Source organism: Trematomus bernacchii, unplaced genomic scaffold, assembly GCF_902827165.1.
Source record: "Trematomus bernacchii unplaced genomic scaffold, fTreBer1.1, whole genome shotgun sequence".
Classification (NCBI taxonomy): domain Eukaryota; kingdom Metazoa; phylum Chordata; class Actinopteri; order Perciformes; family Nototheniidae; genus Trematomus; species Trematomus bernacchii.
The window spans coordinates 9,373,446-9,438,867 of NW_022987705.1; the positions used below are offsets into that span (position 1 = coordinate 9,373,446).

At 40.5% G+C, this 65,422-nt stretch overlaps 4 protein-coding genes across 7 annotated transcripts; 2 read left to right on the top strand and 2 right to left on the bottom strand.

Moving 5' to 3' along the window:
* Nucleotides 1-764: 764 nt before the first annotated feature.
* Nucleotides 765-2,219, bottom strand: pou4f3 (POU class 4 homeobox 3). The gene is made up of 2 exons (XM_034140415.1): nt 2,100-2,219; nt 765-1,706 (listed from the first exon to the last, which is right to left on the bottom strand). The coding sequence occupies exons 1-2, from the start codon at nt 2,217-2,219 to the stop codon at nt 765-767; spliced, it is 1,062 nt and encodes a 353-aa protein (XP_033996306.1).
* Nucleotides 2,220-5,653: 3,434 nt separating this feature from the next.
* Nucleotides 5,654-23,568, bottom strand: rbm27 (RNA binding motif protein 27). The gene is given in 22 exon segments (XM_034140400.1): nt 5,654-8,299; nt 10,656-10,775; nt 10,897-10,980; nt 11,096-11,195; nt 11,197-11,324; nt 12,733-12,837; nt 12,992-13,168; nt 13,270-13,344; nt 13,439-13,564; nt 14,996-15,133; nt 15,467-15,703; nt 15,820-15,973; nt 16,591-16,744; nt 16,872-17,018; nt 17,855-18,043; nt 18,696-18,926; nt 19,632-19,946; nt 20,349-20,560; nt 21,184-21,251; nt 21,439-21,566; nt 21,980-22,098; nt 23,384-23,568. Coding segments are annotated over 22 exon segments (3,162 nt in total). The 5' UTR covers nt 23,443-23,568; the 3' UTR covers nt 5,654-8,203.
* A 245-nt stretch (nt 23,569-23,813) lies between these two features.
* LOC117490643 (leucine--tRNA ligase, cytoplasmic-like) lies at nt 23,814-47,373 on the top strand. Of its 2 annotated transcripts, XM_034140402.1 has the most exons (33): nt 23,814-23,943; nt 24,281-24,402; nt 24,789-24,876; nt 25,028-25,108; nt 25,456-25,593; nt 25,710-25,871; nt 26,165-26,277; nt 27,052-27,115; nt 27,495-27,583; nt 27,760-27,985; nt 28,261-28,348; nt 29,154-29,230; nt 29,530-29,583; nt 29,704-29,844; nt 30,685-30,762; nt 30,980-31,065; nt 31,296-31,361; nt 31,547-31,629; nt 32,948-33,086; nt 33,567-33,779; nt 34,367-34,424; nt 34,829-34,892; nt 36,233-36,416; nt 37,341-37,431; nt 37,682-37,822; nt 38,499-38,639; nt 40,208-40,318; nt 40,531-40,641; nt 41,194-41,298; nt 41,868-41,963; nt 42,178-42,310; nt 42,821-42,845; nt 46,268-47,373. In XM_034140402.1, the coding sequence occupies exons 1-33, from the start codon at nt 23,938-23,940 to the stop codon at nt 46,446-46,448; spliced, it is 3,555 nt and encodes a 1,184-aa protein (XP_033996293.1). In that variant the 5' UTR covers nt 23,814-23,937; the 3' UTR covers nt 46,449-47,373. The 2 variants fall into 2 exon arrangements, with proteins under 2 accessions (XP_033996293.1, XP_033996292.1); XM_034140401.1 differs by lacking the exon at nt 46,268-47,373 and having other exon boundaries at nt 42,821-43,951.
* plac8l1 (PLAC8 like 1) lies at nt 45,878-56,023 on the top strand. Of its 3 annotated transcripts, none has more exons than XM_034140404.1 (5): nt 45,878-45,900; nt 49,677-49,935; nt 50,422-50,654; nt 50,856-50,992; nt 51,877-56,023. In XM_034140404.1, exons 2-5 carry the CDS (start codon nt 49,910-49,912, stop codon nt 52,006-52,008), a joined length of 528 nt encoding a protein of 175 aa, XP_033996295.1. In that variant the 5' UTR covers nt 45,878-45,900; nt 49,677-49,909; the 3' UTR covers nt 52,009-56,023. The 3 variants fall into 3 exon arrangements, with proteins under 3 accessions (XP_033996295.1, XP_033996294.1, XP_033996296.1); XM_034140403.1 differs by lacking the exon at nt 45,878-45,900 and adding an exon at nt 49,225-49,332; XM_034140405.1 differs by lacking the exon at nt 45,878-45,900 and adding an exon at nt 49,261-49,332 and having other exon boundaries at nt 49,740-49,935.
* The last annotated feature ends 9,399 nt before the right edge of the window (nt 56,024-65,422 follow it).

The following is a 65,422-nucleotide window of genomic DNA, read 5'->3' on the forward strand; positions in this document are numbered from 1 at the left end:
GACAGTGTCATTTCAATTTCTAAATAATTGAAGATAAACAGACAGTGTGTGAAATTACATTACTGTAATTATTCATATTTGTGCGTAAACGACAATCAAACAGTTCACAAACAGAGATTTGTTTGCAAAATAAAATTCGTGGTGTTAAAAGGGTGAATTTTTAGAAAACCTCACATTATGAATTCGTAGATAAAATAAAAATAATTGAGAACACAGTGAGATATGATATGATGACACATAGATATGATGGTGTAGTATTGCACTTGTGAGCCCGTGATGTTGAGAATAAACTCAACTAACATTACAAAAAAATCCATTATTTTTTTACGAAATAAACATATCTTTCTCTTTTTCTAAATTGTCCCTTTAACACTGCTGACAGTTTATCAGCCCATACATGTACAATGCCTATACACTCCATCCCATGGTTTAAAAAAGTGAGTTAATATCCCTGAATGTGACAAACTGTCAGGGTGCATTTGCTGAAAGTTCATATTCAGTGTGTGCAAGATATACATGATCAACAACATCAAAATCACCCTCCTCACAGATCTACACATTTATGATTCCCATAACAAAATCGAACAAAAGTGCAACAACGAAGAGTGGGTGACACGGAAAGAAAAATGGAAGTCTTTTTTGGAAATAATCCCAGATGAGACGTGAGGAGCTGTTGATAAATCCATGTTAGTGAGGCTACTTAGGCTATTATTAATCACTCGATCAAAAATGTAGTAGGCTATTTTATTCATGATGTGTGAAACTCAGTGCACCGCAGAGTATTTCATTCGTTTCTGTTTTTGCCGCTGGTTGCAAAACCACACTCGAACCACATTCTTTTTCAGGTCCAGTTTCTCAGCGATCGCTGCAATTTTTTCCGAGGAGGGCCGAGGTTGGATGGCAAAGTAAGCCTCCAAAGAGCGCTTCTCCGGCGCCGCGATGGAGGTGCGCTTTCTTTTCCTCTCGTTCCCATTGAAAAGGTCCGGCTTGTTGCTTTTCTCCCGGTACGCAGCCTCTGCTTCCTCCAACCAAGCTTGGAGAACTGGCTTGAGCGCGATCATGTTGTTGTGTGACAAAGTGAGGGACTCGAACCTGCAGATGGTGCTCTGGCTCAGTGACCCAACTCCGGGGATCTTCAGGTTGGCCAGCGCCGACCCCACGTCCGCCTGGGTCACTCCGAGTTTGATCCTCCTCTGCTTGAACCGCTCGGCGAAGGCTTCCAGCTCCCGGGGATCCGACTCCACGTCGTTGATGCACGCCATGCCTCCGTGCACTGAGAGGGAGTGGGGGTGCGCCATGTTGGCCATCGCCTGGTGCAGCTGCCCCATGGTCTGCAGGTGGTGGTGGGGGTGCTGGTGGTGGTGCGCCGACGCGGTCATACCGGAAGGCTCCGGAGCACCCATCCCGGTCACGGCCAGGCTGGAGGAGAGATGGTCCAGGAGGTCCCCGGCCTCCAGGCTCTGTCCTAGGTGGTGGTGATGGAGGTGGTGGTGGGAGGCGATGGTGGAGGGGACGTGGGAGATGGGCCCGGTGGTGGAGGAAGAAGAGGAGGCTGAGGTGCAGGGGACACTGCTCATGGTATGGTAAGTCACGTCTGGTTTGAACGGGTGACTCTTGCCGTGAGAGACAATGCTGTCAGCAGCCGCCAGAGCCTCTGCCCGTGCCAGCAGGCTCTCATCAAAGCCTCCGAATATATTGCCCTGCAGCTGCAAGCAAGAGTGCGCATACTGGAGTCAGTGGGGAATTGTGTCAGGCAGCTCTCAGAATCTCAAAAACATTTTTCCAAAGGCAAGCAGCAAGCGCCGAGGAGAGGGGAGAACTCTCCTCAAAGCACAGGTCATAAAAATTAATATGAAAGCAAGAGCAGTGCTTGAAAAGACATGTGGATGAGAGAGGGGGGGGAGGAGGTTGTTTTTTTTTGAGAGAGGGGGGGGGGGGGGGGGGGGGGGGGGAGACAGAGGGGTGTGAGAGAGAGAGAGAGAGAGAGATAGAAGACAGAACAAAGTCCTGTCAAATCAACTTTTACAAACATTTCCACTGTGATATTTTCCCCTCCTCTCACCCATTACTCTCCACATTCTCCCCCGACCTGAACGTACCTGCGGGGCGGGCAGACAGACTCTGCGCATGCCCTCCGAGCCTGAGTGCAGGCCGGGATACTTGGGCTCGTGCAGGGCCGGGTGCATGGAGAAATGCTGCTTTCCGTTCATGGTCATCATCCTCCTCCCTGCAAGCACCTCTTGAGCAGTGTGGCCCCTGACATGAACGCCGGGTGATTGGACGGCTGCAGAGCTCCTCTTGCTCTCCTTCACTAGACTGAGCTGTTAACATCGACAGCGCCTCCCGGCATCCCTCGCTCCCCCCTTGCTCCCCCTCCTCTTCTTTCAGCCTCCCTCCTCCTCCTCCTTCCCTCCCACCTGCTCAACTTACAAGTTGAACAATGTTGGCCTCTGTGCGCAAGCGTCAAGTACAAATAATCATAAATAATATTGCTATTAAACGTTGTTTATTGATGAGATCGTTGTTGTGAATTTATATTATATTTTAGAAAGTTTTACTGGTATTAAAATTGAAGTTTAAACCATGGAGTTATCCACTCGAATTGTTTCAGCACCATGGACAGCACCGCTGAGGTTAGTGCAGGTTGCTCCAGCGCTGTCCCTGCTACTCACTGTCAGTGGTGTAATGTAACTGAATAGATTTACTCAAGTACTGTACTTAAGTATAATGTTGACAGACTTGTACTTTACTTGAGTATTTCAATGTTTTTTTCTACTTTGTACCCCACTACAGTTCAGAGGTAAATGGTGTGCACGTATATAATATATTAAGTTGCTTTGCAGATTTGGATTAATAATGTGAAATATAAAAAACACTAAAATATTTACACCTGGAGTAACATTCACAAGCAACCCTGCAGTAATTACAAAGTAATTAAAATGAGTTAAACACATTAATACATCAATAATTATAATCAAAACACATACATATGATTAGAAAATTGACCAATCTGCATTATGAGTACTTTTAATTTTGGTACTTTAAGTACATTTTGTTGCTAATACTTTTGTACTTTTACTTCAGTATCATTTTGAATGCTGGACTTTTATTTGTAACAGAGACTCTGGTACTTCTACTTTTGCTTAAGTACAAGATCTGAGTACTTCGCCGAACTCTGCTTACTGTGTATAGATGTAATAATATGTTAAAAGGATGGATAAAGGTTAGATTTTGTACTACATACTTCAAGTTTAGTCTAAGACCTGCTTCTGACCAGTTGACCCGAGGGCCTTGGCCTGCTCTCCTCACGCTCAACCTCGGGGCTTCTTCAGCCTTCTCACGTGGCTTCAAACCCAGGAAGCCGGGGTGCACGGGCCGAAAGAGGAGCCAGGCGTGCGGAGGCGGACCGATGACACTGTGGGTCCATCCGATCCTGCCGGCCGGCTCTCTGGTTCCCCAGACTCTGAATAATTTAGCTGCATGGTGGCAGGCATCCATTACCACGCTGGCATGTTCTTATTCATTACACAGATTAAAACAGCCGAGGGCTTTTTCTCACGATGCAAACCTGTTGCAGGCTGAGGAGCCAAAAGTTTAGATCCGTAGGGAAGAGAAAGATACCTTTTTTTGGATTAGTGCTGTGTGCAGATACCCTGAAGATTTTCAACAAGAGGATTGAACATATTCATTGATACAATTTATTAATATTTAGTAGATTAGAATATGCAATAGAATAGTGGGCAAACATAAAAAAAGTCACATGCATAAAACATGTAAGAGAGTGTCCCATGCATCACATTGAATTGATAAGACGTTAGCCTGAAAAAAGCCTGGAATCCCTTTTCTCACCCTCGCATCACCCTTAGCCTTGTTATAAAGCCGGGACCATTCATAATTTAGTGTCCAGTGTTTACAGCGCTGTCATCTCTGTGCCTTTTCACATTCTGAAGATTGCATCTATCATGTTTTATGAAGAGTGTTGTGATGTTTAGGCCAAATGTGACAGTGGCTCTTTTCTTCTCACCCCCCATCAAGCCTGAATACACGCCACCAGATGCCTAACTGTGCCAGCATGCATTTTCTTTTCCCCCACTATGGTGAGAAGTTTCAGTACAAACTAGCTGGCCACCATTCAAAAACGTTGTGTTCCTTAATTAGTTATAATTACAAATGTCTGCCCAAATTTAAACAACATTAAAAACATTTTGCATCAATATATTGCAAACCCTAACTTTATTTGTTCGATTACATGAGAGATACTGAGTATGCTAATGTAATACAACTAAAGAGTTTCTAAGTATCTCATAACTTGACTTACTAAGGCATTAAAGGCCTGACATAGGTGCTGTTTTGTAAAATGTTTTGTAATCTTGTCATGTTATATTTAAAAAAAAAGTTTAATATAATGATTCTATAATGATGTTAGAAAAAAAATTAAATAAAGAAATAAAAAAAAAAAACCTGATTAAAGAAATTGACTTCTTTAGTGACACATTTCACCGGTGCTGGTTCCTTCACCCAGCATGTGAGCAGGCCGCGGAGGGATCTGACCGGAGCAGAGCGTCACTCAGGCCCCAGTTTGGAATCCCTCCCCCCGGGGAGAGCGGAAAGCAACTGCAAACTGAACAGACCCTGAGTGTTTCTCCTTTACGTCCTAAAGTGAAAAAACGCTCTTTCATTATTCAGGGATCTTTTAATATGTAGTGGCTTGCTGCGGTAATTAAACTTAAGTGTCATAGAGGTCGGACGCTGTACTGTGACGTGTGGGATTTGTTTGGGGGCGTGATGTGGTCAAAGAGCGTCTGCTTAATTGGAAATAACGGGCTGCAGTGCAGGATTGCATGTAATTATGGTGATTTAAATCACCATAATCTGAATTTTGCTTCTTGATAATCAGTCCCACCAACAGACTAAACATTCTGAAGAAAGAGTTTAGATTTGGAATCCGGGTCAGACCGCTGTGGCAAGTCCCATTGTCCGTGCTCAGATAAAACAAAAGTGTGTGCCAATATTTTTCTTAAGAAAAATGAAACGAAAGCTATTGAACTATATTAACAGTTCAGTTATCCATACGCAATGTGTCTCGTGTGCAAAACATAATAAATCATGATTAAACCTACTGCAGGAGTTTTAAATAATCTGGTGGATTAGGACAGTGTGGGTTTGCATTGACGAATGAACATCTTCCTGAGTTTTCTGTTGTTGCACCTGATAGGGCGGGACTAATGACACCTTTATTCTCCTATTGGTAGATGAAGATTTGTGACCTCATACATTCCCATTAAAGCTCTGGCCCACCTTCAGCCTAGGCAGAAGCCTTGTCAGTCAAAATAGAAGAACACACCTATGTGGGTGTCATTTTAAAATAAATTAAAAACAGGCTAATTGTATCTGAGGTCATGGTATAACCACAATAATGTATTCCAAGATCGCCTATTCTAGAAAATTAGAAAAAGATTATTTGTTCTATATCCAAGGACACTTTCTCACTGAGTGGTTTATACCTATTGTGTCATGTGTAATTCCTAACGTCTGCAAATAATTATATTAACACAAACATATAAGATGACGTAACAATGAAGGAGTCCACACAAGAGTTTAAGATAATATTTTCTGGAATGCTTTTGCTTGCACTTTTTTCCCCTTGCCAATCTTTTTTTGCTCCATTGTTTTTTTTTTTTTTTTAAATCTCCAACTTTTTTTTTTTTTTTTCCTATGTCCAATTCAAATTGTATTTTTTCTTTTTTTGTATCATCTTCCAAGCACCCCATTCCTCCATCTTTATTGGCAAAAGCAAACATGCTAGTAAATTAGAAATAATTTTTTTACAAACAAAATACATGAAGAAAATACATCCACATCCTGCAAATATAAACAGTAACAAATCCAAAACTATTATCCAATACACATTTTACATTTTTTACACACCATTGTGATAGTAGCATACAGAAGATATTACAAAAAGTGGGACAGAGACTTTTGTCTGAATCCTCGCTCCACTAGTGTAGGTTTGTCGTATTCAACTGCCAGTGACTTCAATAAAAACAAATCACAAGCAAATCATATTAAGTGCCAAAGAGAGAAGCTTTAGCTTTCCATCGCACACCTGAACCTAGTTTTGGGCGGATCAAATGGTTTTAATGGGACACCGAGGTCACTGGCAGGAGATTTTTGGGTTGTCAGTCAACGGAGAGATATGCAAATCAAACAAAAAGCGCTACCAACATTGTAGGTGGGAGGAAATCCTAATGGGTTTCCAACAGTTCTGAACCGCTGTAGCGCAAGTTAATGATAGGAAACAAAGGAGAAATGAGAAATTCTGTTACCGACTGTATTCCAATGCAGGCAGAAATCAGCATGTGTATTTACATTCAGATCTCTATACACATGCATATCTCCACCTGCATGTCTGTGTAAAGCACACTGCTTCAGTTAACACATAATTTACTTTGTTTTGGTGCTCCCCTCTGACTGCTTGTCAGTTGGATATGATCAGTTTATGAGAGTTATGATACGCATACACATCAAACAATACTTCATTAGGCTGCATGTAAACATAGGTGTCTGTCTCAGGGAAGCACCAAAAGTAAAAACTTTCTCAAGTATAAATCTAAAAAAAAGTTGGGTCTAGCATTGAGCATATTTCCAAATCAACTAAGATGAATTTGATTCCTCCCACCCTGAGGATTTTTAAAATACAGTGTTTGCAAAAAAGGCCAAACACGAAATAAAAACATTGTCATGAAAGGTGCACATTGTGGTTGCACGTAGGGTTCTGTCTGACACTATTCAGAGGCAGGAGAAGCTGCACTGATGATGAAATTATATGGAGACTCCCACTGCCTTTCAGCTGAGCCTTCTTCACAGCTCAGAAAGGGGTTTTAAAATGAAATGTGCTCCTCATGTGACCAATTTAGTGAAATACCAACGTGCACTGGTTTCTTTAAAAATAAAAATGATTGAGAATAAACAGGGATGCTAAGCACTCTTGCTCTACCTTTTCTACCTGACTGAACCTTGCCATTTGTTTAAAATGACAGAAAAAGAAACAACAAAAAGTACAACTAATTTGTCGTTCAAACATTTACAAAATTTACAAAAGTAAATCACACATCTTGTAAAATGTCAGCCATCTGCTGATTGTGTAAGGCAAAGAAATTATATATATATATAGATATATATATTAAAATCCACTGTTCAGTTTTACATTCAAACACCGGTCTTCAGATCCCACATTTTTTAAATGTGCGATCTGATCCTCTTCCTGCCATGCTCTTTAGATGACCAGGAGTCAGAATAAAACAAGTGAAAGATGTTACACACTCTGAGAAAATGTAGAACACCCGTGTGGGTGTTTATATTTACAAAGAGTGGCACCGGACATTTAGTGAACACAAGCAGGGAAAATTTGAATATTTACTACCAGACTGTATCTGACGTGCATGGCACGGCAATTTGTAAACATAGTCTAGACTTTTCTATTGCACTGGTATCCTTCTGTACCTGCACTGGCTCAAATATGGTTATGGTACAGTGTCTGCACCTTTGGGTGCTGGGCAAGAGTGGCTCTGTTTATTTTGAGTACAACATGCGCAAACTAGCATGTATTCAGGCCAGCAGTGAGTCACTGCCTAAAAGATTGGGTTCCTTTAACATTTTGGGCATTCCCATCCCAAAACAAACTGAGCAAATGGAAAACCATACCATACTGTGCCAATCTGGGTACGGCACAGTGCATTTATGCAGTGGAAAAATAAATAAATATCTCTCTGGTAGCAACAGAGAACGTTCTATCTGTGAAGGAATGGCTGTCCCTGAATCGAGGACAAGATCTTTCAAAAAACTGGTGAGAAAAGAGCTTAAATACAGTATGTATAAAAATACCTATTCACAGTAGACACAAATGTTGTGCATTACTGATATTAATCATCTGGTATGCACACTGAAACTTACATAGGTTTTCCTATCTATGAGAACAACTTAACATTTATCTTTCTCAACAAAAGTGAGATGTTTTAAATAATTGTTCAGTCGAGGGATACAAAAGCTATCGGCCCTCTAAACTTCCTCCGATGTAAAGTTAAGTAAAGTGGTTTTTACTTTGATTAGAGTCTAAAAATTACTTGGTTTCAAAATACTGGAAAGGAAAAAAAAATGGAGTTCCGTTGAATTGATTTCAACGATTGGGATGAATCGCACGCCTTCATCGTCTCCAGGATCGACTCTCGTACTCGTCATCTTCATCGTCATCCTCCTCCTCCTCTTCCTCCTCACCAGGCAAATAAGAGTTAACTTTTTTCTGTTTGAAAGTAGAAAAAAATACATCTCCAGTTAAGCTTTGAACACTTAAACAGATAAGATGAAGTTCTTTACATTCTTCTTTAGTTCAGTTTAGTAGTTCTTTAGTCACATATTTGCTTCACACAGTGAGGGGATGTTAGTCAAACTAAAGTAGGACTCATCTAGGTCTTGTTTCTGTCAATGCTACATCGGTTAAGTTTCAACATTTTAAAAGATGCTATGCTTTCACACATGAACCACCTCTGACTGGTTTTGTTCAACTGTCTAAGTAAAGCTTTGGTCTCTCTTTCTTCCTGAGACCTGCGATGTCGGCCTGGTTACGCCATACATCAATGGGTTTTCTGTTGAAGCATTTTGGTGCCTGGAACAAAAAAGGTCAACCCTTTTATCATAAACTTGCTAGCACACAAGGCAGAATGCAACCTCAACCAAAAACATGGAAAAGCAGTATGAGGATTTCACCTGACAGTAATGTTACTCAAAGGGCCAGACGCTCTGAGTACTGAGAGGCTTGCCCTGATTTTCCATTGGGAGCCACAGTGAAACATTAGGAAGCACAAGTAAGAAATGGACAAGTAACATGTATGAATATAACTAAAACTTCCAAAAGTTCCCTCACTTCGTATTCCAAGTTGCATTGTACATGGACTTCCTTTCCTGGCGGGCTATATTTGACTCAAAGTAACACATGTTCCCAGGGGGGACTGGGACTAAAAATCAGCCCTGGAATCTGACCCAGTCCGGCCCCCATGAAATGTCAACGTATTAATTGAATTAATACTTAATAAATGTTGACAAGTAATACACTTTTGTTTGATCTATCATTTTTTTTAATATTAAATATTACACCTACTCTCATGTAACAATTGTTTTATTTATTTTATTGCTTGCATGAGCAACACACACCAACTGGAAAAACTAGATTGAATATACTTGTCTTCTCTATAGTAGTACCACCTCTTGCTCTTGCCCTGCACGTGTATGTGCCAGTTGAGCTGGTTCTTCCACCAGCTCAACTCTCTGTCCCTCATCATGAACGCAGGCTGGCTGTATATCTGAACTCAGACTCGCGCCCTCATCATTCTCGTCATCATCTTGCACTTCTAATGGCGCGTTTCCACTACAGCGCGGAGCACGGTTTAAGAGGGCTGTGACGTCAGCGGCCCGTTTTTGGTTGCGTTTCCACTTGGCCTAGTACCGGCCAGGCGGGTCCTAATTCACAGTTTTTCTGGCCTCATAAAATCGTGGGTCTAGGGCCAGAGACAACGAGGCTGAGTCGGGCTGAGTATGCTAAACTAGAGAGAGCATCGCTGGCAAGGGGGCTACAACTACAACAAGATGGACATATTTGGCCGTGATTTAATTGTAATACACGTTTCAAAATGATGCCGAAGTAACAACATACTGATACCGGTTAGTAAAAACCATGAATTAATGCTTTGACAAGTCTGCAGACAGACGGCAGGCGCAAAACCTTTTAAAATGCTTGTTTTCTAAATGGAGATTGGCTAAGCTAACGCAGTATATGCTCCGACCGTCCACACTCACAACAACGGCCTATACAGACATAAATAAAGCAGCGACTGTACTCACCATGACACAGGCAGTCTGTGGTTTGTACTTGTTTAACTTTTGTCTAGTTTCTGAACATATATGAGGAGCTGTGAGCTCTGAGTGCTAACAGCTAACGGCTGTGTTGTTTTTCTGGGGTTCTCATTGAAGATGACGTCACGGCTCCGCCTACACTGCGTTACTATAGACACTACCCCAGTTCCTAAACTGTAATGGAAATGCGCCATAAAGTGAGCCAGTCCTAACGAGGCCTAGCCATACCGAGCGAGGCCGTGTAGTGGAAACGCGCCATAAGCTGCCGATAGTGCTAGTAGCACTAGCAGCGCTGCCAAAAAGGTCTGTCAATTTGCGACATTTAGATGCTTCACCTGCTAGTGACTACACCTTTTTTTCTCTTGCCTTCTCGGCCCCACACTTTTATTTTCGTTTTCTTTGATTTTTATCCATGTTTTTTCATTTTCCCTGTCTGCCGTCTAATCCCTTCTCTTCGTATGATACACCAATGTATTCAGCTCTCTGACCGGTCTTTTTTCTTCTTCGTGTGTGATTATTTGACAGATAAGAACCACACAAATGCATTAGCGGCCGCTGTTGCCCTCTGTCGGCCGTCAGCGCAACTTAAATGATGACGTTAAACAATTTTTTTTTTTAAAGGGCCGGGCCGGCCGTCAACGGCCTTTGACGACCGGCCGTTCTGTGGTTCTCCAGATTTTCCAGATTCTCCAGATGGCCAGTCCGCCCCTGCATGTTCCCCTTTAAGTGCCTGGGTTAGTGTGTCGTACCGTATTTTCATCATCTTTAGCCTCTTCCTCCTCTGGCTCAGTTGTAACGGAGGGCGTCTTGGGCTTGTACCAGGATATCTGCAGCACACGACCTTTGAACTTAGCTCCCTGGTTAGCTGCCTGGAAAACAATACGGGAACAAAGTGGCCAAGTTTGACTAAAAGCTTTACTGTTTTTGTACCACTCAAAAAACTAAAAAACTTGAAAGAAGCAAAGACAGACGAGCAGTAATGGGACTTACATTCTCTGCTTCACTTCGGGACTTAAAGGTCATGACAACAGTGTTGGCGTCTTGATCTCGGACCTCTTCAATCTCACCAAATTTCTAAGTAAAAAAATAAAAAACAGTATTCATTTCAGTTGAATTCTTCAATCATCAAATCAGAAACTAAACAAAAATAAATGATATAAACAAAGTGTGTGAGTAGCTCAGTCCTCACCACAAAGTGCGGCATTAGCTCCTCCTTCTCCTCCTGAGTGACCCCCAAAATAGCCAGGGCTCTGGGTCTGTGGTCCACCGACATGCGGTTCACAGTCCCCCCCCCGCCCCATCATGTCCCGGCTCCGCCCCCTGCCCCGGCCCACGTGTCCCGCACCGGGCTCCATCGCCATCTTCCCTCGGCCCCGCCCTCGGCCCGTTGGAGGCCGAATCAGACCCAGCCTGGTGGCCTGAAACAGGACAGAGGGGGGGGTTTAATGTTATGAAACGACTGACTGCTTTTGCTTTTCTTTCAACCAACGTGGACAAGATTAAAAGAGTGAAAGCTGGCTGTGTTAAAATAATCATTAGGAACAGATGTGGAAAACCTGCGCCTTGAAGCGGCTTTTCAAAGTGAAAACAAACATGTCAAGAAACGACAGTGTGTTTAAAATAAATAATTTAATTTGGCATCCCTATTTAGTCTTCACACAATTTCCTTTTTCTTAGAGCTTATATATTCTCCAACTCCCCTTCGGTCACTCTGCACCCTTTACCATTAGTTGTCACTCCTCCATATTTAAAGCAGCATCTACTCGCTTCCTAACCACTCCACACTCTCACAACCACTCTCTCATCCATTTGTCCCTCGCTCACTTCTCCCACTAATTGTCATCCCGCCATTTTCTAACAAGGCCCGGCGGCTCAAACTTTAATGAGACGGGCTCCGTCAGCGGAGGACGGGTGTGATTTGGCTTCGTTAGCGGCCGCTCCTCTGGGCTTGCTTAAGTGGCTGCAGTTTAAAGTGCAGGAGGAGGGCTGGGTTTGGATGGATATGCATTTTTAATATCAAGCTAATTTAGGACCCACAGGGGAAGGAAGGGGGGGTGGGGAAACATGCTACGCAGGGTGTTGCTAACAAAAGCCATGTTCTTGTTGGGCTGATCTTGTGACACAGGCGACCTCGTCTGCACGCTGCTGGTTTAAATGAGAGAGGAAATGTGGGCCAAGTCTAAACTCAATAATAGCCTTGGAATCATATTGGAGCTATTTCTAATCTCATATATAAATATTTTCATGATGTATGACATGTTAGAAAAGTATATCAACTCATTTGCTTCAGTCAAGGTGTTTTCATAGGATTTGAATGTCATCCATTGGCATTCAAATTAGCATCAGTGCTAACAACAGGAGAACACATTTTCTTCAGCTAAATGTTTTTTTGTTTTGTTTCTGGCTTTTCCTAGATCTGAGTGAGGAACAATTCCCGCTACTAGCTTTTTTATAAAATAAACTTGTGAATTTAAATACACAACTGAAAACCTTTCAGAATATTGTTTTATTTATTCCTTTCTGGGAATCAAATGTTGCTTTATAGATGTTTTTGGTAACAATTCAGCCAGTGTGCAAACACTACTAGTATCCTCTCTTTTCACCCATCACCTGTGAATCCATGCTAGTTAGTCTTTTCCTTCTTATATCTTATTTAATCTGGCCCGATAACATCTTCTAAAGCATTTCTTTGTATGACATGCTCAAATTTCAGCACTCAAGAAAAGCGCTGCTAATGTAAGGTGATGACTGTCTATGTTTTTGTGTGTGTCTTTATAGGCCTTTGTGAAGCAGTGTTATGTACTGTGTGTGTTTGTGTGTCATTACCTCGACCTGTAGCTGTCCTAGTTTCCTCTTGAGGTCTGTTGTGTCCTCTCCAGAGCTCATCTTCTTGTGAAAGTCCAACTCAGCATCCAGCAACTCCTTCTGGGCCTGTACAAAGAGAAAACCTTGTTTACCAAACACTTAAGAGCAAAGAAAATGTACAGTTTCTAAAGTGGCTAGTCAAAACTCCACTTGGCTGTGTGTGTATAAAAAGGAGATGAAGCACTCCACCATGCTCCCGACCAAAGTGACTTCGACTCACATCAGTCTTGGTCTTGGACTGGGCGTGGTTTGGTTTGGCGCTGGATACCTGGGAGGCGGGGTTCATTTCATTCTGCAACTGCGCGATCTTCTCCGTCAGCTCCTTTAGGGTCTTCATGATGTTGGCTCGCTCCTCGGGTCTCATCCCTCGGTTCTTATCCAGGCGGTTTATCAAGGCCTGGAGGAAGAAGATAACCAGTGAGAGACGAAGGTGTAAAAGAATGGACGGGAATAGAAGTGAAGGGACAGTTGAAAGAAGTAATATTGAGCCCCTCTTACCTTCTGACACTCCATCTGTGTCTTCAACATCTCTTGCTTCTTCTTTCTCATGTCCTGCTGGAGTTTAAATGCCTCCTAAAAGGAAAATAAATTGAATACAAATTAATTCCCTGGTGTTGAAACACATTTTTTCATGCTGGTGTACATTCTCAAAAGTGAAGCCACATGCCTGTTTCTTCTTGTGGACTTCCTGTGCTTCTAGTGCTTTTCCTGTTCTCCCATAGCTCTTTGAGGTGGACTTGAGGGTTGTTGAATTGTAAGGGCTCTTCTGGGTGTTTGTCAGTGCAGGTATCACCTAAGCACCACACAGACAGAGAGAGAGAGAGAGAGAGAGAGAGAGAGAGAAACACTGATCAGTTCATCAGAATTACTTTTATAAATCTGCAATTCACAGGAGCAAGAATGCATTGATATATAACATCAAATTATTATTTATAATGCTATTTTTGCTTATATTCTTATATCCCTGAGGCTGTAAGAATGGCTGGTCTGCATCACTGGACGGGAATATTCTCTAGTTTCATGGCGGTAATAGAGTTCCCATTTTTGCAATAGCACACAACGCAGTGTTTTTACTGTTCAACCGACATGTTCAACCTTGAGATATTTTTTAGCCTGTGACAGAAAATCAAGAGTCTGGACCCACTGATTTCAGGTCAGTATTTTATACCGAGCAAGCAAATACACTTATCTAATGCTGCGTTCACACCGGACGCGATGCGATGTTTGGGGGCGGCGCGATTACATGTAAAGTCAATGCAGAGACGCGGACAGACGCGAATTCGCTCCGACGGCGCGCATGAAGCGGTGGATGCGGCGCGAATCACGCGATTGAACGGTGCCGCGTTAAACGCGAGAGTTCAATTTTTTCAACTCGAGCGTCAAATTCACGTGACGCGTTCTCGCGGAAGCCAATCAGCGGTGAGGATCTCAGCCGCCGTCACTGACGTTCAACCACACAACATCAGCCGTTAGCAGTTAGCACACAGCTCCTCATATATGTTCAGAAACTGGACAAAAGTTAAACAAGTACAAACCACAGACTGTCTGTGTCATGGCGAATACAGTCGCTGGTTTATTTATGTCTGTAGGCCCGTTGTTATGAGTGTGGAATGAGCATATACAACGTTAGCTTAGCCTGGTCGACCCGATCTTCATTCAGAAAACAAGCATTTTAAAAGGTGTTTTGCCTGCCGTCTTGTCTGCAGACTTGTCAAAGCATTAATTCATGGTTGTTACTAACCGGTATCAGTATGTTGTTACTTCGGCATCATTTAGAAACGTGTATTACAATTTAATCACGGTAAAATATGTTCATTTGTTGTAGTTGTAGCTCCCGAGCCAGCGCTTCTTGTTTGAATGATGCGAGTAAACACAGCTGGCAGCCGCGGTGAAACTCCAGCGTTTAGAGCGATGCGATAGGAGCGATTAGAGCGAAGCGAATAGTCGCATCGCGTCCGGTGTGAACGCAACATAAGATAGTTAACGTAGTTTAAAGTACCCGCTTGAACATGTGCATGTTAGCTTGCTGGCATTAGCATTAAGATGAAAAGTACAGCCGCCCACAGCTGTGTTATTTGTTTAACTTAAGCGGCCCCTAACAGACACACATGGTGCCTGACATTATGTATTCTGCTGAAGACATTAAGAAGTGTGGTATTCCAAAATCATTTGAAATTGGAAAATGAACCAGGTCATAGGGCATAACTTCAAGACATGAACGTACGGTGACAGCATCTGTGTTTGGGTTCAGGCTGTCTGCTTTGGTTGGAGCTGGGACCTCCGGCAGGGCTGGCACGCGGTGCTTGGGCACGGTCTTGTTCAACACATACGCAGCTGGATTGTGCTGATGGATCACCTGCATCTAAAAGAAAAGGGAGAAAAGGTATATCTCATGAGAGGTTGCGGTAGCAGGGCAAGAGATAATCAGCATGAAAAGATTAAAAACGTCTTTCTGAGCAAATTTCACCTCAGCGAAAGACTCACCTCTTTGCACTAGCTTTTAATACTAGTTGAATGTAACATTTTGACATTTGAAAGTGTTTTTATACATTTCTACTTATTGTTTTATTATTTTACTCCTATTGTGTTATTTTTGTATTGTGTTTGTTCCCAGTACAGCACTTTGGTCAACGGAGGTGGTTTTAAATGTGCTATATAAATAAATAAAGATTGAGATTAAGCTCTTGATGCCAACCTTATGCATGTTGCTGTGCTGCAGCCCATGGATGGGTGCGGACCCCACCGCCTGGCCCCCACAGCTCTGCTCCTGCTGCTGCAGCAGCCCTGTGGGGTTGGTGCCGGGCTCGCGGTGCCAGTACACACGGATGAAGCGGTTTTGGAGGACCGCCTCGGTGCTGGAGATGGCTCGCCTGGCTTCTTCATTCTTTGTGTACTGGATCAACGCCGCCTCTGGGTCGCCACCAAACACAACCTGGATTGAGAGTAGAGCAAGCAGATTAGGAATGTGTTTAGGATGAAGCTTGTAAACAATGTAGCCCTGAACTTTAGCCCTTAGTCAGTTTGCTTGTTTCAAAGCAGCATTTTTACCTGGATGTTGACGATGGTTCCGAACTTGCTGAAGTGTTCGTTGAGCTGGGTGATGTTGTTGAGCTCACGTGGGATCTTGCGCACTTCCAACTTGGTGTTCACATAGTGATACCTCTTGGGAAAAGTGTTCTTGTGTTGGTTGTTAAAGCTTGGCCTAAAACGAGAAGAACACTGTGATTACATCTGAAGTTTAACACGGTCATGATTTTAAAGGAGGAATAAAAGAAAAAAAACAGACAAGCCAGTTCAACATTTTGATGATAGGCAGTGAAAGGGAGCAAAGATAGTGGACCTAAGGTTTGAGTTTCAGCCATTATGTTGAAAATCATACAAACCATACTTTAAAAAAAAAGGAACACATGAACCTGGTTGACACTCGAGATGAATTTCAAGTGGAGCCGTTGCAGGCCTTTGTGTGATACTGCCTCCAACACCTAACTCAAGAGATAGGCTACTGGTCTATGAGTCACCTTGGTTTGAAACAAGGCTCTTATTGCAGTAGCAGGAAATGGGGGTAAGGCACAGAATTGTTTGATCAAATTTCACCTGGTCCACTTTTGTTCTTTACATTTATGAGCAAAACCAGATCCTGTTCAGTGAGTGTGTCTATGATCAGGTCCCCCCTTCCTTTCTTGGTATGTGAGGAAACCATTACTTATTTTGTGTTGGTTTCACCCTGATGCAGTACAGTTTACATGGGTTCCAGGCATCTCCCTTTCAAATCTTCCTATCTTATGCCAGGGGAAACTTTTTTAATGTTTCTGTTCTTACTTATCAACCCAAGATTGCTTAGGCGCTGGTCCCTCTGCTATGCTGGGCCCCATGCTCCTCTTCCGGTTGTCCTGCTCTGCGTTGAAACGGGACACGTTGCTTCCAGGAGTGCTGGCTGCAGTGGCAGGCTCTGTCTGGATCACTATGTTGGCAGCTGGAAGACAATCACACAGACACATCACTGAGAAACAATCATAAACACGAGCTGTCCGTCATTGTGCACAACCTTTCCGTTTGGTTTGGGGAAGAGTGTGAGTACTAAGAAGGCTAACACTTGTTACCTCTGGAGCCTTGCCCTTCGTTGGAGGTGAGACCAATGAGGTTGGAGCGCTGCGTGTGCACCCGGGGAATGAACTGACTGTACGGGTTACGACCGGCGGCAGTCAGGGCAGGGGATTCTGGGTTATAGCCCTCTGGGTCATAGTTATCTAATGTGTAAAAAATGAAAACACACATTTAAGTTTAGAGGGAATACAAAACACTCTGAACAGCCTTAAAGTGTGAGAAATAAACCGCACAATGAGCTTATGCAGTCCTGTATACATAAGTACGTACTACCTGACATTTAGTGACTTATCTCGCACACAACAATCGTGTAAAAAATGTCATTTTAAACATGTCAGTGACAGCAACCTGCGACTGTACACAAATACATCTCTGAGTACATTATAAGATACATATATGGTATCAAGAAGAAAAAGGAACTAATTAAAAGATAAAAATTGTAAAATAAAAGTACGGCAATACTGCTAGATAAATATATATTATAGGATGATGAAACGGCATAAGAGAATAACTCTTATCTGCAGCAAAAAGGCACCTCACATGACAGTTACGATTTTGACTATCCGAGTCTTTATTTAAATTTAAAAACCTGAGTTTGTAAGTATCTAAAAATAGACCCACTCCATTTTGAACTCAGGCTTAGCTTTCTATTTAACCTGATTTATTTATGAGTTGAATTATGGGAAAAGCACTCAACATAAAAAATGAGGCATGTTAATTGCTCATAGCTAATTTGTCTTTGGTTAATAAACAGTGCCACCCTCTGGCCAACAGCTGTTACTGCAGCCTGAAGGAACACACATGCTTCACATTCTGCATTCACATAGTCATAACCCAATTTATAATGAAAGGAAACAGAGTACTAGCTTAGTCTTTAACTTTATAAATTGTATTGTACTGTAATTAAACATGAAACAGGAAAGCAGGAAAAAAAAGAACGTCATTTCCAAATCTGAATAGGAAAAGCATCGCTGCTTACATTCAGACTGGACATATTGGGGACGAAGAGACACAGATGAAGACGAGGAGGGAGGAGGTGGAGGAGGAGGAGGAGGAGGAGGAAGAGTAGGCGGCAGCCCCACACCGGGCGGTCCGATGGGAGGGGAAGCAGTGATTGCCGTTGGGTGGTTGGGGGTTTCAATCCCACTAGTTGCTATCAGTGGGGGTCCTGAGGGAGACACAAGCCCAAGCTGTTGTCTCAGGTTTATGAGGACAGTGAGTCTTTGGTTTGTGCGACTAAAACTTTTTTCATGCCCCACCAGTTGCTTTAAAAAGACACTATGATGTTGGCAGAAACTGATAACATCTGTCAAATGTAATGCTTCAACAATGTGATAAAATATATTTTTGGATCTGATTTATAGCAAAAAATAATAGCAAATTAGATCCAAACTTTAAACTAATAACTAATTTTCAAGAACCATTATAATTAAGGCAACGGCTGGAATGGGCCCAATAGACAGAATGGTGTGTAAGAGCAGCCTTATGAAAGCTTTTTCCTAGGGCTGCTTCTACATCCAAGAAAGAAGTCAAATTTGGTCACAAAAACCACCAAGTTTGGTTTTGTGATGTCAGATGTTACCTGATTCAGCTATACACAGTCATGTATACAATGCAGTACGTAAAGTAAAGAGATAAGAGATTACCAATCAGTCCAAGTTAGCAGATTACCAGCAAAGGAGGAAAATGTGTCTTGCGGCGCCTTATGGAATAACTAGCTGCAGTGGTTTGTACTAACCAAAAGTCACCAGTTGCTGTCACAATACTTTTCGTGTTTTATTGTGGTTGCCATTTCTGCTCGCTGTGGCGGTGCTACTTACCGGTCATGGGGAAGACCCCCGGTGGTGGCGGCTGGCCGTAAAGTGGCATCGCAGGCATCCTGAGGGGAGGGGGTGGCTCGGTCATCGGAGGCATGGGCAGGCCACCGGGGGGGGGCATAACAGGCGGGGGAGGGAACGGAATAATGTTCGGTAGATTCACATCATCAACGATGAGAGGGTCGTTGCCGTGGTCGAATAAACAAAGGTCACCACGGACACAAAATCCCTTTTCTGTGACAGAGGGGGAGACAAAGATCAAATGTTAACCTTTTCATATTAAATAGTTATGTATTTCTGAAGTTTAGGAAAGCATAAACAACTATCATCTAGGCAAAACCTAAAATATCCTTATTACTTTCTCCTTAGATGCCATTAAATACCTATTTGTACCCTTATCTATCCAACAGGGTTAGGGCCCTGAAAGTCCAATTAATTCACAAATAAATGACTGGAATGAAAGAAGCAATAGGACTAAATAAACAAGATGAAAGCTTCTCCAAGTTAAAAGCAGCTAGGACATGATCACAGTGCATGTATTTACCCCACAGTCTCATTAAGAAACTGGGTCCCTAATGGCTGTGTTTAAGCAATGTGACAGATAGCAGTGAGCTTCAGGGACAGTGGGTAAGTTTAAACCCTATGCATGTCTCTGGGGAGGGGGGGTGGGTCTGCTGCCTTTCACTGGGGAGAAGAGAGAGGAGTGCTAAACAGTGGTCATTAGTGATGAGACTAAACAAGGCAATCAATAACCCTCATGGGAAGATAATGGTAGAGTTTACACAGGAAACTTCACAATGACCTCGCCATTTTCTGGAAAACAATTGTAAAAATCAATAGGCTCTTCCATGAAGAAGTTTCAGCAAAATAAAAACAATAAAAAACATTGATAGAAAGAAGAAATTAAAAGACAAGGAGAAAAAATGATAATGTTCCTACCGTCGTAATCCCTGCAGCGCTGTTTGAGCGAAACATTCTTGTTGCCGAATGGCTTGCCGACACCATCTTGCCTCTGGGCGCTGTAGTAGCCCGACCAGCTGTCTGTGGTGCTATCGGGCAGGTGGGCCGCTGTAACCACGGAAACACCGCCAGCTCCCGGGACTCCTGCGGACGACGTTGAGGAAAAGGGGTGCTGGGGTGTGGGCAGGGGCAGCGGCAGCAGAGGAGACTGGTGCTGCTGCTGGGAGACGGACGTGTTTGAAGAGTTGTAGCAGTCTGTATCCTTCCTTTCCAACTCAAACTTGGACTTGTAGTCTGGCAAAGACAAGCAGAAAGAGGTATTTAAACACAACATATATAAAGTATTACAGTAGAGCAGTGGACAAAACCCTGTAAACTTAAAAACAGCTACTTCTCCCACTATTTAAAACACAGATGTAAATTACCGTAACCCTGCAGGTGATAAGGCCAATTCCAGGCCATGTTGTTGAATACCCACTGATGTGACTGCAAAGCTGTCCACATAATTTCTTATTGATAAAAACTCCCAGCAACACTGACCAACAGAAAACAATACAAATAGCTAGATCCAGTCTCCAGCAGCACTTCTGCATCAGTGAGGACAGTTCGACTGTGCCGACAGAAGCTTCAGGAGCTTCTGCACTCCTGGGTCTGGTCCCTTGTGCTGTTGTTATTGGTTGTTGTGGAAGTTCTCACCTCTGCCTCCTCTGTGCTCTCTGTCTCTGCTCTTTCCTCGGCTGCCACTCCTGCTCCTGCTCCGGCTCCTGCTCCGGCTGTAGCTCCTCCCCCGGGGGCTGCCCCTGCGCCGCTCGTGACGCTCCCGCTCGCGGTGTGAGTCGCTGAGACTTTTCCCGTGCCGATCGAAGTCTCGCCGCTTTCGCTCATCTCGCCTTCTGTCGTCGCGGGCCCTGTGTGGTTGATAAGTTAGAGGAAAAATTAAATATTCATCTTAAACCAGCTAAGGCAAATGTAGGTCTGAAAAACTAGATACAAATATTTTTGAATTGGTTCTAGTGGCCTTTATTTGACAGTACTGAAGAGAGAACCGGGCTTTTTTTTTTTTTTAGACAAGTTGTTTTAAGAACGTTTTTCAAATCTACAGGAAGTGTGAAGTACAATTAACTTCACACAGCGATAGTACAGGAATAGGAATCGTAAGTGATAATTTAAAACATTTCTGTCATAAAAACACTGATTAAATGCTTTAGAATACAAATCATGCATTATCAAAGCTCATTAAACACTTAATCTGTTGTTCTGAATGTATGACAGGTTCTTTTGACTAGCTGTGTTACACACAAGGGACAGGCTACTGGACACCAGGGCCTCATCAAGCTAAAAGCAGGACTCATGGGATATGAAACTAGCTGTCACCCTGCAACCATAAGTTCCCTACACAACTACACAGTGGTATTGGTAGTGTCAGCATGAGACTAGGACTGCATGTGTCACATGTCAGAACAGTATCTGGAGAACTTTATGCTTTTTCATTCAGCTGACATGAAACACACCCCTGAAGCCACAGCCATACCTGGACTCGTTGTTTCTCAGAGGACTTCTCCTCCGCCTGTTTTCTCGGTCCTCCTCCGGAGTTTCAGCCTTTTGGGAAACAACACAGTTCGTTTTTTTAAATCTACATTTTATGTTTTAAAACCCAGAATATAGTTCAGAGTCTGGTGAGAATGGATCCAAAGCCCCATTTAGAAACATCGTAAACTATATTTTGTTTTTGTCTGGTTATCATCTACAAAAGCATTTTTTTTATAAACTCACAAACTTTTCTTACCTCCACAACATCAGTTTTGACTGCAGGTGGTTTGACCTCTTCTTTAGGAACTTCCTTGGCAACAGGGTTTCCCAGGTAGTTCTTTGTTGTCAGACATTCAAAAAGTTTATCGACAAATCCTGTTGTCTCTGCAAAGACAAGATGAATCATGGCATTAGATGTCTAGTGAATACTAAATAAATAACAGCACAGAAATCGAACAGAGATTAAATCATTTCAAACATTCAAGAAATAAAGCACCACGCAAGCTAAACAACGATGTTTCATGTAATAAAGGTTATTTCCAGAGTCATCCGAGGGGGAATAAAATACATTCAAATGACGTAAGACAACCTCTTATTGCTATATTGGGGATCAAGTAGTGGATGAGGAAAATGTACATGTGACTGCAGAATAACTTAAATGAAATAAAGTTAGCTTGTTAGCTGAATTATGTAAATCTCTGCTGGACAACTATCCTGACCCACCTGAGCTAGAAACAATAGAAAAACAGTTTGTTGCGTTCACTCATATCAGCAGTACTTTTGTTTTGCACTCCTACCTTTTTGTAGGAAGACATCAAGCTGATCAGCACAAAGTGCTTTCAGCTCTTTCTCCGGTTTGTCCTTCTTCACAAGAGCCACCACATAGTTGGCTAACGCAGAGGGGTCAGCATCACATCTGTAGATTAAAATAGATACATGTTTAATGTCAGCTATCAGCTACCTTGCTTTACCAATACAAAAGAAAAGAAACATACCAAAAAGGTTAAAAGGTTATAAAGGCTAAACTACTAAATAAATGAAACGGGGAAGACAAGTAGAAGACAAAACCGAGACAGTGAACTAAATATGGTTTATAATTAAACCAACTGCAACAAATTGCATATCATTGGCAACATAAGCCTAATAATAGTAGGTACCAAGTGAGACTTTAAAAATACCTGCAGAGCAAAACATTGCTACAAAAACTTTAGAAAATACCAACCAAATGACCCACCATATAATCTAAATGGTATATATTTTACAAAATCTTTAAATGCTAAAAACCATGCTTAAAATGCTAGTCCAGTTTCTGAATTAATATCACAAAGTCCTGTGAAAGCACTCGCAACTCAAATCTAATGTATAACTAAAAGACATAACTAGATGGGTTATGTATTAGTACACAAATAACATCTTAAAACTACCATCACTTCCATTTGACCTCAGAGAACCATAAAGGGTCATAATGTGAATAATGTGTCTACAAATAAGCTAATGTCAGTGAGAATGACTTGTGTTAAGTTGATACAGTGTTTTAAGAGCATTCCTTAATATATGAGTGAGGAGGTGACTCATACTGCTTCACCTAACCAATGCATGTGTGCATAACACCATCGAATCCTCCTATTTTACACATGTAAATCATTACATTTATGTATGTGCCTTCTTTTATAACAACTATGTCCTGTTATTATTCCAATGTAGTTTAAACATTTACATTTGAAAGAGGCAGACAGAGTAACTATGGAAACTCAAGAGAGCAAACAATTCTTTATCTTTAAAACATATATATAACTTATAACGCTGGATATATTTAAACAGATTCAACACATGGTTTAATAATAATTAACATTAGCAACCTTAGCAGCATACAAGTTCATATCTGTTGCAGCTTACTAACTTGCTACATAGCTGTGAGTAAGTTACATTTTTGTGGGCTAACATCGTGCCTTATTAATCAAAAATAAAAGTGCAACAAACGCTGTACATTCATACATGATTTCCTAAGCGTTGAATAAGCCTTATACTCTCAATTTGCTGTGAAAAGCCAGCTAGCGACAACGGGGGTTTGCTAACTCGTGCAAGAAATTGCCATCATATTCTAGCAAAGCGTCCCATTGATGCCAGGCTAAACCAGCTGCTAGCTAGCTAACGTAGCTATGTAGCATGCGAGCTAAATGTCATTTCAATTCAACACTCACATTGGCTCCAGGAGTTTTGCCAGCCACGACTTCAATGCTTCCACATTCTCTATGATCATCGTGAGAAAGACTATAATACTGTCTATAAAATGAAAGTGCGTTTCAATAACCCTGCTTTCATCGTCTATAAATTTAAAAGCTTTAAGGCCTTCTTCTGTCTCTCTTCACTGGCAGGTCGGGGAAAAGTGTTTTACGGCATGGCAACACAAGAGGAGTTGTCGTAACGCAGGCCGGATGACGGACGGGTATAATAATTTCGTGTCAAAATTAAACTGCTATAGGTAAATAGGTAGCAGTGGCCCTACCGTATGTGTATACAAATATACAAAATGAATCGAATAATTTATACATGAAAATATATGCATAGTTCACTAGATATCTAACGACACGACTACTGAAACTTCTTCGAACTTCATTTCCCAGAAAACCATGCGAGAAGCCTGTGTGTCATCAGCCAGGCACCGGTGGCGTGGGTTTCCCTTGTCAAACTACACACTCTCTTATTTCTTCTGTCTAAACAATATAGTTATCAGTTGCTCTCAATTTGGTTCAAAATGACGGTATGTTTAATGTTCAATTCATTTCAATATTAGGAATGTTTCCTGTGGTTTATAGGCAATGGTTACGCTTTGTCTCAATAACTTACTGTAGCTGTTAGCTAAGTTAGCTAACATAAGCTAGTTGACGAGCCAACTGCAGAAATAGACTTGAGAGAAATCTGACACAGCTGGACCAGAGATAACAGCTGTTTTCTTGTTAAACACTCCTCGAACAGACTTTCTATTATTATTATTATTATTTTTAATTATTATCTATTATGTTATATTATCAGGGGTAAGTAATAGTTTTACTGCTCTGCCTTTTCTCTAATGAACTATCAATTTTGTTCGTTTCCAGGAGCGAAAAGGAAGAGCAAAGTTGGACTTCTTGAGAAAGATTGAGATAGAGATCCAGGAGAAATGGGAGAGGGAGAAGGCATTTGAGAATGATGCACCGACAACAATTGGGGAAAGCACAAAGTGAGTATCTGCTGTTATGAGGAGGTACCATATGATTAATTCCCTACTCTACTTCACATACTTTACCCAGGAATAGCTCAATATGCAGTTGTTAGACTCTGTTAATAAAGCAATTCACATAGATTACCATACCCAGGAATGTCAGAGCAGTTTTTGCTGGTTACTTCCTTCAACTGATCTCTTCCTGATACAATATGAACACCTATTGTTCTTAAATGTGTTTGGAAGTAGTCTGTTGTTGCTGTTGGAAAAACAAGCCAGGCAAGTATTGATGAAGCTCTTCTGCGGAACAGTTAACGTATCAAGGATGAGCCTTCATTGCTCCGCTTTATTCCCCAGTTCATGGCAATTTGTACATAACACCCTTTTTTTTCCATTTATTACAGCAAAACCAAGTACTTTGTCACCTTCCCCTACCCCTACATGAATGGCAGATTGCACCTTGGACACACGTTCAGCTTGTCAAAGTGTGAGGTAAGTTTGTATACAATGACAGACGAAGATAAACACTAAGAAATGTACTTCTTGAGTTGGCATGCATGAAAGATACTTGATATGCATACAGTATGTTCAACTTATGATCACTAGTCTCTCGCTCATTGATGCTCTACTTTTTTTCTCATAGTTTGCTGTTGGATACCAGTCCATGAAAGGGAAGAAATGCCTCTTCCCATTCGGGCTGCACTGCACAGGAATGCCAATCAAAGTTAGTGGCTTTTTTCCTGTCTAATAAATAAGTCCTGTGTGTGTGTGGCATTGACCTGCAGTTATGGAATGTTTTCATTTTTAGCATTGCCTACCATATACTGTACATCCCACCTTTCATTCAACAAACACAAAATGTAAGTTGTTTCCAAATACACTCTTCTGTCTGTACTTCCCTTCATAATTGTAGAAAACTAAATGACATGGTCTTCAGTACTAGTACCAGTTCGGCTTTTTAGGTTTTTCCACTTTATTAATTTATCAATTCATCCCTGCCTTTAATCCCCTCGCACAGACACTAATGTTTCCTTTCTCCCGGTATTCACACATCTATATTGTATCCACCAGGCCTGTGCAGACAAGCTGAAGAGAGAGATGGAGGTGTATGGAAACCCTCCACAGTTTCCAGACGAGGAGGAAGAGGAGATGGTGAAGCCAGAGGTGTCCGATGAATTCATCATCAAGGACAAATCAAAGGGCAAGAAGGTCGGGATCGGATGCAGATTGATGACAGTTTTCACATATGAAGGAACAAATACAGTGTTTAGTAAATGACAACCATAACTCTTTTTCATTATTATAATGTTTTATTCCTCTTTTAGAGTAAAGCAGTGGCCAAAACCGGAACTGCCACTTTCCAATGGGACATCATGAGGTCTTTGGGCCTGAGTGACCAGGAGATAATCAAGTTTGCCCACGCCGAACACTGGCTGGAGTACTTCCCTCCTTTGGCTATCAAAGATCTCAAACAGATGGGAGTCAAGGTGACTAATTGTAATAACGTAACTCTAGCTAACAACTGTGTAATGCAATAAAATGAGACAAGCACATCTGCTTTCATTTGACTTTTTTTTACTGTAAAGCCTTCTTGCAATGTCATTTGGTTAAATAATCTGTTTATATGTGTTAAGAGGTAAACACTGGAGTGACATGTCTATAGTCTGATTTTTGTTTGAGAATTCACCAAAAGATATATATGCCATGGGGATGATTTAAATAAGGTTATTTATTCTAGTCAACTGTGCTTAAATCTCTGTTTCATGTTATCACTTCACAGGTGGACTGGAGGCGTTCATTCATCACCACCGATGTGAACCCCTTTTACGACTCCTTCGTCAGGTGGCAGTTCACCACACTCAAGGAGAGAAAAAAGATCAAATTTGGCAAAAGGTGAGATTGTTAATAGTGTTGTTCCTCAAACTTTTTCAGACCAAGGACCATTCACCACATAGAGAAAACTCAATGACCATATAACAACCCAAAAACGTCCATAATCAATAAGCCTCCCGATTTAATATTACATCACACTTTTCAGACAAATTAAATTATAGTTTTGCATTGCACTGAATCCTATTTACAGTATGCTTCATTCATAACATTGACATCAACATTATTCTTATTAATAACTTAGGCTGAGTGTCCATATAATTTTATTTCTGATCACCAGCATTTTTTTGAAGAGTTCCTCCTTTTTGTGCAGCTCTTACAAGCAGTCTTTTTTGAAAACCTCTGAACAGCTCTGCGTCTCTGTCTCCCTATTCTGCTCCAATGCATGTTTATTGTCTTTACAATTTGGATATTTTTTGAAAGAAAATATTTTACCAAATCTACTCACAGACTACTCCCTGAGAAAGTCTGGTTCAGTGTTGTGTCTGTAACTGTTTTACTTGTGTGTAGCACTTTCCTTTCAGTAATATAAAGACAAGTAAGGAAGTGCCATTATGTAAAATGATAATGTCTCACACTTTATATTTTTTGCTATCTAGATAAGTTGGACTCTCTTGCCTGAAACAATGTCATATATACCAAAGTCATATCTTTCCATGGGGTAGAAGCATATTGAATATTTAAAGTGAAGACATCAGGCAGTCTCGTTGTTTTTGGCATTCTGTGTTTTTATTGTTGTTGTAATATATAATGTGACTTTGCTCGACTCCTCTGCAGGTATACCGTTTACTCCCCGAAGGATGGACAGCCCTGCATGGACCATGACAGGCAGACCGGAGAGGTAAACCTTCCTGGATATGTGGAATAATGTATTGGTTGTGACAAACAATAACACAGGAAACATTACAAAGAAATGGTTTCTCAAAAAGCAATACATTTTGAAATGATTCTTCTTTTGATGCCAAGTCACATACCTCACATCAAAAACATAGAGTGTTGGTTTGATTTGCCTTTTTTTTTTTTACAATTGAGCAGTTTCATAGTGATGTAAAACAAATTCCACGTAGTCTATTTAATAAAAAAAAAATCTGTTTTATAATGTAAGCACCAAAGGTAAAAACAAACAAATACTTTAAAAGGGTCTCTTGATTTGAACTGACATTATCTGAGAGCTGTCATTTGTTTACCCCCCCCCAAGTAACATTTGTCTTTGCCTGCAGGGAGTTGGACCTCAAGAGTACACTCTCATCAAGATGAAAATAGTAGAACCGTACACGGCAAAGTTCAAGGCCAAAGTCTTCTATAGCAGGTAAAGAAATACATACACTGAACACACTATAATGCCAACATTTTGTAAAGGATGGTCACTACACCACTGACAGTTTGTGCATATATACTTAAGTGTATTTCTCATCTTGATAAACACTGTACTACTAACTTTTAAATTGAGACACAAATAAAGTGCTAAAGCCGTCTTTCTCACAGCGCCATGAAAGGGAAAAACATCTTTCTGGTGGCCGCCACTCTGAGACCAGAGACCATGTTCGGTCAGACCAACTGCTGGGTGAGGCCCGACATGAAGTACATCGCCTTCGAGACAACCAACGGAGACATCTTCATCGGCACCAGTAGATCTGCCAGGAACATGTCCTACCAGGGCTTCACCAAAGAGAATGGAGTGGTGCCAGTGGCCATGGAAATCCTGGGACAGGTATGAACGTTGTCTCTGTTTTTCTTCAGCTAAAGATACAGTAAGTTCTATTTCATATCAGGGATTGAACCCATCAAGTCTTAGAGGTAAATTAGAAGTGTAAAGACAGTTTGATTCTCAAGGTTTCATAGCTATGGTGCAATCAACTTGATTACTTCTGCTCTGCTTTTTTCCTATTACCCACAAGTCAGTCTATCCTAACAGGATCAGGTAGGGTGCCTATGTGATTAAAGAGTAGATAAAATCAGGTTCTGCATCGTTTTGTTTCTTTCTAGGATGTCCTTGGCTGTGCCCTGAGCGCTCCTCTGACCTCCTATAAGATCATCTACGCTCTGCCCATGCTCACCATCAAGGAGGACAAAGGTATGAGTCAAACACTTTGAAAAAGTCGCAGTGCAGAGATTTGTCACATTGGTTTAAGCGTCATCGTTTTCAATAGGTGATTTCTGTGGATGTCTTTTTATCCGTGTGTTTCAAATAAAGATCAATGATCTGGCCCTTATGCTTAAGGTATTACTTCCTGCAGAGAATCTGCACTGAGCTTTATCCCATTTTCCTCCTTCCTCTTGTGGAAGTTTGTGCAAAAATACTGGGAATCCTCTAAACAGCAGGCCAAGGTCACCCTATAATCTACAAAGTGATGTACTGTGATGTCGATGAATAGAAATAATGGCTGTTTATTTTTGCCTGAGGCAGATCATTTGTTAACGTATCAAATGGATGTAATTGCTCCCAGTGCCTTTTGTTCTTTTAGAAGTCTGTCCTATCTATTTTCTGGCCTGTTGCTCGAGGGGAGTAGTTCATCAGTGTGTTCCTGTGTGTCCTGTTGATGATTTCTTTATAAACAGCCTTAATTAGAAAGTCAAATGTCAGAATTTCAATAAAAACAAATCTCTTGTGTCGAGTGTGTCATTGCGGTTTTGAAGGGTTGTGGAGAGCATTGAGAGAGGGGGAATCAAACCTGACCTGTGACATTTATCAGTTTCCAGATCACGCATATTTGTGCTTTCCCTTTTCACAGTTAGTTAGTTACTCCAGTATGATAGCATGGAAACAATAGCATTGAATGTATATAATGCACATTTAAATGAGAAACACATGATCTGTGTGTGCATACATACATTGTCATACATGTGTTGACCTTTTGTCTGCTCTGTGTTTTCCTCAGGTACGGGGATAGTTACCAGTGTGCCTTCTGATGCTCCTGATGACATCGCTGCTCTCAGAGACCTCAAGAAAAAACAGGTAAAGGTTACAGATAGTTAACATGAATGCTGCTATTCAGGAAGCCTTTTCTCCTCAAATAAAGTCTGCCGGGAAATAAAGAAAACCTCTGAAACTTAAAGTGCAGTTTTGAAATGAAGTTTTAGAAATGTTTTGTGCCTTTTTTTATTGGGCTTTTAAATAAGTCTGCTGTGTCATTTGCTTGAGTGCAGGTTTACTAAACCCACGGTTGTTAAGAGAGAAATTTGATTAGTGACACATCTATTGTCACTGCCTTTTGCATTTTTATAATGTGTCTCTTAATGTTTAATTTCCAACAGGCTCTACGGGAGAAGTATGGAATTGAGGACAAGATGGTGTTGCCTTTTGAGCCGGTAAGCTGACCCGCTAGTCTGTTTGAATCGAGTCAGAATTGAACACATCAATTTAAGTAAAAGTTCAATTCAGTCCAAGTTTCAGAATGGAGCCTTAATGTGTGTCTGTGCAAATGTTAGGTCCCCATCATTGATATCCCAGGCTATGGGAACCTCTCCGCTCCTCTGGTGTGTGATGAGCTGAAGATCCAGAGCCAGAATGACAAGGAGAAGCTGGCTGAGGCCAAAGAGAAAGTCTACCTGAAGGGATTCTACGAAGGGGTGAGTCGGTTCGGTTTCTAATAAATAAGCCAGTCTGAGTTGTATTGTGCCATGCGGGTTCATGCCGTTATGAGGGGGCCTCACCTCCTCATCTGAAGCGCAAATGTGGCGCACTATTATGCGCTTATGCGGCGCAATTAGTGTAAGCGCCACAGTTTATCTGCCGTTTAGTCCACTAGCACCCCCGCCCCCCCGGGCTCGCGACACAGATTGTGTAGGTAGATCATTTGGGCGTGGTCATTTTAAAAGTAGCTCCCAAGCTGAAAAAGTGTGGGCACCCCTGCCTTAGTGGATTCAAGTTTAGTTTTGAAGCTTGTTCGATTTATCTCCGAGACACAAGCCAATTGAGTTACACCTTAAAGCTAGACTAAATTATGAATGCACTGGCTATTGCTCTGTGTGGCCCCTTGACAGTTTGATTCTGTCTACTATTGGAAAAACGGTTCATAACAGAAAGCTGGATGTGTACAACATGTCTCGCTTACAGAGACGAGGAATAGCATTCACATTTTTTGTCAAGCTTTTTATTTTCCCCCGTCACAACATTATGACATGCGTCTTGTAAAATTGTTCACATTCAGCTCCCTTCACTGTCAACAGATTGCTCTTTGAAAAATAAATAAGAATTCAAATGAAAGTACTGCATGGAGCCACTCGATAGCACATCTAGCAGAATACATTGCATATGTGTAAAGTGAATACGTGTCATCGCACTGAGCAGTTTATGATTGTTTGTGATTGTAGAATGCACTGCAGGACACGTGACCTACTTATTGTTGTCAGAATTGTGAAAGAATTCAGTGTGAATGAAATGTTTTGATGAATGACTTCCTGTCTCAGATCATGCTGGTTGATGGCTACAAGGGGCAGAAGGTCCAGGATGTCAAAAAACCCATCCAGAAGATGATGGTTGAGAGGGTAAGACATTATTTGATTCTAATACATAAAGGACAAGTTAAAAATAAAGTATATCTAAAATAGATGTGGTACAAGAACTTCAAACTATTTCTGTTTGGTGTTCTCTTTGTCCGTGAACTGCTACAGACTATGTTAGAGTTCACTATATGCCATGTGTGATAGATGTTTCATCTATATTAGCCAGTAATGTTGTCGGCTCTGTATCAATTTATCACAGGGTGAGGCCATGATCTACATGGAGCCGGAAAAACAGGTCATGTCGCGTTCAGCTGATGTGTGTGTGGTGGCTCACTGCGACCAGTGGTGAGTGGATTCTGCTCACTAAATAGTATACTATAAATCTAGTGTGTGTTTGATTTGTAACAATAAGGACTTTGGACATAAATGGATCTGAAGCGGCATGGCAGTGTTATAGAAACCAGGGAATATAAATGGATATAAAGATTGTTTTTCTTGTGAGGTTGAATGGATTAATTCTGGAAGACAAACTTTTAATAACTTATGTGCATGCTAATGTTATATGTGTGTTTCAGGTATTTGGACTATGGGGATGCAGAGTGGAAGCAGCAGGCAAATGAAGCCCTCAAGTCTCTGGAGACGTAAGACACAGTTTGCTTTCTGCAGTGTTTTCCTGTTCTCTCGTCTAAATTATCTAGTAGAATTGTTTGAGATATTATTGACTATGACTGTGACCTTAAGCTGGAAACAAATGTTATCATGCCAAAGTTTGCATCATCATCTTCCTCTGATTTAATGATCTGTTTTTTTGCACAAATATTTACAGATTTTGTGATGAGACCAGGAGAAACTTTGAGGCGACGCTGGCCTGGCTGCAGGAGCACGCCTGCTCTCGTACCTACGGACTTGGTGAGTGAGTGAGTGAGTGAGTGAGTGAGTGAGTGAGTGAGTTGTTGCAGTAACTGTTAATATAGGAGACTTATATATAACTCTAATATTGCTTAGTCTTGTTTTGAGATTTAAAGGTAACACTCCGCCAGAGATGAACAAAACTTAAATATGTTTTATCTAATTTACGACTGACATTTTTGGTCTATAGATGGAGACAGAGGACTGATGATAACGCACCTAGCAACAGCCTCACTCTCTGTTCAGACAGGAATAAATGCAGATTAAAATGCCAGTGTAGTACAGTCTAGGCCTGTGGTTGACTCCTACTTTACAAATCTCCTCTAATATTTTAAGAATATGAAGCACAAAGTTTCACCAACAAGAATACCTGAACAAGGTGGTGGTTGTGGAGACTTTGTTCACCTCTTTGTGGAAGCGTAATATACTTTAGGTTTTTTGCTGTTGTCCTCGACAAAGATAATTGAAACACTTTAAGCTCAAAAGTGAGGATGCAAATGAAGTCGGTTTTCAAGTAAGAAATCACAGAAAAAGCATAGGTAGATTACGTTTTCATGAAAATAAACCCATGAGCCATAGTCAGACCGTATCCCAGTCACAGAGTTTATAAACTGTGTAAATCGACTCTTGATGCTTACCAATATTTGTTTATTAATGTGTGTTAATACTGTGAATTATGTTTTATATTTCTGAAATCATATTAACAAATTAATGAAAAATGTGTGCACAAGTCAAGAGTAAACAAATTAACATGTTATAATTAATGATCTTGATTTATTACTGCTTGTGGAAATTAATTAATGGGTTTTTTTTAACCATAGAATGCAACTAAAACATACCAATAAGAACTCACTGTCTGATTTTAGTGAGAGCTTACTGCATTTGAGGCTAATTGAGTAGTTTACCCTCCCCACCCCGCACACACGCCTAACAATGACCAAAATTAGAATTTGAGGAAAAGCCACAAATCACTGAGTGAAAACAATGAGTGGCTTGAGTCTGTTAAAGCAGCAGGTCAGACACTTGTGGTCCGGCTGAGTTCGGCTTGTTTGCCAAGGATTACACAATGAAGCCCAGGACTTATTCCTTTGTGTTTGTCTTGTTCTTGGCACCAGAATGGAGCCAGCTTGACAAGATGGCAAACGCAACAAAAGATTGTTTCAGCTCAGAGGAGACAACAATTGTCTTTCTTAATACTTATTTTTTCTGTCTTTTTGCTTTCTCTCCCATGTTTGTGTGCATGTATTTCTTTGTTTTTGGATTGATGCTTGCGCGTGTGTGTGTGTGTGTGTGTGTGCCTGCCTCCTGGTTACCATAGGAACGCGGCTGCCTTGGGACAAGCAGTGGCTGATTGAGTCACTATCGGACTCCACCATCTACATGGCTTACTACACTGTAGCCCACCTCCTCCAGGGAGGCGTGCTCAACGGACAAGGAGCCTCACCACTGGGCATCAAGTACGGACACACACACACACGGACACACACACACACACACGGACACACACACACACCTGCACACTCGAGTAAACACAGATTAAGCCTTAACTGATTCACTCTGTCTCCTCTCCTTCTCCCGTCCTTGCTTTTCTGCCTCCAAACAAGCATGGATTTTGTTCACCTGAGGGAAAAAGACTGCAATTTAATAACTAAATGTAATCTTTTCAAATTTAAACAAAGTCAATTTGTCGCCCGGTATTCATCCATGAAATTAAATAAATATATTTGCTCTATTACAGACACAGTTTTAGAAAAATCAATTCGTAGCTCAATGTTTAATTTAAGTGTCCTCAAATCTCTTTCCTAGGTCTAAGATAAAACTGCAAAGAGAACTGAAACACTGCATTTAAATACTTCTCTTCGCCTTGTTTCAACCCGATACAGCCCTTGCTGTACCCTGGCTTAATCATTATTTTCTCCTTTCTTTCTCTTTTACAGGCCGGGGCAGATGACCAGAGAGGTGTGGGACTTTATCTTCTTCAAGACATCTCCTTTCCCAAAGACAGACATCCCTAAAGAGTGTCTGCAGAAGCTGAGGAGGGAGTTTGAGTATTGGTACCCTGTGGACGTCCGTGTGTCCGGCAAAGACTTGGTGCCCAACCACCTGTCCTACTACCTGTACAACCACGTGGCCATGTGGCCCAAAGACAGGTGAGGTCGCCCACTTGACCGTCCAGTACTGAGAGATTATGGGCAAGATTCACAGCATGTAATAACATTTATAGAATTCAGATGGTATAAGATCTTGAAGTGAAATTGTACATATATTTTCCAGCAGGATTGTGATTTCATGAGTTTCAAAAAAACAGTACACTTAGCTGTGATTTGCTACAAATGTTATGGACTGTTTAAATCCGGTCATTTTATATTCATTTGTTAAAAAAAAAACATGTAGTTTGAACTTCTATGAGAAGTATTATTTGATGGATCAACCATTTATTTGAACATTGTATAATGCATTTTTGCATATGGTTGTATAGAGATGTGTATATATAATGGAAAATGTGTCCTTAATTAATAATAATAGTAATGAATTGATATCATAATAAGGATTTTAAACGTATTGCCTGCCTGAATGTGCATTTGTTAAACTGTGGAAACGGTATAAGATTATTATTAAGAGAATTTCTCTATTCAAGTATTACATGTATTTTTTTAAGTAAGTCATGAATTAGGGTTAACTTGATTGTATTGATGGTGATGATGGTGAAGATGAGCACATTTCCTCCTGTCTACAGTGGGAAGTGGCCACAGGCGGTCAGAGCCAACGGACATCTGCTCCTCAACTCTGAAAAGGTGTGTCAAATATTCATGTTGGGAAATATTCATCTCTATAAATTGATATGACTCTCTAACATTTATATCTTAGTTTCTCAGGAGGAAAGATCTGGTTTCATCTGATGTGTAATTTTGTCTGGGTTGTTAAAACATGAAATAATAATGTTTCCATAATTACAATTTGCCGTAAACCTTTGTATTTAAACACTTTTCTTCCTACACGCCAGTAATTAACTAGTGTGCTGTTGAGAATTGTAATTACTGTATGTGCCGTTGATTTGCACTTGATTTTTCTCTTTTGTTGATTTAAATACAGGCAGACTGACTCGTCGGATTTATTCCACCAAGCTTTGTAATGAACTTGTGTGGGCGGACGCGCCTGAAAGATTCTGTCTGCTAACATCTGTTTTCCTTTTCGCCAGATGTCCAAATCAACTGGAAACTTCCTCACACTCTGCCAAGCCATTGACAAGTTCTCAGCAGACGGTACACACACTTTCTTTTTGATTTATCTTCCTCCTGTCTGCTCTTTGTGATTGTTTACTCTTTTATCTCTGTCATGTTTCATTGCAACACTGCAGCCCAAACACATCAGGTGTACGTTTTAAAAAGGATTATTAAGTGTCTTCATAACACACGGGCCATTACACTTGATTATACTAAGCATATTTTATCTCACGTTGAAGATGATTAAAAAAATAAATAAAAAAAAGCCACATTTTCATAAGTTAGCTGAGGTGTTGTTATTGAGTGCTTTGAGCTTTTCTATACATCAGATCACTTTCATGCACTGTAATGAGTTTGTTTATTTATGTATAATGTATGTTTAAATCTAAGTGTAATCAGTAAAGCAGTGAATATTCAACCTGGTCTTCCCATCAGATTTGTTGCCCTGCAGCTTTTCGACATTTTTGCACTAGAAATTCATTCCAGATAGTTCGTACCCCCGATCGTCTCTCCACAGGCAACTGGAAACATAAGACAGAAGAAAAGTATAGACTCTAAATGAAATATTTATAGGAACATGAGCAAGACAGATTCTCACAAAGGAGTCGTGAGACCAACAATGAGTCATGATGTACAGGATATATCTATGAAAATGTGTTTCATATCAAAAGTCTTATGTGTTGTCAGTCCTGTAAGGTATACATAATAATGATGATACATAAGAGATGTTTTTATTGTTCATCTCTAAAGGTTTGTTCTGTTAGTGAGTCTGTATTTTTAAGTTAAAGTTATCTGATCTTTCTCATGTATATCTGGTAGTGACAGATGAACCCTGGCACACCTCCTGCCCTTAGTTTACCTCAGGGTTGGTCCAGTCATACTTTTCTGGATTGGATGTTTATTTCATATTTCTGGCCACAGTTTGTTGTGTTCTGAACAAGCTGAATAATATATAGATGTGTCTGTTGGGTCTCTAGAAGCCGCCCCTGCTGTGGGAGTAAAAGAAAGTTCTGAAAGCAGATAGTTGAATTAGGTTGACTTCCTGTCTTAGAGCTCTGTGTGATGTCTGCTGGGTATTTAAAGTTTTCTCAGACGATATCATTTTCCACAAATGTTCTGAACTTCACCTTATTGTCAAGGTATTTTTGGAGGAAAAGAAAACCGGTGCTCTGTTCAGTTTTAATATGCAACCTAAGATTAAGGGGACTCATATAGTTGAATATTTAATATGAGCAAATGACACAGGCGGTGGTGAGACAGAGGCATTAATCCTACCGTTTTTTTAGCTCTGAAACATAGGGGGGAAAAAATAACGTCACTGATTATATTGCATGTGTTCTGTCTGCTATTTCAACACACCTATATGTTTCCTCTCCCAGGTATGCGTCTGGCTCTAGCTGATGCCGGGGACACGGTGGAGGACGCCAACTTCGTGGAGACCATGGCTGACGCCGGCATCCTGCGCCTCTACACCTGGGTGGAGTGGGTGAAGGAGATGATCGCCAACCAGAACAACCTGAGGACAGGACCCGCAGACACCTTCAATGACCGGGTCTTTGCCAGGTACATTCAACAATTCATGTAGACTGGGTTGTATTGCAGGTACCGAGATATTCAGTATAGCTTTTAAATTATTTAGGGTATCACTTTCAACAAGGCCTTATACATGGGAATTGACATCAAGGAGATTGGAAATAGAATCTCATCTTTAAAAACGAATCTCAGCATCCTCTAACAATGGGGTCTTTGCCATGTCAGTAGATTTAGGACTAGAAATGTGAAGCTTGGGTTAGTAGTGAAATTATTAAGATAAGTTTGATCATGAAAGAATTATTTATTTTTATTTTGTCTTATTAATACATTTATTGTTGAGACAGTGGGTTTTCCTTAAGGGACAAATCCACTGCGAATGTTCACATTGATTAAACCAAAACTTTAAAATTCATGTCTGGAATTAGAACCATAAAGAGCCCAATACCTCGTTTAAATAATTGTTTAATATTCAATCGACACACATTTTGTACTGTGACGATTGGAGCTTAAACTCAATTATTATGACAGCATAAGATTTTTTATAAATTATCATCAATTTTGTGGATATAATGACAGAGTGGCAAATAATGGGAAGCTATACAGTATTTTGAGTTTAGACCGTTACATCAGTTCACTGTAATGTAGTCTTTAAAACAAGAAAAGAGAAAACACTGCAATATTACTATATCTAAAATCTAAGCTAATATCTAGTGTCATAGTTACATCGTGCATCTCTAATTTAGATAAATGTTGCATTGCATTGTGATTTTGTGATCATTGTCAAAGTGATTTTCTTCTAAAATGAGGTATGCGGCCAGCGAAGTGAGCCAGACCTTCAGAGTTTCTATGGTTCCCTCGTAAAACCCTGACCTTTCTGACCGTGTTCTTTCTGGTGCTGCAAAGTGAACTGGCTTTGCAGACTGATTGCAATGATTTTGTGTCCTGTGTGTCCAGCGAGATGAATGCAGGCATCCTGAAGACGGAGCAGCACTACGACAGGATGATGTACAAGGAGGCTCTGAAGTGTGGCTTCTTTGAGTACCAGGTGAATGAAATGTCCATTATAAAACGTGTTGTCTAACGACACTTAATCATCTTTATGTCCTTAAAGACGAGCATGATTTTAATCCTCCGTAAGCCTTTTATGACTTTATTATGAATACCGCAGGAGATGGAGCGTAACATGCCTGAGGATTCAAATTTCATTCTGAGGGGAATTCACTGGATTGAAGATTGTGTCTGGGAGAGTTTAGAGATCCCATAATAACATGAACTGTTTTTGTGAATGTTTACAGGCTGCCAAAGATAAGTATCGTGAGCTGGCTATCGAAGGCATGCACAGAGACCTTGTCTTCCAGTTCATAGAGAAACAAACTCTGCTGCTGGCCCCCATCTGCCCCCACCTGTGTGAATACACTTGGGGTCTGCTTGGCAAGGTGAGGAAAAAACTGGATTTGACATTATAACGTGGGTTTCGGCTGATAACGGGTTCAAATGTGCCCTTCATCCTCAAGTAACCACAGGCTTTTATGTTTATATCCCTTTTATACGCGGAGGTAAAACAGAACTACTCTATGAAAGAAACATTTGATCTTCCCGTGTTTTTTATTTTCCTGAATACACCTGGGATCAACGGGCTAAGATAATATTCATGTAGGTCAGCAGAAATGCTTTTCCCGCTGCTCTTTACTTGTGTGAAAATGCTACACACACACACACACACACACACACACACACACACACACACACACACACACATTCCTTCTGTTGGTGGCACACAAACTGCTGTACGATCCCAACAGCACAGAGAGTAGAGGATATTTTTAACATTCGAATTTATGAATATAAAAGAGTGCTGCTGCTCTGGAGATGTTTTTTGTTTTTTTGTCGCTTAGCAACAAAAGCCCTACAACCAGTGTACACTCCAATCATGTATTCAGCCCCTCTTTCTAAAGAGCTAAGAGGCAATCAGTGGACATGGTGTCACGAACAGTCGGGCATTTCTACACATATGGCGTGTGTCTGGTTTTGTTATTTTATGTGACACGAATGTACTTGTTATCCCTTTTCTCATCCTCATCCCTTCTTTCTTCTCTCTGTTTCCCTTTATAGACGGGTTCTCTGATGAAGGCGTCATGGCCTACGGCGGGTCCAGTAGACGAGGTTCTGATCCGCTCCTCTCAGTACCTGATGGAGACCGCACACGACCTCCGGCTGAGACTCAAAGCGTACCTTCAGCCGCCCAAAAGCAAAGTAAGAAATGTCTCTCTGTTGTTTCACACGCGTCACTGCCGCTGTATTCACTGCTAATAATGCCTTTTTAAGTCATTTGGGGATCTTAATATTGATTTCAGCATTGATTGTTTTCTTCTTTAATAGTTTTTATAAAATCTATTTCTTGTGTCGGAGTGTATCGAGTTTGATAATTAAATCTGAGGCAGCGTCGTAGAACAGGCAAGAGTCTTTTCTCCCTTAGGTGCTGTTTAACAGATTCATGGCTGTTTAATGAAGAGCACAATGAGGCAGAAAATAACAGAAAACAGCCCAATGAGAAGCTTAATAATATCAGCCAGCCAAAAGTAGATTTAGGTTTAATAGCATTTCATCACACCTAACTGTAAACAATTGTAAACTGTAAAACAAAGAGTATTTAGGCGCTTTATAAATTCCATTTATTATTATTATTATTATTATTATTATTGATTCTCAATCAATTCAAGCCATTTATCTCATCTATTAAGGTTCAGAAATAATTAGACAATCTATTACCAAGGACTAAAGCTCAAGCTTTGTTGCAGTTTGAATACACAATTAACTGACTTAGTAATTATTTGAAAGAACACAGCACTATTTATTTTACTTGGATAATACAAATACTATGCATTTATCTGCTTGGAGCTGGAATTTAAAAAAGCTACTATAAAAGAGTTACCTTCAGTGTTTCCCACAGATCTGAAATATACTTGTGGTGGTAGCCGAGAACGTGCATCAATGGGGGGGGGGGGGGGGGGAGCAAGCTCATGAACTGTTCGCCGGAGCCTCGCAGCGGAGTTACTGCGGCCCGCCCAAGTAAAGTCTATGTGTGGGAAACCCTGACCTTATTACAAACTGTGCCAAAAGAGGTTAACTTTAACTCTGCTAATATATATATATATCTTTTTTTTTTTCCCCAATACAATTTCACTACCCCTGTGTGTTAGTCATGCATACACAATATGTAGGAATCACATATTTATTGGTTTATGCTCCACAGTTCAGAAGTAGCATTTGTAGGTTATCGATGTTGTCCCCATCTTTTTTCACATCCTGCATGTCAATGCTTTAGTGATAAAACAATAATAATATTGACTTGACTATCCTTTAAAATACACTTGAAGACTCAAGTCTGTCTTTTGTTCACAGCAGGAAAGTCAATCTATTGTTTGATTACAGTTTTGAACTTGGATAAGTGGCTGTCGGCAGCTTGGAGAAAAGCAAAACATGTATTGACAAGCTTTGAGAAGCCGATATCTCTCGCTTCCAGATTGCTGTTATTGATTTGCTGTAAATGTTTTGTTGCCATGGAGGCAAGATTGAAGGATAATCAGGGAAAAAGGAGACGGGGAAAGACGAAAGAGGCTATCTTTTTACTATTCAGAAACCCTGTTTTTGTACCTATCTGTTAAGGAAGCAGAGAGATTTCTTTTGGAAAATGTTTCAGCGGTCATGTGACCATAATTCTCCAACAAAAATCATCGTATGTACCTTGTTATATACAGTAGATACATGGATCATTCTAAAAGTGTCCTCTTTTTTTTGTTGCTATTTTTTCCTCCCAACAGAAAGGTGACATAAAGCCTCCAGCCAAGCCCTCCCACTGCAACATCTACGTTGCCAAGAGTTACCCACCGTGGCAGCACAGCGCCTTATCCCTGCTTGGCAAGCACTACAAGGTGACACACTAACGCACGACATTCACACACAGCGGCAGTCTTTTACGTATGTTGTATGCAAAAGCATAGGGGTCCGTAGTGATGCCCTGAAATACCCACCCGCGTCTTTAAATGATCATGGGGGTAATGCTGTGCAGTTTCCCAGTATTCCTCTCCTGGCCTGTGTTCCTGTCTTACCTGTCTTTGGTTTTTCTTTCGTCGTGTCTTTCCAGGACAACAAGGGGGCTCTTCCAGACAACAAAGTGATAGCGACCGAGTTGGGAGCCCTTCCTGAACTGAAGAAATACATGAAGAGAGCCATGCCTTTTGTAGCCATGATCAAGGTAAACCTGGAGGAAGTAGGGCAGACAGTTGAGAAGTGTTTGTGTGTCTGTGTAAAGGCACATCCAGTCCCTTCTCTAAGATGGCTTATTTGTTGTTTGGTGCACAGCTCTTCTTCTGATTGGTCCAAAGCCTGTTCTGGTAATTCTGTTGGAAGATTGGAGTCTGCATCTTTAAAGATGTTTTGTTTTGTTATTCTTCTTCTTTGTGCAACACTGTAGCCAATGCTGTTTAAACAACAGTGTTATATTGCTTTTTCAAAGAAATATCTAGAATACTTGGTCTTCATATTCAATGTTTTTATTGATTTGAAAGAGTACAAAAGACGCATTTTACAGGTTGTCTCAGCTTTTTCCTTTTGTTTATTTGCCAGGTTCATCATTTTTTGTGTCAACAACAGCTAGGTTAAGCATCTGTATTTCTTTGTATCACTGTTCTTGTTCGCCATCTTTCACATTGATTGATTTGACTTTGTTCCCATACAAATGGTCCATCAGTCATGCTTTTATTGTTGGGTTCATCTGATGTTTTTGGTTCTGCTTTGTGTTCTTTAGGAGAACCTGGAGAAGAACGGGCCCAGGGTCTTGGATCTGGAGCTGGAGTTTGATGAGCGGACAGTTGTGATGGAAAATCTGGTCTACTTAACCAATTCTCTAGAGGTATGAATTGCTACCAAACACTCAGACATGATATTGAGGATGACCTTGCTGAAAAGAAATGTCCCAGCCAAGAACACACCTAAGGGAACTAGATGTTTTAGTCAGAAACTGCCCTTAAAAAAATGAATTTAGCTGAAGTCAGCCCTAGCGGTTTAATATATTTAACTATTCTCTCAAAACTGAGTAGTAAACAGAAGAAGTTCTCTTTAGCAGGTTTTGTTTGTGTTTACAATCTCAAGCTGTCACTTGCAGGTGTAGCATTTTGATTCCCTCAAAAATATCTCAGCTTTAAAGCCGAGTTCTACCACTTCTGCAAAAGTAGGTTGAGACAATTCTGAGCTCAGAGCTTGTGGTTTGTGTTGTTTTGAAAGTTTCTCTGGGCTATTTGTTTTTTTTGCATCCCCAATACCAAAAATGCAACAATTCAGTTTAAAACCAGGTGTTACTTCTCTGATCTATGCAGGGGTTTGGCTAACAGCCTTGTCAGTGTGCATATCAAACACACCTGTATACACACTCTGGTGGTGGACTGATTAGCTGATAATCCCTCTTTTTCATATCCTCTAAAGTTGGAACAGATCGACGTCTTGTTTGCAACCGAGGGTGACGACAAAGTGCAGGAGGACTGTTGCCCAGGGAAACCATTCAGTGTTTTCAGATCAGAGGTAAATGCTATAAGCTGTGCTGGCGTTTCTCAAAGAAGGATGCAGTTGTGAGTGCGTTTTGGAGAACATGAAGGACCTGCACTTTTCTGTGTTTGCATAGATACAATATGTTTGTAGTGTGTGTGTGTGATATTTATAAACAAAATGTTTTCTTTTTGCCTCAAATCAGCAATAACGTGTGTTTCATGAATACGTCTTGCCTCCATTTCCACAGCCTGGAGTGTGTGTGTCCCTGGTCAACCCTCAGCCATTCAACGGACAGTTTTCTACAAAGGTTGAAATCCGGCAGGGCGACAGTGGAGACAGCATCATCCGCAGGCTAGCCAAGGTCAACAGACTCATCAAAGGTTAGTACGATGAAATGATATACAGAAATTCATAGACGATGGTTTGGAACCCATCTGCGTAACAACGAGAGAGGGCCAGAAGAACACTATTAAATAAATGTAATCAGTTCTTTTTGTGTCTGTACTGCCTGATGAAGTGAAAGTGCCTCAGGCGAAAGTGGTGATTGTAGGAATTATGATTTGGGGTTATCAGACCGTCTGTCCTTACATTTGTCACATTCTTGTAATGCAAGATGATGCTGGCAAATTTGAAAAGAAAATCATTTTGAAGTGCATTATTTTATATAAGAGCAGTTCAATGTGTTAGCCAATTGTCTTTATAGCTACTTCACACCGCTCCTTTCTGCCTATAACTTCTTACCTCTTGCTCCATCCTCCCCACTCCCTTTTCTCCCTCATCTTCCCTCTCTGCTCTTCTTATAAAATCAATTCCCCTGCTCAACTTCAACATTCTTCGAACTAATTTCCTCCCTCCCATGTGTCTCACTTTGGCCCTCTCTCCTCCAACAGACCTGTCCAGAGTCAAGTTGATGAGGTACGAGGATCCGGTGCAGGGGCCCCGCCAGGTGCCCATCCTGGGACAAGAGGAGCAGGGCAAACTGCCCGTCTCCAACAAATCAGTGTTCAATGTCAATCTGCAGGAGAAAAAGGTCACTCTCGCTGACAATGGCCTGACTGTTGACATCGGAGACTCTCTGATTTATCTGGTTAATTAAAGTCAAATTCACTCTCTCCCAAACACATGCAGGCACATTCAGCAGTGAATGATTTGTTAAAGGTTTAAAGGCATCAGGAAATGTTGCCACAAAATGGGTAAGCCATAAAACACTGACTCAAACATATAGCCTATGTATGTTTAATTATTCATGTTTCTGTACTGTATCATTTGCTAGATGCACGTGGTGTTAGGTTTCACAGATACAAAGATGTTCATAGTTTGAACCTTTTCACTGCTGAATGTGACCTAAGGAATTATCCTAAACCAATGGGACCTTAAAACTTCGCTTAACAAGAACACATAGTTACTTTACATTCAGATGTGGGTTTGGTCTGCACAAAATGGAGATGGTGGAGGATCTGTAATACAATATTTCCCTGATAAATCCCCAGACTATCAGGTTTTCAGTAACTCAATAAGGTTATTTGGTGGGTTGAAGAAGCAAATATAATCTTAAAAATAGACTTATCTTTCCCTTAAGAATTTGACATGGGAGATTAACACCAGAATTTGTGTTCTGTTCCGTCTTTTCATTGTTGGTTCAAGGTACATTTCGTCATATTTCTCTCTGTAGGCCATTCTTTGTCATGTTTATATGACTGACAATAAGTGATCAACTATCTTTTATAATGAAAATGTTTTTTCTAAAGGTGTTGAGAAAACATACCACCGTGTACTATCATGCCATGGCCATCCACTTTTATTTTATTACAGCGTGAGACTGCTCCCACATGCTCCTGAATGCCTGTTATATTCATATAGATGGTAATGCGTCTGCTGTGTTGTTTTATAAATTGACATTGAGGCATATCATTCCCTCATGTTCTGTCAACCTGTCACACAGCTTTCCAATTTTCTAGTGGTGGATGGTGTTTATCTCACTCTTGCTTTCCAGAGAAATAATAAAACCTATGAAATATTCAGCCTCAGTGTGTTCATTGTTTATCGTTATCTTCTTTGTGCTGTTTTATATTTTTCAAGAACATAATAAGTCAACTGTTAGAATATGACATGTGTCATGCATCTGGTGAAGCCATTGGATCGTGGCCACGTGTAGAAAGTGTGAATAATCTTGTAGAATGCAGTATAAACAACCCCAACAAGCAATCTTAAACAGATGTGGCCAATAACTTCTCCAGTTGAATACAAATATTAGCAAAGCTGTTTGGGTCAAGAAACTCAAGGAGAAAATACATCAGTGAGGCAGATAAACGTATTAGCTTTGCTGAGTAGCCTATTAGATGAGAAGATTGATGCTATCCACATGTCTGGTGGTGTAAGCATCACTAGCTGCTAAACTCAACTGGATATAAAGTCTGCATTGGAAACAGCTAACCTGCCTACAAGCATCTCTCAAATTAAAAAAGTAATACCCTCTAGTATGTGTAGTGTTGTTTTAATCCGTGCAAAACCAGAAGTATAAAAACATGGATTCATTGAACGAAATAACGCGATATTTTTCGACCAGCATCTCGGTCGGTCTCGAGTTGTTGCTGGGCAACTGATCCGGGACATCAACACATCTACGAGTTTACTACGGTAGGTAAATATGCGCGTGTTTAAAACGTTTAAGCCTTTTCTTTAATCGGGGTGAGAGTTCAAACCAAATGTTGAAGACTCACATGGTTCGTGTAAAACATGTTGCTTGTTAGAGCTCAACTTGCAGGTAAGTGAATTCATGCATGTTTCAGTGGTGGAAGGAGTAGCCTACTACTCAGATTTGACACTTAAAGGTGGGGTAGGTAAATTTGAGAAACCGGCTCCAGATCGCTAGAATTTGAAAATACACAACCGGAGAAAATCTGCCACTTCCTTATAGAGCCTCTCCTCCAACACACGTTCTTATTATACATCCATGCAACACACACGAACGCGCACATGACCAATGAGGGCACGAGATAAGTTTGTGCACAGGTGGAAGGCTGACAGGCAGGTAGGCCATCCAGTTATTTTAGCCGGGTCGGCTAAAATGATTGGTCGTACTTTTTACAGTATTACGGCTTCCACAGATGACATTTATGGATTTTTTGTCAAAGCACTTAAGATATTCATTGCTATCGGGATGTTAAGAGCATTCCATGGAATATAACAAAAAGTGTATCTCGAGCCGGTTTCTCAAACTTACCTACCCCACCTTTAAGTAGAAGCACTACATTTGACTACATTTGACAAAAGTACTTTGTCACAAGTAAAAGTCCTGCATTCCGAATCTTAAGTAAAACTACAAATGTATCGGCATCAAAAATACTATAATATACTAAACCATTAGCTCAAGTACAGAGTAGGCTACTTAAGTTAATGTAATCATCCACTACTGCAGTGCAGTTTGATGTGTGTAAATGTGATCGTTCATTTTTACAAATCTGACTAAATACCTTTTTTTTTAATTGTAGCTCAAAAGAGTGATCATCAAATGGATCACTAAATAACTGCCAATAATAAAACATTTAAGAAAAGTTTCCCTTACATTTCAAAGATCCAATAAAACTGTTATGTTTTGTTTATGGTTGTTTACTTTCTGTGATGCATAGTATACTCAAACATGTCACTCATACATTTTAATCTTTCTGAAATAGATAAGATAAAAGCATCCACATTTAATGTACTAAATGTTTCTCCTAAACCACTCAATATGTGAGTAAACTCTCTGTGCCTCCTCAGACACCTATTTCTAGAAAATAGTTTCACTACATGTCCTTACACCACGTAAATCTCCCCCCACTTCTCTCTTTCTGTTTCACACACACACACACACACACACACACACACACACACACACACACACACAGTCAGACACACAAAATCACTTCTGCGTTCAACACGTCTTTCACTTCCCAGCTCTTCACTGCATGAGTCTCTTTCTGTCTTAAAGGTAAGTGTAACCGTACGCCTTTTTAGATATATTTAATTAAAACAATGTTTTTAAATCTATAGGTCAAACAAACAGTTTGAATTGTTTAATGAGTTTGAGATAATGTTGGACATCCATAACAAAATGTGCTTATGTCAAATTTATTTGTATTTGTGTCCTTATTTTAGAAGTTAACTGTTTTTTTATGTTGTAAGTAATCATGGTACTTTTTTTCAATGTTTTCGGCATATTCAGAGCTGCTGGTGTGTTTATTTTATGTTCATGAATGCATTTTACATCTGATAATATAATGCCACACGTGTATGTTCATGCACCCTGATGTCTATCTGCCCTTTTGGCATTAGCTGTATTAAGTCAAGTTGATGAGGTACGAGGATCCGGTGCAGGGGCCCCGCCAGGTGCCCATCCTGGGACAAGAGGAGCAGGGCAAACTGCCCGTCTCCAACAAATCAGTGTTCAATGTCAATCTGCAGGAGAAAAAGGTCACTCTCGCTGACAATGGCCTGACTGTTGACATCGGAGACTCTCTGATTTATCTGGTTAATTAAAGTCAAATTCACTCTCTCCCAAACACATGCAGGCACATTCAGCAGTGAATGATTTGTTAAAGGTTTAAAGGCATCAGGAAATGTTGCCACAAAATGGGTAAGCCATAAAACACTGACTCAAACATATAGCCTATGTATGTTTAATTATTCATGTTTCTGTACTGTATCATTTGCTAGATGCACGTGGTGTTAGGTTTCACAGATACAAAGATGTTCATAGTTTGAACCTTTTCACTGCTGAATGTGACCTAAGGAATTATCCTAAACCAATGGGACCTTAAAACTTCGCTTAACAAGAACACATAGTTACTTTACATTCAGATGTGGGTTTGGTCTGCACAAAATGGAGATGGTGGAGGATCTGTAATACAATATTTCCCTGATAAATCCCCAGACTATCAGGTTTTCAGTAACTCAATAAGGTTATTTGGTGGGTTGAAGAAGCAAATATAATCTTAAAAATAGACTTATCTTTCCCTTAAGAATTTGACATGGGAGATTAACACCAGAATTTGTGTTCTGTTCCGTCTTTTCATTGTTGGTTCAAGGTACATTTCGTCATATTTCTCTCTGTAGGCCATTCTTTGTCATGTTTATATGACTGACAATAAGTGATCAACTATCTTTTATAATGAAAATGTTTTTTCTAAAGGTGTTGAGAAAACATACCACCGTGTACTATCATGCCATGGCCATCCACTTTTATTTTATTACAGCGTGAGACTGCTCCCACATGCTCCTGAATGCCTGTTATATTCATATAGATGGTAATGCGTCTGCTGTGTTGTTTTATAAATTGACATTGAGGCATATCATTCCCTCATGTTCTGTCAACCTGTCACACAGCTTTCCAATTTTCTAGTGGTGGATGGTGTTTATCTCACTCTTGCTTTCCAGAGAAATAATAAAACCTATGAAATATTCAGCCTCAGTGTGTTCATTGTTTATCGTTATCTTCTTTGTGCTGTTTTATATTTTTCAAGAACATAATAAGTCAACTGTTAGAATATGACATGTGTCATGCATCTGGTGAAGCCATTGGATCGTGGCCACGTGTAGAAAGTGTGAATAATCTTGTAGAATGCAGTATAAACAACCCCAACAAGCAATCTTAAACAGATGTGGCCAATAACTTCTCCAGTTGAATACAAATATTAGCAAAGCTGTTTGGGTCAAGAAACTCAAGGAGAAAATACATCAGTGAGGCAGATAAACGTATTAGCTTTGCTGAGTAGCCTATTAGATGAGAAGATTGATGCTATCCACATGTCTGGTGGTGTAAGCATCACTAGCTGCTAAACTCAACTGGATATAAAGTCTGCATTGGAAACAGCTAACCTGCCTACAAGCATCTCTCAAATTAAAAAAGTAATACCCTCTAGTATGTGTAGTGTGTTTTAATCCGTGCAAAACCAGAAGTATAAAAACATGGATTCATTGAACGAAATAACGCGATATTTTTCGACCAGCATCTCGGTCGGTCTCGAGTTGTTGCTGGGCAACTGATCCGGGACATCAACACATCTACGAGTTTACTACGGTAGGTAAATATGCGCGTGTTTAAAACGTTTAAGCCTTTTCTTTAATCGGGGTGAGAGTTCAAACCAAATGTTGAAGACTCACATGGTTCGTGTAAAACATGTTGCTTGTTAGAGCTCAACTTGCAGGTAAGTGAATTCATGCATGTTTCAGTGGTGGAAGGAGTAGCCTACTACTCAGATTTGACACTTAAAGGTGGGGTAGGTAAGTTTGAGAAACCGGCTCGAGATCGCTAGAATTTGAAAATACACAACCGGAGAAAATCTGCCACTTCCTTATAGAGCCTCTCCTCCAACACACGTTCTTATTATACATCCATGCAACACACACGAACGCGCACATGACCAATGAGGGCACGAGATAAGTTTGTGCACAGGTGGAAGGCTGACAGGCAGGTAGGCCATCCAGTTATTTTAGCCGGGTCGGCTAAAATGATTGGTCGTACTTTTTACAGTATTACGGCTTCCACAGATGACATTTATGGATTTTTTGTCAAAGCACTTAAGATATTCATTGCTATCGGGATGTTAAGAGCATTCCATGGAATATAACAAAAAGTGTATCTCGAGCCGGTTTCTCAAACTTACCTACCCCACCTTTAAGTAGAAGCACTACATTTGACTACATTTGACAAAAGTACTTTGTCACAAGTAAAAGTCCTGCATTCCGAATCTTAAGTAAAACTACAAATGTATCGGCATCAAAAATACTATAATATACTAAACCATTAGCTCAAGTACAGAGTAGGCTACTTAAGTTAATGTAATCATCCACTACTGCAGTGCAGTTTGATGTGTGTAAATGTGATCGTTCATTTTTACAAATCTGACTAAATACCTTTTTTTTTTAATTGTAGCTCAAAAGAGTGATCATCAAATGGATCACTAAATAACTGCCAATAATAAAACATTTAAGAAAAGTTTCCCTTACATTTCAAAGATCCAATAAAACTGTTATGTTTTGTTTATGGTTGTTTACTTTCTGTGATGCATAGTATACTCAAACATGTCACTCATACATTTTAATCTTTCTGAAATAGATAAGAATTAAGCATCCACATTTAATGTACTAAATGTTTCTCCTAAACCACTCAATATGTGAGTAAACTCTCTGTGCCTCCTCAGACACCTATTTCTAGAAAATAGTTTCACTACATGTCCTTACACCACGTAAATCTCCCCCCACTTCTCTCTTTCTGTTTCACACACACACACACACACACACACACACACACACACACACACACACACACATACACACAGTCAGACACACAAAATCACTTCTGCGTTCAACACGTCTTTCACTTCCCAGCTCTTCACTGCATGAGTCTCTTTCTGTCTTAAAGGTAAGTGTAACCGTACGCCTTTTTAGATATATTTAATTAAAACAATGTTTTTAAATCTATAGGTCAAACAAACAGTTTGAATTGTTTAATGAGTTTGAGATAATGTTGGACATCCATAACAAAATGTGCTTATGTCAAATTTATTTGTATTTGTGTCCTTATTTTAGAAGTTAACTGTTTTTTTATGTTGTAAGTAATCATGGTACTTTTTTTCAATGTTTTCGGCATATTCAGAGCTGCTGGTGTGTTTATTTTATGTTCATGAATGCATTTTACATCTGATAATATAATGCCACACGTGTATGTTCATGCACCCTGATGTCTATCTGCCCTTTTGGCATTAGCTGTATTAGCAGGCGGGCGGGTAAAGTCGCAGACGGGAGACAAGACTTATCTCTGTCACACAGCTTCTGGCCGAGCCATCCGACAGCTGGTTTATCTGAGCCACACACCCTCTCACTGAGGAAGTGTCACTCCGCAGCCCCCTCCTCCTCCTCATTCCTGCTGACTCCCTGCTCACCCTCTCCTTTCTCGCCTCCTCGCCTCACCCCTCTCTGAATGCCAGGAGCTTTTAGTCATGGAGCAGACGACAGTCACACACCAGTAAGTGGTTTTTTTTTTTGACCGCAATGGAATTACAGCAAACAGCTCACTTAACTTACTCTGCTTTTACATGCTTCTAACTAAACAGGAACATTTCTTTAATCTATTATTTCCACAAACTTAAAAATGTGCAGTGATTGAAGTGTTGCTGAAGGCCTTAATCACTCAAATTCATGAATAAATGCTGTATCATATAAAGTGATACGATAATATCAGTGGCATTCGAGTAAAATTGTGGGGCCATGCTGCTGAACATTTTTAAAGAAAGCCAGCTGAATAAAAAAATGAATTGCTCTTCTAAGAAAATTAAACTGGCTGAATGAGTGAATTAAATTCATGAAATTTCTGCTCACAGGTAAGTAAAAATGTTCTACTTTGGGACTAGTTTAGCATTGAGCCTTTGGTTTAGCAACAGTTAAAGGCTTGATAAGCTGGGGGGACATTGTTCAAACATCTATATAAAGACATGTAAAAATCTAATTTCAGACCGAGGCTCTCAGTCACAGACGCCTCAGCATCAGCGCTTCAAGAGGAGGAAGAGGGGGGCTTCACCACAGGAAGTCAAGATGACTTGGAGTCAAGCAATATCTATGCATTTACAGACCCAATACTCACACAGCCCGGCCTCGGCATTACCACGACAACCATCACCACCATCACACAGACGGGTGGGGGCTGGAGCACCGGCCTGTTCAACGTCTGTGGAGACAAGACTACATGTAAAGTGAAAACACAGACAGAAGCTGTATTCTCATATACGCAGGGTCCTACACACGGATCAGAGCTTTACGACTTTCTCAGCAATTAGGAACCAACAAATCACAATTAATTCACTCTTAGTTTTGTCTCACATTTCTTTTAAAGCGGATTTTTGTCATGTCACAAGCAAACACACATATTGTGCTAATCTATGCTTGCAGGTGTCCTCGGGGCTCTGGTGCCGTGCTGTTTGGACCTGAGTTTAGCTCATCATTATGGCGAGTGTCTGTGTATTCCTCTGCTGCCAGGATCCACTTTTGCCATGCGAGTTGGGATCAGAGAGCGCTATAAGATACGGGTGAGTGTGTTCTTCTATCAGCCTATTTAATAACCATTATCAGTTGTTATCACCTATATTTCTAAACTGCACCTACCAGGCAAAAGATCAATATGAATGTTTGCACAGTGGGTGAAGTAGGCCCCTTCTTAACCATATCCATAACACTGATACCCACTGATAACTCCTATTTAAAGGTCCCCTATTATACTCTTTTTCATCAATATATTATAGGTCTCAGATATATAAAAAACATGTCTCTGAAGTGTTTGGCTCGAAATACCAAACAGATCATTGTAGCATCCCATAAACCCCTCTGTTTCAGCCCTGTTTCAAAAGCGCTGATTCTGGGTCTGTTACTTTAGATGAAATAAGGAGCCACTCCCCACGCCCTTCTGCAAGATATTCGGTTAAAAATAACACAATGGTGCTCTAGGAGGAGATTCAGGTGATAAGGTGGGGGCGGTTACCTTGGTTGGTTATTGGCTAATGGTTACACAAGCCAAAAAATCGTTATGACATCATAAAGTGGCCAAAATCTGATCAGCTCATTTTCAGACAGGTTTTTATATAAATGGATCAGGACAAAAAGAGAGAGAATCTTTGTTCCTGAAACTTTCAGAAACTCTCAAAGACGGGACACATGTATGTATGTATAAAAGACATGAACAAGTGGATTTTGCATAATAGGTGACCTTTAATACTTCACAATATATGGAAAACCAATACCTACCAGGAGAGTACAGAAAAGATTCAATAATATTACTTCTTACTTTTTTACGTATTTTCATATATGCATCTCATGGTTCCGGGTGTTTTCCTGCTATGTTGTTGTCTCTGCATGTGTGCTTCCTGTGTTTGTTTTTTGCATGCTTGTGTTTGCCTGTCTGCATGTTAATTCACAGGGCAGTGTGTGTGAGGACTGGACCGCAGTGTGTTGCTGTTACCCTCTGGCTGTATGTCAGATGATAAGAGAGATGAAGCGGAGGATGAAGACACAGACCTATCATGTGTCCACTGCCCTTGAATGCTCCTGAAGAAACTCTATACAGTAAACAAGGACTTTCATTTTACAATGCAAGAACGACTGGTGAGGGTCATATGAGATTACTGTATGAATAGCACAACAAAATCAATAACGTTTTAGATGCCCCTGGGGATGCAGGAAAATGAGAACTGTAAAGTCTAAATGTAGTTTGTAGTGCTTAAAAAGGCCTCAGAGATTTTGAGATTGTAACCATATTCGTTTTTTTTTGCAGAACAAGAACTCATCAGCTTTATTTTGAGTTAGGTGAAGCAGGTAGCAGGACGCGCTTATTTAGTTTCAGCAGCTGTCACTGTCAGCTAAACATCTGGTACAGTCAGTCAACAGAAAATAAACAAAAAACGGGCAACTTTCTTGAGTTCTGAATACGTTTTGAAGCATGCAAACTGAAGTGGCTTCCTGAGTAACTTGAGCAAGATACAGCCATATTATAAGTCATTAAACCATTTTTAATATATACATTTTTTTACATGCAATAAACATGTTTGTACTTATTTCTATAGAAGTCAGTTTACCAATATGCCTTGGAATGTTTACCAGTCACCACTAATATCTGAAATATCAGCCTCAGAAAACCTCTGTGGCCGCCCGAATGGCAGTGAGAACATGTTAGTTTAATTACTGCTCAATGAAAAATGTAATAAAGAAAACTCAGTAACAACTTATATTTCCAGATATTCAATGAAGTATGCTGAGAAGAGTTTATTGACCAACATTCTTTAACAGAAAGCGATACAGGTGAAGTCAAAAAGTGAATTAGGTGAACCGACCCTTTCATTTTGTCACGTATTCCAAAGGTCACCAGACATTGTGCTTTGTCCCTCTTAGACATAAAGGGAAGATGAAGTGTAGAAACATAAAACTTTCAAGACCTTGAGGTATAAATTGTGAAATGTGGACATAATTCAACATAGTAAATCTACAAATCAGATTTAACACTTTTCATTTCAGCCTCACACAAATCCAAATTCAAGTAAAGCTGGAGAAGCTCAGAAAAGCCTTTTCAGCTCGATTTGATATAAGTGGTCATTTGGTTTCTTAAATAAGACTCAATGGTTTTAAGAGTTGTTTCATTGATCTCAGTGCGCCAGTCCATTCAGTATACAGAACAATCTTTCCGATTACCCGGAAAACAGGCCGTAGCTCTGATTACAGTCACAGTTCGAGTATACAGCCTGATGATAGTAAAGGTCATTTCCATATTTCTGAAATTATTTTATCTTTCTATTCCTTATTTCACTTCAAGCATTACATCATATTATCAATCCAGTCCTGATTGCTCTGGTTCCCTGAGCCCAAAATGTCAACCAGCGAGAGCGGATACGGAAAATGTTATTTCGACACAAAGCAGACGGGTTCTCAAAGGGCAAATATGTAATTTGTTAACTCTTAAGCATATGGTGCCCTACCTTGCAACTGCTTCAAATGAAATGGGGAAAATAATAAAATGGGTTTAGGTGTGGAGAGATGTGAATAATTAATTATAATCTTATTTTACACACTAGGGTGCACATAAATCTGTTCAATCATTTCAGATTTTCATAACTGTACATTTTCCTTTTATCTGATTATTTTGTTGTTGATTTTAAACATATTGGAACTCATCATTCTTATCTGACAGTGTTACTGAAGTAAAGACGGATGAAGTGTCAGAAGGACAGAATTATCCACATTGCGTGAGAACAAATCACTTCAGATTATAGGCCTTGCACCATTCAATCAAACGCAGCGGTGTACAAGCAATTTCTTCCCACTAAAAGCTTTAGTGAAAAAATAAAACTTTGTTTTGCATTATGGGGGATTCCACCCACAAGTTTATGTCCCACTGTGACTTTTTGAATTCACACAATGAACAGTCCCTGCTGTGTTTCACTGCACATCAAAGAAACTTCTGCAAAAACTACATTTCTTTCAATTCAGCTTGGAAGTAAAATATAGCAAATGGCGCAGATCAGTAAAACTACCCAGAATAACCTAAAAACAGAAGTTGTTGTTGTTTCCAAGATTGTATATTTTATGTTCGGTCCTCAGTTACAGACATATGTTAATGGGAGTTTCATGACAGCAGTGACATAGGCTACTGTAAATTCTGGATAATAAGGATTGCGATGTCTGCATTAGGCTCCAGTGTTTCCTGAGTCGCTCTGAATGGATACATCTCCGTGCTGCTCCACTGCTCTCTGCCTACTGGGGGTTGTTAGTGAGCAGATCTGCCTCGAGCCATGCTGCCTTCAGGCGCCGTGGTAGCATCTTCCCTCCCTGTGTATTGACCAAATGTTATTGCTTCAGCATCAATAGCTTTAAGGGTGTATTTGAATTGCAAAGCAAATGTATTTCCAATTTACCAAGCCAATTTAAAATGCCCTACATGCTCATTCCAACTGTATATCTTTATCCACACAGATTTTAAGTAATATGTGATGTACCACTGTTGTTTGAAGTAAGGATAATCTTTTTCACTTTTAAAGGGTCATTTTAACATTTTCCTATTTCTATTTGGGGTGAATTTATTTATTTAGTTTGATTGAACATGACACAAAATATCCAATTATTGAATGAACATGTCTGCTGATAGTTTACACATTTTATATTTTTACTGCATCACCACACACACTCACACAGCCCGGCCTTACGTCATCTCTACCAGACACACCTCCACTCCTGAACCATTAGGGGGCAGTGTTGCTCCGGATCTGGACCCCCGTTGGCTGTTTCCTATTCCCACAGCCTCGTCTTAAGTGCTGATCTGGGGTCAGAGTTGGGATTTCCACAGCAGTTGTACAGGTCAAGATTTGGAACAGTGAAGCCCATCCTCACTCAGCAGCCCGACAGGGACCATAAAGCATCTCTGCAGAGGATGTTTCCTGCTGTTTCAGCACAAACACGACCCCCCCCATGCATCAGGTGCAGAGTACAGGATGTTATCGACAGTGGCCCCTCGGGGAGCCATGTTAGTGTGGGTGTGGAAATGTGTGTGATGTATGCAGATGTATCCTGGAAGGCCCTTCCCATAATTGCGCTCATTGTGGACAGTTACTGGTACAGAGGACGAGCCAGTAAACAGATAAAACACAAAACACAGCACAGGGGGGAAATCATTCATCCCCTCCTGAGCTGCACAGGACTGAACAACAACCAGCTGAAGGTGGAGTGTTTGTGCTTCCCGAAACGATACACTGACATTTCTGAAATGGATATTTAATACATTTCACTTCTCTCTTCCTTCGCCTCTCCTGCATCTATTTTCTCTTCATCGTCCTCTTTTTCTTGCCCACCCTCCACCCTCAATAATTTTATGTCTATTCCCACATTTCCTCTGTCCTCTTTTATTTATTTACTTCTCTCTGACTCCTGCTCGTGGGTGTGTTTGAGAGCGAGGTGTGGAGAGAGCTGCTGAGCTGGAGCACTCGTCCCCCTGGTGATTCTTCTATCCAGGACAACAAGCATCACCTGGGGTTTACATAACACACACTTCCTCACACTCTCTCTTCATATCACTTTCTTTTGTTTCTTCCTTGCCCTCTCTGTGTCTCTCTCTCTGTTTTTCATTCTGTCTTTCTCTCACACACATCACTGTCATGGAGGGAGGGGGGTATTCAGCTGTTGTAGAGCCTGCAGCTAGGACCCTGTGTGCTTTTTTACTGAGAGTTGTCTTGTTTTAGGTTGTGTGTGTTTGTGTGTGATGATGGAAGCCTGGAATTTGTTGGCACCGCTCCGCTCCTCAGGCTAAGCAGGCGGTTTTATAGATTTTTCTTCCCAAAGACAGACAGGAGGAGGATTTCATTGTAGGAATGATTTGAAAACCACTGTCATACACAGGGATTAGAATACTAGAGATTTGCCCGCTTTTGTAGTTGTTGTGCCTCTGCCTTCTATATTCCTCCCTGCAAAAGAATTTATCCCTAAATTCCTCGTATGAAAAGAAAAGGGAGGTTGATTTTGTTTCACGATATAAGCTGTGTGTCCTTTGAGGTCATTAAACTGTGGCAGTTGCCAGAACTAGAAAACATGGCAGGTGGCTTTCTTTTCCTCTAGCATTAATTAAAATAAACACATATGGGCTATGGTTACAATGTTGTTATGGTTTATACTGAATAATAACAAATGTGTTTGTTGTGTGTTAACATTGTACCTACACATTGAAAAAGTTTATGAATAAATAAGCATAACACTACATTTGACCAATATATCCTATTTCAATAACTTGCATATAGACTCTTATTGCACTATTTCACTTTTTAAAACTATTTTTCTTTTTGTATGACTATTTACTAGCACTATATTTGTTCTGTTTATCTGTGTTTTGTGTTGCTCTGTTGGAGAAGCCTGTGACACAAGATTTTCATCGGCATAACTACACTGTAGCTATGTTCGTATGACAAATAAAGAACCTTGAACCTTGACTTCAAAGTTACATTTCAACTAGAGGTACGTGTCTTATTCAAAGGAAGTCTTATGTGACCACATTTATAAGTGAGCTGAAGCAATATACAGTAAGGACATTTAAAAAAAGGTTAAAAAGTCTAAACCTTTGTTTTCCAGGAGAAAACATCATTAATATGCAAAGAGTACAGTCTGTTGAGAATATACGGGTCGTGATCTAGCTAGATTCTCCTGTCCTCTGTAAGAAGTTGTCGGCGACTGACGTGCGAGGAAGAACGGCTGTCCACAGGCTGTTCCAACTTTAACAACTTTATTAACTTCCAGGGTAGTGAATTGAACATGCAATTGTAATTGGGTGTGACAGTCTCAAAAACCTTTGGACAGGGTTATACATTAAAACACATTAACAAGTAGGATAAATCAAGTTAGAAATAATCCTGAACGATAACAAAATATTATAATAATCACAATTTAATAATCAGGATTATTCCTAAACACCATTTAAACTCAAGGTCGAAACCAATCACAGGAACATTTCTCAGTTTCTGTGCACATTTTATTATTATTTATTTTTTTAAATGAAGTGGTTCGACAATTAGAGGCGAAGAGATTAAATTAAAACACTTGCACTTTTGAAACAACTGCAAGAATAAAAGAAGAAATCAGGTTATTTTTCTTTCTATCCTGCTTTGCAAATGTCTTGCTATTCTTGTAGAGGTATAATTGTCCAACATTTCTTTGAGCCCCTGTTGAGATCAAATGCAGAAACCTTAGTACCTTCACTACCACTGGCCTTTTGATTCTTGCAGAAACATGCATCATGATGATTATGAAAGGACAGGTCCTCGATTTCTCCTTGGAGGCCTGGAGGACCACAATTGCACCATGTCCGTATGAAGCACTATTCCTAAATGTCCCACAGAAAACCTGAGGTGATACACACTCCCTTTGAAGGTGTCATGGTGGCTTCTCTCTAGTGACAACTTCAAAGAGAGTGTTTTGGCCAGGAGGATCTTTTGGCATTTCACTGTGCAATGAGCAACTCTTGATAGCAGTCACCTCGCAGAGAATCTCACCACCTAAAAAAAAAGAAGAGAATTATTCAATCTGACTCGAAAAATATGTTGTTTCTCCATATAGCACAGCGCAGAGTGGTAGGAACTGTCATTGCAGACAAGACCTAACATTATCCCAGGAGATTCACTTCTCATTATTCACTTTATTTACTGCTGGCTGATGTGACATAGGAGAGTAGATGCCATGCCGCTCTGACAGAATCACGCTTCACTTTAAGCTCTGAGGCTTGCATCCTGTAATATCTCTGCACAGTCAGTGGACATCAGCGCAGGAAAAGGTCAAATGTGCCGAAATGACTTGGATATTTAAAGATTTGAAAAATGAATAGACATGTAAGCTAGGACATACACGCTGGAGAGGGCCATCTTACTTATTCAGAAAGCATGTCAGCATAAAATCAGGTTATGCATGTGATTGAGATCCCAGATAAAAATAGTAAACATCTTTATTTCCGGCCTGCTTACCTGTCAATCTAACATTCTTCTCATTTAGTCTACACTATGTACCTTTGGCTTGGCATGGGAAACAATCATTCACATATTCAATCCAAATTATCATAAATGACATCCTTATGAAGTCTTACTCTATAATTCAGCTCTTTTCTTCATATGTGCAAATTCCTACAGGCCATTTTCAATTCTCCCAGTCCTGTCACATTCGTTTTGCCTGTTCGCATGTCTTAAATGTCCCTTCACACCTAATACCATGTGACCTGTAAGTGTGTATATTGTATGTATGTATGTGTGTGTGTTTGTGTGTGTGTGTGTGTGTGTGTGTTTGTGTGTGTGTGTTTGTGTGTGTGTGTGTGTGTGTGTGTGTGTGTGTGTGCGTGTGTGTGTGTGTGTGTGTGTGTGTGTGTGTGTGTATTGTGCCTCATAGCTGACATGACATGAAGGGTTGTTACAGGCTTGCATGTGTTGCATAATGCTTTTATCTCTGTGACACACGTGCTTCCACAGTCCTCCCATTGATGTATGTGCTCTTTCATCTGGCAATTTAAACATGTGTGTGTGTGTGTGTGTGGTGTGTGTGTGTGTGTGTGTGTGTGTGTGTGTGTGTGTGTGTGTGTGTGTGTGTGTGTGTGTAATTACTACATGTCAAAAGTCTGCAGTGCCTTAGTAAGTGTAGAAAAATGGTGTAGGTGTGTGCTGTGAAGGCAGATAGGAAAGGAGAGTGAGCGTGAGAAGGTATGATGCAAAGTCTTTGGGATTCATCTTCTTCTCCATCCTATATCTTTCTCCACGCTCCCTCCCTCCCTCCCTCCCTCGCTCCATCCTTTCTGTCCTCCCTCATTCCTCCCATGCTAGATGTGTGACCCAGAGAAATATCTCATCTTAACTACAAACATATCAGCTGGGAAACATTGATGATTAAACTATAAAAGCCTCCGACTCTCGCAAGTCTGCAACGCGCCGCGCAGGATAATTATATCAGAGTGATAAAGAATATACACTATAATAGCCTTCAACACACTTGTTAATTCAACTGTTTACACACACGAGTGTATTGAAAATATGTGTTGCTTTGGTGATGTATAGTGTTCCTTCTGCAAAACACTGGGCATCTGAAAGAAACACATCAATTTCTGTCGTTCCCATTGTACTGTATTTCACTCAGAAATGTAATTCAGCAAGCTGTGAGAGTGTAAATGTATCTATCACGGAAAGCCTTAGTAAAATGGGACTTTCTTCTTTTATAATCCAATCGGGGTTAGGGTTATGCCACAAGTAAGATTTGACCCTTCAGTCACCTCCAATGGGCCCTTTGGTGGTTATATCCTTTCCACAACAAGGTCCGATTTTTGGGGAAAGATTTACTGTCTTGCTTGTTGAAAAGTAAGAAGATTGCTGCCTCTGTCATGCTTGCTGAGGTGAATAGCCTATAAGACGGGAAGCAGGGAGTAACTAAAGGCCCTGACACACCAAGCAGTCACCAGAGAACTCGCGGACGCCGACTGTTGCGTCGCCGTGTTCTCCTGCGTCTTGGCCATGTGTCGCACTGGAACACACCGCAAAGACTTCAGCCGAGCACGTACGAACTGCGCATGCGTGAGTGGCAATAACTCTCCTTACCAGCAGGTGGCGGTAGTGTGTATTCGCCATTCAAAAGAGGCAACAACCGGAAGACAGAGAAGAAGAACAGACTGCGTGATCTAAACAAACAACAAATAGCGTGTGCGTTCCATTTTCACTCTCGTCCATCGAAAACATGTTTCGTGCGGTACTGGAGCTATCAGCCATTGGAGTGTTGCTTGTGGAAGACATTCTCAAGCAACCGTTTCGCTTCTCATGCACTGATTCGCTAGCTGAACAGCCAATCAGAGTGATTTCTTTGTCCGACTGCCTGTGGCTGTTGGAACATGTTGAATCGGCCGTGTGTCGGCCATGAAAGGCCAAATAAGGCGTGTCACGGCCGACGGTGCGGGACACATCACATTGAGTTTGGGCGACAGGGCACGCTTCGTCGTCCGACTAACGAAAACGGCCGATTTCGGCCTGGTGTGTCAGGGCCTTTAGAGATTAAAAATGAGGCGCCTCTAAAACTCAATGTTTTGTATCTAGTTTGGTAATATGTACACAAACAGAAGTATAAAAAGGAAAATGTTTGGCTTTATTTCTTTTCAATTTATTTATGAAAAAGGTGTCGGCCCACCCAGGACATCTCACTTCATGGTGTCAACAAAACACCATCTCTAGAAAGTTGTTTCTTAGGGAAATAGTTTAACAGTTTTTATCAGAAAAGTGTTTCTGAGGGAGAACAGCTCTTGTGGTTTCTTCTTGTGACTCACACGTGTGTGCATTTGGGGCATTATGGCTGTCTCATGACTCAATTTAGATCCAATTTTACAGATTTGATTACCTACGGCATTCATTGCAAAATGAATGGAGGGAAATGGAACCAGACAATGGCTATGTTTACATGCACATAATGATCAGATTATGGCCAATTATCAGAGCAAGGCATCAATCTGGTTAGGATGTTCATTGGTTTACTGTTCTGTTAATAGTCCTGTTTCCATATCGACTGTGATTGTTGGCTGAAGAAATGTTCTACTCAAAATGTTATAATGTCAAACTAGTCAACCGCAAACCTGTTTATCCCAGAGTGAAGCCAGTGGTTTAACCTTGAGGCTACATTCATGAATTTTTAAACTGTTATTTTTATCAGTAGCTTCAACATAGTGTGACTTGTACAAATGTGTCTTTTTAGAAAAACACCATCAATCTTTCAATATACTGTAGCCTTGCCAGTAATAATATGAAGCGTTAAGAGTGTTTTTAAACATACTATGAAAGTGACAGAGCGAGATTTCCTAGCAGACAGAACATTAACTATGTCATCTTTTTTGTTAATCTTGTATATTTGACAAAAATGTGTTTAAATTGTGGTAATGCTGTTTTTTGTTGAAATATCCTTTAACTTCCTACCTTTAAACTAATTTGTGTTCATGCTGATTTCTAAGAATGCATCTCAAGGTCCAAAAAGTCCATTCAAATATTGCTGTTTAATTTGTTGATTTCCCCAATCACATATCATACAGGGTGATTGAGCCAAATACTGATTTTCTATGAATTATCATGAGATCAAGCTACAGGCTGCATGTTTTGTGTTTTTCAGAATAAGGTCCTTATTTGTTTATTTTAATATCCTCTGGGACTACAACTAGAACATTAGTCAATTGGCTTCCATGTCCAAAACATAAAAGAATAATAATAAGCAACAAATAAAGTGCCTATCCGTTTTTATAAATGCACGCACACACTACAGATGACAGCTGGTCCTAGATTTCCGACAATACTAAAGTAAATGTCACCAGCCCCTCTTCTGTGTGTGTGTGTGTGTGTGTGTGTGTGTGTGTGTGTGTGTATATATGTGTGTGTGTGTGAGCGTGTGTGTGTCTATATGTGTGTGTATACGTGTGTGTGTGTGTGTGTGTGTGTGTGTGTGTGTGTGTGTGTGTGTGTGTTGTGTATATATGTGTGTGTGTGTGAGCGTGTGTGTGTCTATATGTGTGTGTATACGTGTGTGTGTGTGTGTCTGTGTAAGAGTGTTTGTGTGCATGTTCGTGACTAGTCTTTACAAAAATGATTATTTTCTGAAGAAAATTAGAAAATCTCTCATAACAATGAACAGTTTTAGAAATCGTGATAGAATTACATTAGAACTTCCTACTGACTCAAGATAAAACATTTCATCGCTTATCTCTGTTTGGTTACATTTTTTTTCTCACCGCCTGCATAATACTCATAAGCTGATTAATCCTTGAAAGTGATAACATTTGTGTGAGTGTGTGTGTGTGTGTGTGTGTGTGTGTGTGTGTGTGTGTGTGTGTGTGTGTGTGCGTGTGTGTGTGTGTGTGTGTGTGTGTGTGTGTGAGGGTGAGAAAGAGAGTTATACACAGTGGGAGAGAGTTGAAAGATGAAAGCTGGTTTCTATCATTCAGTAGGATAGCCGGATGCAAGCCCCCACCAGTAAATGGATTACCTTATTACAGATCTCTAGAAGAGTGTGTGTGTGTGTGTGTGTGTGTGTGTGTGTGTGTGTGTGTGTGTGTGTGTGTGTGTGTGTGTGTGTGTGTGTGTGTGTGTGTGCGTGTGCATGTGTGTGTGCGCGCATGTGTGTGTGTACTTCTCTCCTTCACCTGTACACATCCCTCACTCTGCTCTCTTCTTACATCAACCTACGTACCCCGTAATGATCTGAAATGTTGTACTGTGTACTTTAAGATGCAATTACAGTCAGCCCCCTCCAGCTCCAACACAATGGCATGGGACAATTATGTTTGAATTATTGGACCTTACGAGCTGATACTAGGACGAAACGTGTAATCTAATTATGTGAAATACATGAATACACACATATATTAAAATGACAGTGTGTATAATTTGGTGGAAACCTAGTGTTGTTGTTGCAGAATACATGACTTTAAGGGCAGTGAAATGAAGGTGGTTACCGCAAGCATTTTCCAAACGAGAGCATGGATGTTTGCACCAATTTAGACTGCAATCTATCCAATTAGTGTTGAGGCATTTCACTCAAAACCACACATCTGCAATTCATATGGGGAATAGAGTGAAAACCAGAGGATCACCTTATCATTAGGATATATCCACTAGGGACCATGACTGTCTGAGCATCATTTCCCATAATTTCTCCAAAACCTCTAGAGATTGCAACCTTCAGAAGAATGCCGAATAGAGTGGCTAAAATCCTGATAAACATACAAAAATTGAATTGATTTCCTGGGGAATTCTATATGAGTCAACCCTCAAGGCCTTTATTTAAGCTCAGTATAGTTCCTGTGAGCATCCTTGATATATGACCCGGATTGTCTTACATTTTAAATTAAAGTGAGTGATGCTGATGAACAAGAATTCCTTCTCGGTCCTTCTATTAGTACAAAGTGACCTACTTGCAAATCATGAGCTATAATTATATTACTATTTCATTTTTATTGTGTTTGTTGTAACTCAGCGAGCTGTGGCTGTGTTCAAGGACAAACATTCTCAACAATCATTAAGCCCTGCCTATAATGGAGCACAGAAAATGATCTGACTTTACCTATCCGGAAACATTAAAACAATTACTACAGATAAGGTGTAACTACTGAGGAAATGCCTGTGTGTGAGGCTTCTAATGAAAACATTGTCTTCAGAGTGTGAACAAGTGTGAGAGACTATAAATAAACCAGAACCAAACTGCCTGTCTTTCTTCAAACGCAGCCCAGGCTGGGATCGGGCAAGCGTGTCCAATCTAGAGCGCCTATGCGATGCAAACATCTTTTGAGGATGACATGTCATTCAAACGAACAGCAAAACAATGAAGGGCAATGAAGCATTGAGGACACCGACTGGTTGAGGTGTCATTCAGCGCACAAAGGACACACACATATGCAAGACACTAATGCACACACATGGAAATGAGTACATCCAAAAATATAAGTTTTGAGTGTATGATCGTTCACAGTAAAATGGACATACATTTAATAACATTTGTCTAGTAAAGACACCTAACTCATTAATGTGTGCTTTACCATTATTGCATGCAAATAAAAGTAAATGTAAGTAGGAATAAGTAAATGTAAGTAGGAATAACTTGCATAATGACTTAAAGGACAATCATTGATCAAGTAAGGGGTGGGAATTAATAAGCATTTGCTGCCTCCTACTCCCTTTCGGACACATATGATTTTTTTTTAAATTATTATTATTAGTATTAATATGAAGACTTTTTTTGTTGAATATATAAATATTATCGTGAATGTGGATAAATACTGTATTTTAACAATACGGTATTCTGTTTTTCACATTTGTTATTTTTTATTTGTTATTTTTTTTAATCTGTTCGAAATAAAGATTGAAATGAAATGAAAATAGTGAAAGAAATGCTTACAAAATATTCTCTAGAGGACACAAAATCTATAGGAAATTGAGAAGAGATGGGGGAGAAATGGCCAGTTAAAGAGACATATAAAAGGAAAACAGACACTCAGGCCAAGGCAACAAAGAAGCAAACTCCTTTCAAGATAGATAGTGACTGTGAGAGATTGTTGCCACAATTAGAGAGAGGGAGTAAGGTGCACAGTGGCAACAGGGATTCAATTACAGCGTATTGTTTTGACTCCCACTCCCTGGGACACCAGCAAACATCAGTCTTTCAGTGGAAACAGCAGGACAGGAGCAGTATGTGTGTAGTCAAATCATGCATTTGTATGCATGCAGTTTATTGTACTGTTCTTGTGTAACGTCTGTGGTCTAGATGAGTCCAGCCTCTGGCAAGATAGAAAATCGGAAACCAGATGACAGGCTTCATCTCCCAGCCAACACCTACATCTGTCATCCTTTCATAGGTACTGCTGAGAGCTGTCTGTGAGAGACAGAGTAAAGGACAGAAAAACGACAGGGGACACCAAAAGAAGAGACAGGAAGAAAGATACCGATAAAATAGCAAGGAGGAAACATATAGAGACACATATTTCTGTTAAAGTGAGATGAGAGGGCCTTCAACCATCCTGTTCTTAGAGTTTCATTGACAATCTGAAAGGAAGCGAAGAGTTGACATTTTCAAAGTAGACAACCGGTGAAAAAAGGAAGGAGCAGATTATCAGAAAGAAAGAAGGAGATATACTGTAGAGGCACAGAGAGATCAAAAGAAAATCAGATGTAGGAAAAACAAAGGACATCCGTAGTATATGGAGCCCCTATGGATTCTTTTTTTTACCTCTGTAATTTGCAACATGCGGACGATGAGAGACTGATGCAGTGTTTCTACTAATTTCAGCTCATTTTTATTTAAAGGTCCCCTATTATACTGTTTTTCTTCAATATATTATAGGTCTCAGATATATACAAAACATGTCTCTGAAGTGTTTGGCTCGAAATACCAAACAGATCATGCATTGCAGCATCCCATAATCCCCTCTGTTTCTGCCCTGTTTCAAAAGTGCTGATTCTCTATCTGTTACTTTAGATGAAAATAAGGAGCCACTCCCCACACCCCTCTGTGATGCCCCTTTCACACCGGCGCTTTTCCAGCTCCTGCTCGGAGCTGGAGCTGGAAAAGCGCCGGTTTTTCCTGTTCACACCGCAGCGGCGGCGCGTCATAGCTCCGGAATGCGGTTCACTTCCAGCTCCAAAAAATTGTCGGTCCAGAGCTATGACGCGGCGTCTCTTACGTCGAGGCGTGCAGGAAACCTTACTTTGACCATCCGTTCACTGTTATTGATCATTGTGGAGAGCAGGCAGACGTTTTGTTTGTTATTATAGCAGCTATCGGATGGAATTAATACATGGGCTGTACAGGTTGTCATGTCCGACTATCACAAGTAGAATCATAATGAAAAATACGCCGGTAAAATGTGCCTGTAGAAAACGGCTTAGCAAGTAGTCAGTTTAGCTTCGGTTGCTATGCTAACATCACCCATGTTATACCAGAGAAACTTTCAT

Coding starts and splice junctions, on each gene's coding strand:
- pou4f3 (XM_034140415.1), bottom strand. CDS start 2,219: ATGATGACCATGAACGGAAAGCAGCATTTCTCCATGCACCCGGCCCTG. Junction 1,707..2,099: donor TCTGTCTGCCCGCCCCGCAG/GTACGTTCAGGT, acceptor TCTTGCTTGCAG/CTGCAGGGCAATATATTCGG.
- LOC117490643 (XM_034140402.1), top strand. Junction 31,066..31,295: donor GTGGCTCACTGCGACCAGTG/GTGAGTGGATTC, acceptor TGTGTGTTTCAG/GTATTTGGACTATGGGGATG. Junction 41,299..41,867: donor ACTTAACCAATTCTCTAGAG/GTATGAATTGCT, acceptor TATCCTCTAAAG/TTGGAACAGATCGACGTCTT.
- plac8l1 (XM_034140404.1), top strand. CDS start 49,910: ATGGAGCAGACGACAGTCACACACCA. Junction 50,655..50,855: donor CTGTGGAGACAAGACTACAT/GTAAAGTGAAAA, acceptor CTATGCTTGCAG/GTGTCCTCGGGGCTCTGGTG. Junction 50,993..51,876: donor GAGAGCGCTATAAGATACGG/GTGAGTGTGTTC, acceptor GTTAATTCACAG/GGCAGTGTGTGTGAGGACTG.